The following is a 68,666-nucleotide window of genomic DNA, read 5'->3' on the forward strand; positions in this document are numbered from 1 at the left end:
TAGGTTGCCTGTTCACTCTGATGGTAGTTTCTTTTGCTGTGCAGAAGCTCTTTAGTTTAATTAGATCCCATTTGTCAATTTTGGCTTTTGTAGCCTCGCTGCCGCCTTGCAGTTAAATCTCAGACTGCTGTGCTAGCAATGAGGGAGGCTCCGTGGGTGTGGGACCCTCTGGGCCAGGTGTGGGATATAATCTCCTGGTGTGCTCTTTGCTAAGACCGTCAGTAAAGTGCAATGTTAGGGTGGGAGTTACCCGATTTTCCAGGTGTTGTGTGTCTCAATATCCTTTGGCTAGGAAAAGGAATTCCCTTCCCCGTTGCGCTTCCCAGGTGAGGCGATGCCTTGCTCTGCTTCAGCTCTGGCTGGTCGGGCTGCACCCGCGGACCAGCGCCAACTGTCCGACACCACCCAGTGAGATGAACCCGGTACTTCAGTTGAAAACGCAGAAATCACCCGTCTTCTGTGTCACTCACGCTGGGAGCTGGAGGCTGGAGCTCTTCCTCTTCAGCTATCTTCTAGATAAGCCAAGATAAATATCTTATTCCTACGTTAGATGACGGGGAGTTTTGCACAGAGTTGTGGTTAGTAATGGCTTTTTTCCTTCCTTTTCATTCATACATTGCTACATTCTTAAGTCAGCGTCTTACATTTAGAACTGGGTTTGAATCTTATGAAAATGTATACTTATTTTTGTAATACAGTCCAAGAGGAAAATAGGCTTTTATATATAGATATTCACGAAAGCACGTAATGTGTAAATCATGGGAACTCTTTATGAGGTCAGCACTTAAGCCTCTTTGTGGTTATTGATCTAGAGAAGCTAGATACTGTAGCATTTCTAAAGGTTTAAGAGTGATGGTATCAGGGAAATTTACTATGTTGGTAAATTTTTATAAATTAGGATCTCATATTTAACATTACAATGAAGCAACTGAAGGCAAGTCTTCGGAATCATTAGTGTCCTTCCTTCCTTCCTCCCTTCCTCCTCCTCCTTCTTCTTTCTTTCTTTCCTTCTTTCTTTCTTTTCTCTCTTTCTTTCTCACTGTCACCCAGATATGAGTGCAGTGGCACGATCTTGGCTCACTGCAACCTCTACCTCCCGGGTTCAAGTGATTCTTGTGCCTCAGCCTCCTGAGTAGCTGAGATTACAAGCATGCACCACCACGCCTGGCTGATTTTTGTATTTTAAGATGGGTTTCACCATGTTGGCCAGGCTAATCTTAAACTTCTGACCTCAAGTGATCTGCCCGCCTCGGCCTCCCAGTATTGGGATTACAGGTGTGAGCCATCGTGCCTGGCCTGGAATATTCCTGTTTCTATTTCCAGCTTTCTCTTAACCAAGAGAATAGAAGGATAGCTCTCCTATGACCTGGCCAGGAGTTTGAAATAATTCTGAGAAGGCATGGAGAAAATGTCTCTGCCTTCTTCCAGAAGTCTTTGCCTCTTTGTCTACATATGCAAGAAAAGATCTGTCTGCTCTTCTTCCCTTTTGATACCTATATCAGAAGTCAAGATTAACTCAGAAATCTCAAGGCAGTCCATAGCCCCAAAGTCAGGATGAAAAAGATTTGCCTCGAAACTACTATAGGAAAAAATGAGGAAAGTGATTTGTGGGCCTGGATTGATTGAAAAGAGCAGGGGTCCCACAGTCCTTTGCCTGCTGTGATTCTTTCAATAGTTTCCATAGTTTACAGAACATGTTGATTTTTATGGCTTTAACCCTGAGATTTTTTAGATGGCATAAGCCTCAGATTCAAAAAGAGCTCTGATTCCTGATTGCTTTACTCAGACGGGCCTTTCAGCAGCTGTAGTCTGGGTCACAATCATCCGCAGGTGCAATGCATTGTTAGACTCTCACCTTCGGTGGGCCTTTGAAGCCTGCCTTCAACCCTCAAACAACAGCTTCTGGAGTAACCTGCTGTCTCCATGTGCACACGTCTTCCCCAGCACAGTTGCAGTGAATAAAGTTGAATTGTTGCTGGAATGACTGTGTGCCAGATGACACTGTTGAATGTGTTATAGTAGTCAAATGTCACATCTGGAAAGCCCAGTGCTCACAGCTGGGCTAAACACCAGACACCAGCACCACACGTTCATTCTACATGTATTTATTGAGTACCTGCTATGAGCCAGGGGTTGAAGCTCCAGTTTGTTATCTGACTGCCACTCTGCTTTCCAAGCTACCTATTGGTTTCCTTGATTTTGTCATCTTTTGGTCAATTAGAGAATTGATAGTAAGAATTCCAGGCAGTTTTCAGTCCCAGGATTGTTGAGAGGATTACCACCAATGCAGAATGCCCCAGCTGCCCTAAAAATATAGACAGTAGAGTATGTACCCCAGTTGAAAGCATTATTATTTCAAAGTGCAGGGTGGGAGACTTGAGCTCTAGTCCTGGCTGTCATTGTGTTATCTTGGGCCTGGCCTTATGTTGGTCTCAATCTCCTCATCTGCTAAATAAGTGGAGTGGATTAGACAGTGTTTAAGGGCCCTTGCAGCTCTGACATTCTTGGATTAGACTGTAAGCATTTGGAACGTGTGTAGCAATTATAATTAGGCAATTTTGTAAACTAGTCTGTTTTGGTTCAGTTAAGTAAGGAAGAACACCTTTTCTTTTTTCCTTGGCAGAGAAAATTGGACAGTACTTCGTTCCTGTCACTATAAAACAACTAAATATTCAAAAGAACTAAAAACAATCATACTGAAACAGAAAGTTAAAATGACTGCACTATCTTAGCACACTTTCCTTCACTTGGTAAGAGCTCTATTTTAATCTGTCACTTCCAATATGATGGCAGCATGTTTTAGTCTATGTAGGCAAAGTAGCTACAGTGATTTTGAAAGCACTAATGATTCTTATATGGCAATTGCAAATGCCCTAGGTAGAATCCAGTCAGGGCTGTCTCTGAGGACACTGGCTCTTAGTGAGCTTACAGGCCCCACATGTTTAGTGGTGGCAACATGCCACAGGTGGCTCATGATGAATTCAATCATTTTTGAGCCCATGACAAAAAGAACTGTGGCTTAGCGATTTATGGGTCCAGGAGCTCCTTTCTCTGCCACAGAGAAGACTAATCACAGGAGTCCTGAGGCCAGTTTCCCATTGGTGCCTTTGTAAGGGGTGGTCTCTATGGAAACAAGGCCAGAGCATCTTACTTTTACCAATTTTGAAGTGCTGAGGCTACAGACCTTTGGTTATTCAAATTTGAAGCAACATGTTTAATGCATGAATTAGCATCATCCTTAAATCTGAGGCAGACAATTATAGTGTCTCTTCTCTCTCCCCCTTCCTCAGTCAACAAAAGCAGAACCAATTTCCTTTCATTTCTTCATAAAATCTAAACCCCAGGCATTATTCTTATTTAAGTATGGCCTTCTTTCATGATACTCAAGACAAGACTGATTGCTAATCTGGGATAAACATGAATTCGGATTCAGCTAACAATTATTGAGCAACTACTGTCTAGTAGTGTAACAGGCACTCACAAAGTAATGTATATACATTATACATTATTTAACTATACATATAAAATCTGAATTGCAATTTAATGAACACTGTTGGTATTTGGCACACAACAATTACTCCTTGAATATTTGTTGAATGAAGGCATAAAAATAAAAACATAAAATCACAGACCAACAAAATTGCAAGGGATTTTGGAGAGCATCCTGTCAAACTCTTTCATTATACAAGTGGAGAAATCAAATTCCCAAATGGAGAGTGATTTATTGAAGGCCATACTCACAGCTAGTTAGACCCAATTCTGTCTCAGGTGGATTCAGACCACTTTCCTCTCTGGAACACAGCTCACACTGCCTTATATGAAAGCTGGATAACAGAGCATCAAATCTCTGCTGTGTTATATTGCATTTGAAAACATTTTTCAGAGTGTTTTGTTGAATGTAGTGTTTGGGATACCTCTCCATGAATAATTTAACAAGAAACGCCTCAAGAAATGTATTTATTTATTTAATTAATTAATTTATTTTCTTTCTGAGACAGACAGAATCTCACTCTGTCACCCAGGATGGAGTGCACTGGTGCGATCTCGGCTCACTGCAACCTCCCCCAGCCCCCGCTCCCCAGGCTCAAGTGATTCTCCTGCCTTGGCCTCCTCAGTAGCTGGGATTACAGGCACACATTACCACGCCCAGCTAATTGTTCTATTTTTAGTAGATACAGGCTTTCACCATGTTGGCCAGGCTGGCCTGAAACTCCTGACCTCAGGTGATCCACCCACCTCGGCCTTCCAAAGTGCTGGGATTATAGGCATGAGCCACTGGACCGAGCCAAGAAATTTAAAAATATGTTTATTTATACTTATATGTGAAGACAAAAATATATTGACTAAAAGAACTAAAGGAATTAGCAAGAGTGAGGCCTGGCTGGGGGTGAGGTGGGGGCAAGAGAAGGCAGCAGCTTGGCGGGGTCGAAGTGATTTTGTCAGTAGTCCCATGCATCATCAAATACAGGATGGCTGAATCACATCAATGGGATTCACAAAAAGCCAAGGTATGAACCAGAACAGCAGTTTATTAATTCACGAAGGGAAACATATGTCTGTTGGTCAGCAACTCTCTAGAACATTCAAGATAGAAGGATTAACTATAATCAAAATGTTCCACGGTGAACACGAAACCAGAAAAGGACAACTTAGTTGGCTGATTGGAATGACATGTCTTTGAGCCTGCTGCACCCTTCTCCACGTCAGGGGCATGCTAGTTAAAGGAGACATGATACTTATGTCCTCTGGTCTAGGCAACTTCAACTTCTTTCTTGACTCTGAACACTGCTGAAGACACACTGTTGAATTCTTCCTCAAAGTCTCTACTAGTTGTAGATTGCAAATGAGCTGTTCTCTTCTTTCTGTTAGCATTATTATTATTAATTTTTAGAAAGAGTACAATATATCTGGGTCAATGTCAGCTTTTTTAGTCAGACCTCCATAACCATACAAGCTCTTAGAATGACTTACTGCTTCCATTATGTGTGTGTGTGTGTATACACACACTATATATATGTGTGTGTGTGTATATATATATATGTGTATGTGTGTGTGTGTGTGTGTATATATATATAAAATAACTCTGAAAGAAATTTTCCCCCCAAAATTTTCAGGCACGTTGCTTCATCCCTATGTTCTGAAAAGCAAGTCTCCACTATGAAAGCAAGTCTGGGTTTGATAGACATGTATAACTGTGTACAGATGTATAACAGAATGATGCTCCCCATCTCTCCTTTAATGACTGTGGAGAGTAAAAGGGAGAGAGGGAGTAAGAAAGATAAAAACTGATTTGGGGATTGGGATTTGGAAAAGGTAAAAGATTCAGGAATAGGATAGAGGAAAAGGAGTAGTGTTTTTGATGAGTTTTAGCCTCTCAGCTACTCCTGTGTTCTTTCTTCATGAGTGTGGTACTGGTCTTGTGATAGAGTAGACCAAAGATCCTGTACTGTATACAGAACTAATAAACATTGATGTTTTGGTTGGAGAAGCAAAGAAGATTGGGAAGAAGGAATGCTGCTAAGGAGGGAAAATCAGATGAGTTAGTTGCCATAGAGGAGAACCATAGTATCTGATGGACAGAGTGGAGAATTTCACTTCACAATTTTGTCAAGGGCTGGGCCCTTAGAAATGGCTATAATTTCCTAGCACATTATATTCCTCTAGTGATTCCATTTTCTAATCAATTTGCTCAGGTAAAACATGAAATTCTCCCTGTAAAGAGAAAAAGCAATAATTATAGAATGTATATATTCAAATATAATGAGATGGGAAAGTGATTAGTGAGAGGCCCTGTTAATTTTCAGTGCCAATCAATTAACATCGGAAATCCATCTTTCATTAAGTGAGCTTTGTTTTTTCCTTAATCCAGTTGACATACCGGGATACCTTGGTATATATTCCATATTTGCCTTTCATTGCACACTCTTCACCCCAGCTAATAATTCCAGTTAAGAAACTGGTCCCTTCCACTTCAGTAACATGGGGTCCCCCACTATCTCCTTGACATGAATCTCTACCTCCTTCATGGAAGCCAGCACAGAACATGTTGTTATAGATGGTGAACTTTGTAGATCGAAGACATGTGGCTCGGTCAACAAGTGGAACTCTAAGGTACTGAAGAATTGAAGCTGATCTTCCTTTGTTGAAGACTCTTCCCCAGCCACTCACATAGCCAGATCCAAATTTGAGGAAGATGTTCGTGTATTCCTTGTCAGCAATGCAAATAGGTGTAACATAGCTGTTTAGCACTAAGGGTTCATCCAGTTCCAGAAGAGCAATGTCATGGTTGTACTTATTAATAGTTGCATTGTAGTTGTGATGAGGAATAATTCGAATCACATTTCGCTTTTGCTCTGTATGTTCTGTCTCCTCAATGTTATGTTCACCTGTTAACAATAAATTTCATTTCAAGTCACAAACAGTATTTCACATACACAGATTTTCTAAGTGTCTACTCGGGATCACTGACCTAATTGGCAATGTCAAAGATCTCATTCTTATATTGTGATAATTTTGGTTAAATGTAATGAGAGCCAATGCATATTTTTCAGACCAAAAAGCCATTCAGGACTATCGCAGAGATGGTTCTGTTCACTCATGCTGTTATAAGCTTTTCATGGATGATAATGAAACCACTAGTCATGCATTATCCTAGATTTCCCAAATTTCAAGTATTCTGACCCCTTTTTTGAGCACAAATTCATTTGGCCATTAATTCAAATGTTTGTTTTCTAAGAACCTGCTACAGGTTGTGCCAAGCACCAGAGATAAAAGGATCAGTGACATGACACTGGTTTTTGGGAAGACTTTCTGGTAGGGAAATGACTACATCAAGAACTAATTGTACCTCACTGAAATGAGTGATAATATGGGTACATCAAAAGAACTATGGAGGGTTGGAGAATGGTGCAAGTTGGGTTCTGAAATTATGACCCTTCTGCCTTTAGCCCAATTTGTTCAGCAACAATTTTATTAGACCTCAGTAAAATATGGCGTACAAATCATATTAAAGAGCTAGTGGTGCTGCAGATTATTATTCTTTATTTACCTGCGACAACTGTAATTTTAGCACCCGTTTCAACACAGTGGGCAGCAGTTACAACCCATTTTTCATTAACGATAGAGCCTCCACAGAATGCATCAACTTTACCATTCAAAACGACCTGTGAAAACAAAATGAAGACGCTTACTGCATAATATATTTGATCTAGAAAATAATAAATATGCGTGCTGGTTACAGGAATAGGCAAAATATTGGCTTCTAGGTGCTGGCAGAAATGGAGTTTCTGGAAATGTGAGCTTTGCAGATGAATTAGTGTTTCTGGTACATAAACAAAGAAGCCATTTATGTAACTGCATTGAAAGCAACACACAGTGAGAGACAAGGAAGCTTAAGCTGAGGCAACTCTGAGGAATGGCTTCTTTTGGTGATTTGAGGTTCTTGGATTTTTTTTTTCCCCATGAGTCAGTTTCTCTGATGGCGAAATTTGCTTCATGGGGATACAGCAGGTACAGTAGGAAACACACTGACTTGACTCCTTGAGATTAATAGTTATTAGAGTGTTCCCCGTGCCTACATGATGAAATTTTTTTGCTACATGTTACTTGAAAAAGAAAAACTACTGATTTTTCTAGGAGGTCTTTTCAAACCCTTTCCAAACTGGAATATTATGAAACAAGACCTAAGGCCTCCATAAGGACTGTGCTTATAGCCATGCAGGCAGTGAGGAATAGCAGGGCTCATTCATTCTTTCCACTCTCTCTTAACCATACTCTACTCCCCTCTGGCTGGATGGTAAGCTGCCTTTGTCCTAAAATATCAACTTAGCTGTGGTTGAATTTTGGGCAAAGCGGACAAAGGAGTGACGCATTGAGCCTGGGTATTGTTAGATAAGAGGCCAGTCCATTATTTCAACTGGATATTCGTTGCATAATTACAGTGGACAATGAATATTTTCTCCATCTCAATGTCTAGATCGACTTGGAGGATTTCAGTTCCAGTTGTGAGCAAGTGCCTTGATCCACCTTCACAGGAAGAAAGCTGGGAAGTGTGAACACTAGAGGGCACACTCAACATTTGGTAAATCCTTTTCAGGCGCTGACTAGTTCTGAACGACTGCCCTTGTATTAAAGTGCACGCAGTCTTAGGCATAAACCCATTCATAAACAAGGGAAAGGAGGTGGTCCATCACTTTAAGTGGGTATCAGATGGTCCTTGGGGCATGTTCTTTTTGTCCTGAATTTAATTTACGGAACGCCTACTGTGTCCTGGACACTGAAGCACTAGCCTCCTACCTGGAGACCTAAGGGCTGAGTCATTAAAAGGCTCTGACTTCCTTTTTCATACTCTGGCTCTCTCTCTCTCTTTTTTTATTTATTTATTTTTTTTTAGACGGAGTCTCGCTCTGTCACCAGGCTGGAGTGCAGTGATGAGATCTCAGCTCACTGCAACCTCCGCCTCCCAGGTTCAAGCAATTCTCCTGCCTCAGTCTCCTGAGTAGCTGGGACTACAGGTGCATGCCACCATGCCCAGTTAATTTTTGTATTTTTAGTAGAGACGGGGTTTCACCATGTTGGCCAGGATGGTCTTGATCTCTTCACCTCGTGATTCTCCCGCCTTGGCCTCCCAAAGTGCTAGGAGGCATGAGCCACTGCGCCTGGCCATCTCCCTCTTCTCCTAGCTGTTGCTTTTTATTCTGAAATGTTGAAAAATACAGAAAAAAACTACATAATATAACAAACATCAGTGTGCATACAATCCAGACTTAACAATTTTCCGAATTTTTTTGAACATTTATTTGAGGGTTTACTTTGGGCTAATCATTGTGGGGTTTATAGACATTTAATACAACATAATATCCTTATGATGTGATATTAATATATTTATTTATAGATGCATGAACTAAAGTTTAGAGAGAAATGCTAACTCCCCTGAGGTCAATTGGTAAAGCTAGGAAGCAAACTCAAGTCTGCCTGGCTCCAGAATTTGTGCTCCTAAGCACTCAATTTCAGTCACGGCATGGTCTGTGGACCAGTTGCAGTAGGATCATCTGGGGGCTAATCGTCCTTATAAGATCATCCTTATAAAATGCAGATCTGGGGGCTAATCCAAGCTTAATTTACCAGAATATTTGGTGGGTGGGGCTGGGTAAAATGAAGCTCTCCAGAATATTCTTTACATAATTAAGTTTGAGACCTGTTATATATCTACTGAATCAGAATTTCCAAGACTTGATAATCTTTATGTTTTAAAAGTCCTCACTCCAAACAGGAATGGCTACATACTTTGTGGGGCTCAGTGAGAAATAAAAATGTGGCGCTCCTTGTTCAAAAGCTAGGAAGAAAGGTGCCATTGAAGATACTAAAATACAAAACTTTTTTCTTTCCTCTGTAGTCTCTTTTGCAACCCATCATGTTACATTTTTTAAATTCGCCATTTAATAGTTTGCTCCCTCTAGCATGGGGATATTTGCTGGGGCAGTGCAGACCCTCAAAGGTGTCCAGGAAGTGCACCCTACAATTTAACACCTACATGTCCTTAGGATCCCCTGCCTGCCAGCCACAGGATGCTGGGCCCCAGCAGGGGAGGGTGTGTTAATCTTCCCTTGTCACTGGCCTACTGTGCCAATCAAGGTGGAGACGTGATTCCCAAGGGACTCAACTTTCATGACAGGATGTGTTCCATGCCTGAAATGGAGGTGGACAAGGGGTGTGCCCCCACCTTTCACCCTCCAAATGTGCTGTGGCACATTCTTGGTCCAGAGATGCCACATGGCCAAGCAACCTTCCAAGACAGCATAGGGCATGTGCACCTGACCAACCTTAACTCTCCCTGCACCTATGCCCATGTCCCCACCGGGGGGAGAGGAGTGGCAGTGGTATCTGGGTAGGGATGAGGAGGGAGAGTATATCTGGGCACCATGGGGTGGCAGTGGTCATTGGGCAGGTGTTCGGAGGGAGAGCCAGGGCTGGCTAAGGCACCAGGTGGTAGCGGAGTGGGGGGTCGAGAAACCACCCTGGGAGGTGGGGTTGCAGGGTTTCAGGTCCCTAGGTAGCCCATGCTCTGGCTGGCTCATCAGACTTCAGTTACAAAACAAAAATGCAAAGCAGTAAACCCCAGATGCATGATCTGTCTGAGTGCAAAGCCCTGTGTAAGTACGCCAGTCATAAGACCATGTGTCTGGCTGTAACTCCAATTGATTTTCAGCATCAATAAAACTTGGCCAACACTGTTATATACTGGTCATGATAGTTACAACTGAACATATCTGTTTAAGCAATTGGAATTAAGAATTAACATGCAATGATATCACGGTGCTTCTCCTCTGGCTAGTGTATTAGTGGGGAAATTGAACATCTCTCAGCCCAGTAGGCTAGTTAGGCCAGGATGAATGACATCCACAGCCCCTGGGCAGAGAGATTATGATGTAGCTAGTCTGACTCCTGACAGAGACTTGTTTCCTGGAGCTTCTACCACTTTCTGGTGGATGGATGGCTAAGAAATACGGTTGTGTTCTTTTAAGTCTGAAGAGCATTATTTTTGCCAACCCCTGACCAAACATCCTTGCCAAGGAAAAGGCCTAAAATATATTTGCATTTAAAGATATTACAAACTACTTGGTTTTGGAATGTTTGGTCATTCAGGATCATAGCTATCAAAATATTAGCTATTTGGGGTATGAGATGTCTGCTCGGTCAAGGAAAAGTTCTTTTTAAGAACTTTTTAAGACATCATTTTGGGGAATAATGGGGAAAATGGGAAGGCATATGCTCTGAGTAAGGCATCTGAGTTATAATCTGTCAAACATTTTTGTTAGTCATAGTCTAATGGGAGCCTGTTTTCCCTCTTTCAGACACACATATATACACAGAGCAACCACACACGTGCTTCTACAAAATATACATTCACATCTGAATTTGTGCTCTTCATCGACGATGCCAGCCCAGAACAACAGCTCTTACCCTTTTGTTCTCTTCCTGACCTTTAACTCCATTGTAACCTGTGATTTCAGTAAAACCATTATTCTCCCTACCTACCCACCCAAGCTTTACAATAAAGAGTGTTTGCTCTCACTCATATACAAAGCAAATTCATTTGTGATATACAGCTTGCTATGCCCATGGATGTGGTTTGCCTAGTCCTTTGCTCTAGGTCATTGGCTGGGAACAGATGGGACGCTCACTTTGGTTTTTAATGGTTAACTAGTCATTGAAGTGCATTTCATCAAATAATCTTAGAGGATAATTGTTTAAATGTCTGTCCAGACTAGCTTTGTAGAGTCAGGTGAGGTTACATATGTCATGTTCTTATTTCTCTTAATTGCATTTTTATCATCTGAGATAGGAATAATAGAGGGCTACCTTTTTCAAGTGAACATATTGCTATAGTCTTAAGACCTTAGTGCAACATCCTGGCCCCTAAGGAAAAACAAGTTCTGGTTCATACATATAATAACTTTGCATGCTATCTGCCACTGGGATGTGTCCTAATCGAACAGAAAGGATTGAATCTCTGTAGCTAGCTGTACAGGGTAAGAGCTGTACAGGGTACCTTTAAGGGTAGCTTCAGATCAAAGCTGAGGGAAGTGGAGACGGGGAAACTGTTAAGACATTTCAAAGATTTTTTTTTAGGTCAAAAATAGAATAAGAAATAGACCGTTTCCCTGGACATTTTCTGTAGGTTAATACGGTTAACCATCGGTAAATGCATATGCTACAACTTAATATGAGCATAAGGAAAGCTTAATCACTTGGCTTCCATTGTATTCTTTTTTTTTAAATCTGATAGAATGATCTTCAAATTGTTAAATATTTGAAGAATATATGCCACACACCGAACTGAGGCCTATGGTAAAACAGAAAATGGAAAAACCAGGTACTTCACATAAAGGGCCAAATAGTTCTTTGGAAATGTGGGAGGAATTTTTGGGGCCGGTTTGCGCATGCCTAGAATTGTCGGCTGGCAGGGTCATGGCCATGGGATCCAAACCAAATTAAAGCTTTGTTGCTTCTTCAAATCTCTCGCTTTTGAGTTGTTGATGAAAGCTATCTAGTAATACAGGCGTTACAGTTTCCCTTTTTTCACTAATGTTCAAAGGCTTTCATTTCTTCCCTATGTAGCGGTATGTAATTCAAGACTTGTTTTAGCTTACTACACCTCTAGACATATACTTACTCTAAGAAAAACTCATTTCTGTTCCTGTGTAGTGCATTTAACCCTCTGGCTTCCTCTTTCTACTCCTGAAGTATTTCTTCAGAGACCCTGCTTCCTTTCCCGAGTTCTCAAGGAGCTCTGAGCCCATCGCTGGGCATCTGGAGGGAAACTGAAGTACCTCCTTCCATTGGCCTCACGCCGTTCCTATCTTAGACCTTCTAGCCTCGCGCGACTTTAGAAGCCGGCCCGGCCCGCCAGTGCCTTTGGCTTTAGGAGGTAGCAAAGAGAGTGGGGCCGGCAGCGCCGTTCCGGAACCATAGGGGGCTCCTGGGAAGCTACCGTCGCGAGCAAGGCGCGGCTGCGTTGGCCCTTGGCTCCAGCCTGGCAAGCTGAGGTGAAAGCCCTGGAAGCCTGTAATCCCAGCACTTTGGGAGGCCAAGACCATCCTGGCTAACACGGTGAAACCCCGTCTCTACTAAAAAAAATACAAAAAACTAGCCGGGCGAGGTGGCGGGAGCCTGTAGTCCCAGCTACTCGGGAGGCTGAGGCAGGAGAATGGCGGGAACCCGGGAGGCGGAGCTTGCAGTGAGCTGAGATCCGGCCACTGCACTCCAGCCCCGGCGACAGAGCGAGACTCCGTCTCAAAAAAAAAAAAAAAAAGAGAAAGCCCTGGAATAAGGTAAGAAAGGAGCGCGACCGCAGACGGGATACGTGCTAGGTGAACATGGCTCTGTAGGGTCTCAAAGCCGGACAGGATCCCAGCGGTCCCTTAGCCTGCTCTGATCTCTCGCCAGGTGAACAAATGTCCTCTCCCTGAATGGGGCTATCCAGCCGCTGCTGTCCCCAGTGACAGAACAGCTCTTTAAGTCAACAATTCCGACAAACATTTGTTCAATCAACATTTGCTCCTAACGCTGCCCAACCTACGCAACCAACCCAGTGGTGGTTGGTTGGGAAGGGCTTTCTTAATGGAGGTCAGAATCTTCCTGCCCGCTTGCAGCTTTCACCCTTAAGTCCACAAAGAAGTTGTCTTCCCCTTTCCCTTGTGGCTCTTGCAAACAGCTCACCTACACCTTTTCTTTAACAGACTAAACATTTCTAGTTTGTTCAATCTGTTCTTTACTCAAGATGAAAGTGAACTCTCTCTGTTCTTCTTTGTGAGATTTCTTCACCAAGTGATCACTTTATTTCTCACCCTGGCTAATTTGAAAGATAAAAGAAACCACTCTGAAGAGAAAGGTTCTTATGAAGCCTGAGCATTTTGAAACACTCTTTTCTAGGTGACACTGCTAAATAGTATTTCATATTTCAAAGCTAGGTATATAATGTTTTCACCACTGAAGCCCCAGCTGTTGCTTGCTTTCTCTTGATGCCTTAGTCACAGCAGGTTTGCTGCAGTCTGATCTGCAATCAAATCTAGTATTTCCTCCTGCAGATTAACCATGACATGGTGGAGCTGGCCCATCCACAAATGAGGAGAGATTCTGGTTTGTTTCATTTTGTCTAGCAATGACTTTTATACACTCAATTTATCTCGTATTTTTGAAAACCAGTAACCTTTCATAAGGAACTAGATGGAGGTGGTGTGGAGGAAGCAATGCAGAAGTATGACGGAGTCTTTCACAACTATTCTGGAAAGTAGCTCAGCTTCTTGCCTTTGGAAAAGAATAAAAGTTAGTGCTTTCAATCTGTCCAGGTCAGTAATCTTAGTTCATATGGATGAAATAGGGAGTGAACATATGTGCACGTGCATGTGTGCACATGCATGTATGAGTGATCTTGAACATTCCAAATGATCTTAGCTAGGCTTGAGAGCAAAAAGACAACAGGTACAATAACTATAAGTGTGCAGTGAGAAGGTCATGACATGATTTGAAATGATGTGTATCATTTATATCTTCTCCCTCCCAGAACAACCACAACCACCATCTCATAGTCTTTTCTGCTTGAAAAGAAAATAAAGTGTCTGCTTGAGTTACTAAACTTTCTTTCAGGAAAGATCTGCATTGTTAACACATTGGCAAACATCTGGTTTAAAGAGGGTGGGTGAGAAAGAGAAATTGTGTGACTAAACTGAGCCTTTATACCCTGTTCCCCTTTTTAGTTCTGATTTAAATGTATTTGCCATTTCATTTCTGGAATGACAAGGAGACAATGCTAAACTCACAAAGCATACATTCTTTTTTTTTTTTTTTTAAATCTTGGACTTTTAAAAACGGAAGTTATCTTCTTAGCTAATATATTTTCCGGGGTTCTTGGGTCCTCCACTGTAAGCACTGTTCTATGTCCCACAAAGCCAAGGAAGATAATTGTCATAAAGTAGGATCTTTTTTTGTAACCATGTTATCCATGGAAGTTGGACACATAATGAATGAAAACACATGAGAACGCAAATGACAAAATTATAGAGAATTAGATACATGGATATTAAATACATAGAAGGCATAATAAGAGTGCTTGCACTCGAGGGATTGTTCCAGAAAAGGTTCATAAAGAAGGTCAATATTACAGAATTGTGAAGAAGAGCAAAGATATGGATGAGTGAAGGAAGGGGTTATGGTGGGTACGGGAAGCAGCCCTCATAGGATGCATTTAAGTAGAAACAGGAGGTAAAAAGGAACGTACAGTGTCCCATGTATGGGCTATAAGATCAGTCCAGCAAATATTGTCTTTTTAAAAAGCAAAGGTAAAAGAAAGGGAAAACCTTGCTTGTGATGTTCTGCCACTCTTTGATACCATTCTCCACAATACTTGTGCAATTATACCTACTGCCCCATCCCCAGGTATATGTGTAATACCTTACATCCATTATGTTGGAAAATGGCAGGCATTCTCAAGAATCCTGGATAGATACACAGCTAGTCCCAGAAAAATTCCAGTGCTGTTAAAACTGAGGACATTTACCTGATTCTGGCTTAAATTGTTACCAGTTTGATCATTGCAGTCTTTAAAGTTATCAGTCTCTAATGGCAGAGATTCAAACCTCAGTAGAGAAATCCGTGAAATTACTACCAAATCATGACTGTGGCAACTAGGGAGTTTTAAGTTAGACTAAACTATTATAAGTGCTATCCAATAGAAATTTCCGCAGTAATACCATGTTCTATCTCCACTTGCACTCTGCAATACAGTAGTTAGTAGCCGCATGTGGCTGTTGTGCACTTAAAATTTGGCAGGTGCAATTGAGGAACTGAATTTTTAATTTCACTTAATTGTAGTTAATTTAAATTTAAATAGCCATATGTGGCTAGTGGTTACCTATTGGACAGCACAACTTTATATAAGGACCATCCTGGCTTCCTGCCTAGGGAGGGGGGCCAAAGAGGTGGATTATTCCTTCTCACAGATGGAATCTCTTAGGCTTTAGCTGTAGGCTAAGTTACAGCCCAGATTTTGCTACAAATGTAGCTCGTGGTTGTTAAATGAAAAATGTGCATAGGTAATTCTACATATGTAGGTTGTTTGCAGACCACACTTGGAGAAATGTCTGCAGAGCACACTGGAAGGACTAGGTACAACAAGTCCATTATTTGGTGTTTTGAACCCTGGCTTCTGTAACAAGTTCATTTCCTTTGGGCCAGTGTTTTTTGAGATAGGGTCTTACTCTGTCACCCAGGCTGAAGTGCTGTGGTGTGATCACGATTGACTGCAGCCTCACTTTCCAGGATCAGGTGATTCTCCCACCTCAGCCTCCTGAATAGCTGGGAGCACAGGTGGGAGTCATCACACCTACCTAATTTTTACTTTTTTTTTTTTTTTTTTAATAGAGATGGAGTTTCGCCATGTTGCCCAGGCTGGTCTCAAACTCCTGGGCTTAAGCGATTCTCCCGTCTCAGTCTCCCAAATTGCTGGGATTACTGGCAGGAGCCACTGCACCTGGCCTAGTTTTCAAACTATAAAGTGCATCAAAATCACCTGTAGTGCTTGTTTGCACACAGATTGCTGGGCCCCACCCCCTAGATATTCTGATTTGGTAGGTCTAGGGTGGGGTAGGAGAATTTGCATTTCCATGTTCCCAGGTGATTCTGATGCTACCATGAGAACTATAGCTGTAGACCAAGACACTCTCTCATGCCGTTTCTTGGAACCTAGTTCTTGCCTTAATCCTTCCTCCTTGAGTCCCTTTCTTTATCCCCTTTTAAATAATCCAATTTTTCTTGGCCTAAAGACTTTCCAACTCTGACCAGTTTTTGCAAGGGCTGAGGCCGAACTAGTACCCTGTGACCTTTCTTCCAGACTTTCATGTTGTTGACCATTTGCCTGTCTGGAATCATGCTATGCATTTCCTTAATGCCAAATCCTTCCTGACCTGTATAGTAGCTGATTTGGGCCTCTCTTTCACCAGCTGCTCATCTCTGGAGGCTTTCTCACATTGGTTAGTGCTGAAACTTGCCTAAATACTTCTCACATACCAATAGGGCTGTCTAGTAAAATAATCTCAGTCTCCCACTTGGCCTGTGTCTTGCCAGCTGAGTTCCAGTTTTGACACACCATCAGTATAAAGTACCTGCCAAGGGAATTGACCTGGTTTGGCATCTTCTCCACCAACAACCCGAGTGAAGTCATTAAATGATTGGGTGCTTTGAGTGATGTTATCCAAAATGGTTTCAGCTTCAGTAGAATTTACATATTCCACATCAGGAAAAACAGTCTCAGCACGGGTGAACTTAGAAGTTTGTGAAACAGAAACTCTTCCACATGGAAATGGCACTAGAAAAACAGAAGAAAAATTAGTAATCTGATATTTCTCATTGGCAAATGGAACATGTATTACAAAAATTGAGATTGAGGCCCATCCTTGTCACTTCTGAGAAGCAGGCCTATCAGTATTTAAAAAAATCTAATCAGTGAATAGAATCTCAAGCTAAAAGGTTGATTGCATTATTTTCATGGACAGTTTTCAAATCCTTCATGAAAAGAACACTTGGCTCTGGAATTCATCATCTTTATGGAAATAGAATAGGTGTTCCAGAATCAAATTTGGTAAGACTTTCATAGAGTCTAATGACTTTCTGTTTAGTTTCTTTACTAAAAAGTCTTACTCCCAGTTGCCATCCCTGAATGGAAGTCTGATGATTGATGCTTTGTAACTTTAACTTTCCAATTTGGTAAATGGGACTTCTGCTGCTTATTAAGAAGGTTTCTTTTGCAGACTAAAATGCCTTCTAGATTCCAAGGTGCATTTTACGTATTTTCTGGGGCGAGATCATTGTGATTCAATTACCTGGGTTTCAAATATTAGCCAAAGAGATTGCTAATATAGTTATCACAGTCATATTCACCAGGACTTGCCCACCATTTTTCCTTGGGTTCGCTTATTTTCTGAAGAAAAATAATGTATTGATACACTGGGGACTACCGGAATGGGAATTTGTAGTCAAACAAAGTCACTTGAGATTTCATTTTCATTTCTCACTTTCCTTCAAGCCACATTCCTTGTAACAGACATTTCTATAGCAACCAGCTGCGACAAAGTATCTTGAAGACAGCAAGTGGTTGAGAAACCAGGAAATTAGTTCAAAATACTTATGTATAAATGTACACGATCAACAATGGCTACAGAAAAGGGACCATTATCGTTGAAAAGGCAGAAAAGCTTATTTTAAGTTTGGCCTACTTGTTCTGCTAAAGCTAAGGCTGTATTCAAATATAACACTTAATAGTTGGAGGTGGTTCTCAATTCTGTTTCTCTTTTATAGCTTAGAAGAGCTTGTAAGGGTTTAGCTACTATGCCTGCCATCTGTCTATACTGGAAGTTAGGTTTTTAAGGTTAAAATACACACACAGACACACACCCACACACATATTCATGCTCCTCTCAAGGTAGACTAGCTTTGAGACAGCATATGTGAAGAACCAGGCAGAAGGACAAGTGGGCAGGCCCCGTAAGCCTTAGAGATTCTCCATTTTAGTTGCAGGATATATATTCCTGCCTTCTGGTTTGTTGGGAATAGGCCTCCAAATCTGGCCATAAACTGGCCCCAAAACTGGCCATAAACAAAATCTCTGCAGCACTGTGACATGCTCGTGATGGCCTTGACGCCCACGCTGGAAGGTTGTGGGTTTACCAGAATGACAGCAAGGAACACCTGGCCCAGCCAGGGCGGAAAACTACTTAAAGGTGTTCTTAAACCACAAACAATAGCATGAGTGATCTGTGCCTTAAAGACATGTTTCTGCTGCAGATAACTAGCCAGACCCATCCCTTTATTTTGGCCCATCCCTTTATTTCCCATAAGGAATAGTTTTAGTAAGTCTTATGACCAACTTGCTGTCGATAAATATGCGGGTAAATCTCTGTTCGGGGCTCGCAGCTCTGAAGGCTGTGAGACCCCTGATTTCCCACTCCATACTCTGTTTCTGTGTGTGTGTCTTTAATTCCTCTAGTGCCACTGGGTTAGGGTCTCCCCGACCGAGCTGGTCTCGGCACTGGTTCTTTCTTTAGTTTCCTCTGCCTGGTATAGTGCTGAGATAGGTACTGGAACCAGTTACAGAGAAATGGTGCACGATTTAATGTACCAATTTAATAAGATATTAGGCTTTAGAAATGCAAAAGAAATTATATCTAGTTTGCTTCAAAAAAAGCCCCTCATTTATCAAATATAATTGAGCCTGAAGAGCCTAAATTTTTCAAAAAATAAAAGTGTCTACTGCTTTCATCTTTAGATAAGAGCCATATGAACATGGAGTGGAGATGCTCTGTATACACTAATCAGCTGTTAAAATGGAGGCATGGTTGATATGACTGGGAAACATTGCTTTGTTCACAGCCATATAGATTGTGCTGACCAGCCTAGCAGAACTTAAAACAGTTCATTGCCAGAATCATTCTGACACCAAGTGTGTAAACTCAGCTTCAGACCCAACAATAAAAAATAACTTTCTCAGAGTAAACTAGCCAGCCCAGATGGAATCATGCTTCAAACTTACCGTCCTTGTACTAGAAGCCTATCACTCAATTATTTGTATATATTTTATCATATAGTATTACTACATTGATTTGACTTGAATTACAAATATATATGCAGAAATCACACAAATTAATTGCTTTGTGATATAAATGTTAGAGAAAAAGTTGGACAAATTGGACACAGAAAAGAATTCAGGTTGTAGATGATTACATAGTTTAAAATATGATGCAATCTAGAAAATTAATTGGTCTAATTCAAGCTACTGATCTTTTCTGTGATTTCAAAAGGAAGCAGATTCAAGTAGGAATTAAAATTATGTAGGTTTGTTAAAATGTTGAAGGTTCAGATACAGATTTTCTTTGAAAAATCTTATTTGGATTATGACCTGCTGGTTCACAAGACTTCTGGTTTTCTGCAAGTCGATATCCCTCGGTACAGGAGCAAACCACCTTGTTATCAGCAGTATTTTTACAAAACTGCTTGCATCTGCCATTCTTAATGTTACATGTTACATCTAAAAGAAGCAAAATAGACAGTAACAGCATAATTTAACATGCATTTCTAAAAAGTACATGGAAATATTGACTCATGTATGGGTCAAATATACGTTGGGGGCATTCATGTTGCCCCCAACGTACATTGGGGAGAGAAATTTTGGAGCCTTGAACTAAGAGTGGAAAGAAAGGTAAAATAAACTTCTCAATAAGGTATAAAAATGGTGGTAGCACTATAATGGATTGGTTTAAAACTAACTGTTTGGATATTCTACTTTCACTAAATCATGGACTACAGGTTTAAAAACCCTATTTATTAATGTAACATATATTCAAAAAATACACAAAATTTTAGTATAAGTTTTCACAAAGTAAATGAGCCTGTTTAAACACTAAACTGACCAATACATAGCACATTATCAATACCCGAAGATGCCCCCTCCCAATCATTCTACCCTTTTTCCTTTTTATAGGTTACCATTACCTGGACTTCTAACACAGTAAACAGTTCTTGCCAGCTCTTGAACCATAAACAGAAGTTCACAATATGTACTCATCTGTGTCTTTCATTTAACATTTTGTCTATGAGATTAATCCATGTTTTGCATAGCAGTATACATTGCTGTGTAGTATTCCATTGTATTACTATTACAGCTTTTATTTATTCATTCTACTGTTAATGGATATTTGGTTTGTTTCCAGTTTCTGGCTGTTATGTATAATACTGTAATGAACATTCTTGTATATATCTTTTGGTGACATAAACATGCCTTTTTACTGGCTTATAATTATGAGTGAAATTACTGGATCAGATGTTCAGATCTAGTAGATACTGCCAAGCAGTTTTCTAAAATGATTGTACGAACTTAAATTCCCACCATCACTGTGTGGGGTTCAGTTATTACGTATCTGTATTGCAGATATCTTGTCTCAGTCTGTGACTGGTCTTTTCAGTCGAAGTAGTGACTTTTGCTGAACAGGAGTTCTTAGTTTTAATATAGTCCAGTTTATCAATCTTTTCCTTTATGGTGATCACTTTTTGTATTTTAAGAAACTTTTACTTTCTGCAAGTTATGAATATAGAATGTTATTGTTTTATACTTCATGCCATATGAATATCTAATTGACCTATCACTTTTTATTGAAAACCAGCAATTCCCTTCTCTGCTGCACTGGCACCTCTATCATAAATCAAGCCTCTATATAAGTACAGGTGTGCTTCTGAGCACTCTATTGTATTTCACTCATCTATTTGTCTATCCTTGTGTCAGTAGCACACTGTCTTAATAAATGTAACTTGATAATAAGTCTTGACATCTAGTAGTATAAGTAGTACAAATTTATTCTTCCTCAAAACTGTCTTGGCTATACTTGGGTCTTTGCATTTCTGTATGCATTTTAGAATTAGCTTATGAATCCTGCCCAACCTCCCCCCACCAAAAAAAGCCTGCTGGGCACTTTGGTATTGCATTGAATCCATTAGTAAATATTTGATATGTTTACTATATTGTATCCTTTAATTGATGAACATTGCCTATTCATTCATTTATTTAGGTTTGCCTTAATTTTTCTCAATAGTGTCTCATTTTTTATGTAGAGTTCTTGCACATCTTTCTCACATTTATTACTAAGCATCTAATTTTTAATGCTATTATAAAATCATTTTTGAATCATTGCTGGTATATAGACGTGCAATTGATATTTGTATGTTGACTCTGTATCCAGTAACCTTTCTATACTTATTTGTTTATTTTAATTGTTTAGATGCTTTGGGTTTTCTATAGGTACAAGCATTTTTTCTGAAAGTTACAGTTTTACTATTTTTTTCAGTGAACACAAAGAGCAACAGCAATTCCATAATCTCATGTAGATACTGCCTTTCTGAATTGAAGTGTAATTTCTATTGCTTAGTTATTCTAGAAATTGCTTGGTGTCCCTAGCTAGACTGTTTAACAGGTTACCTATAAAAGTAAAACCTGGAAGTCTTTAGAAATTACAGTGTTAGAATAGCAGACATGGAATCAACCTAAATGCCCATCAATGGCAGACTGGATAAAGAAAATGTGGTTCATATATACCATGGAATATTATGCAGCCATAGAAAAGAACGAGATTATGTCTTTTGTGGGAATATGAATGGAGCTGGAGGCTATCCTCCTTAGCAAACTAGCATAGGAACAAAAATCAAATACTGCATGTTCTCACTTGTAAGTGGGAGCTAAGTGATAAGAACTTATAAACACAAAGAAGGAAACAGCAGATACTGGGGTCTACTTGACAGGGGAGAGTGGGATGAGGGAGAGGAGCAGAAAAGATCACTGTTGGGTACTGAGCTTAATATCTGCGTCATGTAATAATATGTACAACAAACCCCTGTGACACATGTTTATCTATGTAACCTTCACATGTACCCCAAACCTAAAATAAAACATTTTTAAAAAAAGAAATTATAGCGTTAGGAAGTCCATTAGGGCCAAAAAGCAACTTGAAGCTGGCTGAGGTGGTTACATATCAAACATAAGAGAATGAAATAGGGCCCTGTATGGTAACTGAAGACCAAAGACCAATATGTCATTAGTGCTAAGCATTCCAGTGGCCCACATTTTCTTTACTCTCCTATGCAATTCCCCTTATTAATAAAAAATATCTCTTGTCTTTTGAAATGATTTTCCTCTTGGATTCTATTTTGTCTGATATTAAGATTGCTTTCCTAGTTTCTTTTTGTTAGTTTTTAACTGATAGTTCTTTTCACATCCCTTCATTTTAGCCTCCCAGTGTAATTTTATTTTAGGTATCACTTTTCTTAACAGTATACAATTAAATTTTTAACTCCAAACTGAAAGTTGTCATTATTAATAGATTAGTTTAACCCCAATTCACAATAATTGTGTGTCCTGATATATTTGGCTTATTCCTGCCATCTTGTTTTGTATTTTCTAATTACTGTGCTTTCCCTTTGTTTCTCCAATAACAGGAAGTAGCATGTTTCAGGACTTGTTAGCTTAGACCTGCTGAATTAAGAAAAATGGGCTCTGCTCTTGAGCCTCTTTCTGTTTCTAGAGCAGCACAGGAATATAAACAATGTAAGACACCTTTCCCCTTATGTACATGTTTGACAACAGTAAAACTTTCAATAGAAATCCTCAGTGGTCAGTGCAATCATAACATGGAAAGTTTGAAAATGAGTGACTGCATTAGATACCTCCTATGCACCACCTTCATTCTTCTCAGCTTCACCTGTGTCTTTTTCCAGCATGGTGGTGATTAGCTCTGGGTGGATTTCAACCGACCTCCTATGGGTGTATCCTTGAATTGCCTTGGCTCACAGCTGCACTGTCTTTTGCCTTGAAGCTTCCCTGTTAATGCTGAGGCATGGATGCCATATGACCCTTTCGGTACCCAAGCATATCCAACTAAGAAATGTGAGGGAATTAATTCCCCATAAGTCGAACTTCTAACCAATGAGAGACAGATACTGACAAATTCTTTCACCTCTTCTTCCCACTCAGGTGGACTAATCTGAGACCAATTTGACTTATTGGAGACAGTCCCAGGAAGTTAAGCAATCAATTGCAATTAGATACGAGTAGTTTGATAACTCATCCTCTTGTTGGCTTTCTTTTCCTTTCTGCCTCACTCTTCAGTGCCTTTCTCTTGCCCCCTGGGATTGCACATGTTCATAAATAAGCTTGTGACTTTTTTTTTCTGGGGGAACACATGCTAACAGAGTGACTGTATGGTTTTGGAGAATGTGAATTTTTGAGCGACGAATCTAAACTTTTAAACTCTATTTTACATATGCTAGCTTAGCCAAATGTAATAATTAGCTCTTAGTCCTTACTGATACTTCAGGAAATAAAGGGAGGCAAATCAGCTGTTGCCAGTGGGGGACAAAGGAACCAGCTGGAGCTTTAACCTTTACTATCAATAATCCACTAAGGGCATGATCCAAAAAGATGGCACTTGGTCCAATTAATTAATTAATTAATTGATTTAAAGGCCTTTCTCCTCACTAACAGTGGTAATATCCCTGGATCTTTTTTTGTTACCAGCTGTCATTTTGTTGCTACGAAGCAATGCTAAAGTGTTCAGCCAAATCAAACATTACCTGTAGAAAGTGTTCCGTCAATATGAGATTGTGATAAATTACGAAAGGTGCAGCTCGGTTTGTCCAGGGCATGCACAATGGGAATGAATAAACTCTGTGTTTTCTCAATTGTGATTCTGTGTCATTGGCTAAGAAGTAACCAGAACTCTGTATCATTATCCACATTTGTCATTGCCCTTTAGGGCCCAGTACATTGCTGCTGCTGTTGATCTTTGGCTTGTTTTGTGCAGGAGGTGGGAAATATTGCTTCCTAATCAGCAATCTTTTGCCCTCAGCTAAAAGGCTGAAGATTCCAGAAATAAAATAATGGCACAAGGAATTCCAGGGGAGAGTTCCATAGAGCAGGGCCTAAGGAACAGTTAGAATGGGACTCATTTATCAATTACTGAGCATTTATACGTCAGGCACTGTGGTAGGTATGGACTCTCTCTGGTCCTGAAGGGGGTCTCAGTGCCTAGAATCTCTTTTTGAAGAACATCTCAAAGCATCTGTTTTTCTCCCTCCATGTTAACACGAACACTTTCTAATTCCCTTCATGCCTACTACAAATGTTAGTATGTTCTGCTTTATTTTATTCTGCCTTTATATTTCCTGATATATCCACTGGTATGACAACCAAAGCTTGGACAAAAGATGTTTTATTTAACAAGTTTACCACAAAATATGCTGTGCTTCAGCTAAACTCAACATAGTTCCTTTTGTCACTCCTCAGAAATATGTAGTAAATAAGACAGCAGTGTCTGTGACATGCTGGAAAAGTGAAAAAAGTGTTTACATGCTTGTGATTTTTTTCTTTCCATTCTGCTTTATTCTGGGAAAATGCCTCTGTTACTCTTTAGAAGAGACAGGAATGACCAAATTCTTACAGACCTTCATTTATCTGAGAGATATTTGGATTTGATGTACAGCTGGGAACATCATACAGAGGTCTTTATTCTAACCTAAGGGACCCAATAGCCAATTAATATTCTTTAACTAGAAAGCATGCCCTGAATGTTTACACCTCTCTCTCGCAGTGAAGGGACTGATGAACAAGGGAAAAAGATAACAAAAAAAACTTACTGATGAAAATCTCCTTTCTTTTTTTCAAGACCACATACGACAAAAGACTTGGGGCCGAGATGCCCCCACAAACTCTGCTATCTAGTAGCTGTTGAAATTAGTCTTTAATTGGAAGCAACAAACTGAAATGGTAATTTGTTTATGCTTTTGCTGTTGCTTTCCTCTATTGTCTGAGATAAAGAACAATTTGTGGGAATTCTCATTTTGTTTGTGAGCTAACTGCGCTGGAAATATTTTTCTAAAACTTGATCAGATTGGTGGGTCAGATCAATATACCTTAGAGGCCAGGAGTGATGATGGCTGCAGTACAACTGCACAGCCCTGACCAAACCAAAATGTGGGAACATGAGAGTATCCAAGTTGTGTCAGTTGTAGACTTAGCATTTTTGCCGTGTGGAACATAGCCACACATGTAGTAAACTCTGTTGTAAAAGTTTTGTGCTTCTATTTACATTCCTCAGGGTTATTCCCTTCCTCCTTTTAAAGCATCTTTATATTTAAACTAGGTAAAGATATTTATGTTTTCAATTGTAGTTTACCACAATGTGCCCTTCAGTTGTAACTGAGACTAATTGAGTTACTCATTCCCTCAGCTCCAACGGTTATATTATTTAAGCTGATAATGAGTAACTACTCCAAGGATTTCTAGAGGTTTCCACAATAGCAAGATCAAGTTTATCCAGGTAAATCTGAATTTCAAATTATAACCTTTCGGATGAAAGTAGCACTTCAGAGATGTTGAATCAATCAACACACTCTCAAGAAAGGTAACCCAGGCATTAGTTTGTCCCTACAATGGAAACCTAAGGGAATGGGAGTCCAAGCCAGGTGTGCAAGTTCATTCAGTCTTTTCTTTCTTTACAAATGTCTTTGCCCTGTCACCTTTTCCTTTTCTTACCTTCTAAGAAATTTTCGAGCCCAAAGGAAGATGGTCAATGAATTTCTTTTTAGTACTGAAAGGATTTCTGAACAACGTTACAGGTGACTTTTTTCCTATCTCAATAGGACAAGTGTAGCTGCTACATTTCATTTCATTTCATGCCTTTTTCATCTATCAGGTGGATTGCTATAATGCCTTAATAGAGTCCTGCTAATTTTCTACTCTTTATCCTTAGTCATGTAGCCTGTGGTGTTAAATTCTTCCTTAGGATTGCATCTCTATTCTTCTGGAGTATCAGAGTAGAAAGTGAATTCCTCATTAGCACTGTGTGCATTTCACAATCACAGTACCCATAATATTGCATCTGGAGGTAATAAACAAGTGGGTAAAGGACACTGGAGTTTACTGCTCCAATTACTGAAACCTCGGAAAATGAAACAGTCTAGGCTTTGAGAAGAAGAGGTACACAAGGATTCTAAGGTTGCTATGTAACACTTTTGATGTAATCAATATTGTCAAATTCAGGAATGAGCTTTGAATTTTGTCAACAAATTTAGCATTTGAAGTGGTTTGTACATGTGGAGAATTCCTATTATATGGGATAATTGGCCAGTCATACTCCAGTTCTGCACTTAATTGACTTTCACTACCTACGTTGATAGCAATTTAGTCATGATTTCAATTTTCTGGGTTCAGTTTTCTCTGAGTTTTAAATATAGTAGTTAGAAGCATGGGTTTTGGTCACACTGAAGTTTAAGTCCTGTCTAAACCATTTATGCCTCTGTCACTTTTGGCTGTTGGAATTGCAGTTTTCTCATCTGCATAGAATGGGGATAATGATAACACTAACCACATATAATTGTATTAAGGATGAATAAGTGAGTGGAACATCGTTATCACTTAATATTAGTTACCAAACATTGTTATTGATTTTAATATAGCTTCTCCAACTCATATCCTGAAAACCATAACTACAAATGAAATGTTTATGAGTGTTGAAAGTACATTTTTAAGAAACATTATGATACACAAATATTGCATTTTCCAGTTTCAACTTGTTTCAGAGGGAAACTTTGAACCATGAGTAGTCAAAAAATAGTTACTTACCTAATTCACAGTTCTTTCCTTCAAATCCAAATGGACACCAACATTCATAGGAATTAATGCCATCCTTGCAACTGCCACCATTTAAACATGGATTGGACTCACACTGATCTCCATCTTTGAGATAGGTTAAGAAATTGAATTGGCACATAAACTGCTTAGAATGCCCAGTCCTCCCCTGTAGATACCCACTGGGATGGGAGTCTGATTTTAGGGTCAGAGCAAAACTGCTGACCTGGAAGCCAGCTGCCTATAGGCATATGATGCTCCTGTCTTCCTGAGTTTCTAAAAGCCACCCAAACAAAGATCCTTAGGCTGACACTGTCCTAGGAAAGTGCCCTGAGGAAGGCATGTACATAGTTTATGCAATGCAAGGGAAGATGGAGAAGGACATTTTTGTATAGAAATGTACTATATCAGAACAGGGTGAGGATTTTCAATCTTTCCTTATAGAATGATGGCAGAGTTAATTCCAAGTCAAATTTAATTGCTTCAACAAATATTATCTCTATGTCACACAAGGCTCTATTGCAGGTCTTGTAGAGCAAACTGAGCTAGATAATATATGGTGTTTCCACTTTAGGAACTGACAGCCTAGGCATGGAGCAAATGAATCTACTTTCTTGTATTGTCACTTAACTTTGATGTATCATATGCAGTAATGGTTCAAGACAATAGAAAAGATGTCAGAAGCATCTGTTACTGCTTAAAGATAGTCTATGTTCTATAAATTAGGTTTCAAATGGTCTAGGTAATGTGAGAGACAGCATTCGATATATCATACAGAATTTAAAAAGATTCCACAGTGTGCTTTACTTATGTATGCATTGGTTATGTTTTCATTCTGCCTTTCTTGAAGTTTCTACATTTACTGTGTACTTGAAAGTCTTTGAAGATACTGATGGTAAGAAAACAGGAGGAAGGAATAGGCGAAAGGAGAAAAGTCAGAATGAGAAGGGAACCTTTAAGTCTGGTTTCTTAGTGCCCTGCCTTAACCCACACTTCTAAAGGAGCTTCGGGAGAGAATGATGAATAGAACCAGAAAGGAGGTGGTAGGCACTTTGAACGAGAAAAATATCCCTGAAGAAAAAAATGGGAGCTTGATCTGTAAGACTCAATATATGAGAAACAAAGGAGTAAGAGATAAATATAACAATAAGAATCAAAGAATGAGGGAAAAGGGGGAAACTGAGAAATTTCTAATTATCAGTCATATTTTAGAGCAAATCTCCTTGATATGTGGTGTGTAGATTCCTGCCTGTTCTCCCTCTTCTCTGTCAGAAGTGTGTATCCAGGTTCTGTTGACTAAGAGACCAATATCCCTTTATCATAAATAGTCCCTCCCTGGAAAATTTGCTTGCTGTAAAAATTAGACCTTGTCCCCTTTACCCCTAGATCTGATATACTTTTGCACAGATACTCCAATTTGTTCCAATTCTATGAAACAAAATCTGTTATCTGGTTTATTATTATTGATGTTCAGAACTGGCCTAAAAATGAGCTACATTTGCCCTTTATATTATAGACCAACAAATGTGAATTATTCAGGATGTTTTACTGAAAGGGTCTGGGCTTTCAGCCAGCTAGCTACACAGGAACTCATTTGCCGAGACATGTCGTTAAAATGAGTGTCATTTTATCCCACATTTGGTTCTCCTTTGGGTTCTTGTCTGTGTGTACTTTGGGTTCAGGCAAAGCCATAGACAGTTGGGGTCAAATACAACAAGAGACAAGACCTTACCAAGTGAGAGATTCCTGTTTAAGACTACCAGGTTCCTGTTTAATGAGTAACTGCATTTAGATTTGAAGTCCATGAGGTGTAATAGTGAAAACAAGGGGTTGAGCAGTAGAGAATTTGGCTTCTCTTCTGGGCTTCATGACTCTCCAACTAGGTGACCTTTGGCAGTTCTTTTAACTTCCCTAAGCTTCAATTTACTCTCCTGTAAAATGGAGTTAATAATGCTTTGGTCACAAGGATGGTGTGAGGGTTAAATGTGATAGGCCTTTTGTAAACTGGAAAGTCCTTGACAGATGCTAGTAATGTGGTTCTACAATCATTCTTCTTCAACCAGGCTCTTTATGTGGTGAGTTGATGGTACAGAATAGCACAGCAGTGAGGAGCCTGGGTTTCTACTATGTGCGAGAAGAAACATAGGCTAATTTTGTAGTGGTTAGGAATCTCAACTGCAAGCGAAAAGAGGCAGGGAGTTTGTTTCTTTTTTGTTCTTGTTTTTGTTGTTCTATTTTTTGGTTGACGAAGCAGTAGTGAAAGAATAATGCCCTCTATGTTTTCCAGGTAGCTATACTTGTGGTATAGCAAACAGCATACCTATGTGACCCAAAAGGCAAGGGCCCAACTTTAAAATACGATCCTGGGGGTGAGGAGTGAGCAATGAAGGGATTGTAGGAGTTTAATAGTCAGGAATTTTTTGGTGGGGAAAATAGTCATGAATTTACTTTTAGAAATAAATCATGTGATTCAAAGTTCTAAATTCTGCAGGAATGGAGATTACAAAGACCTATTTGGACTAACTTTAGGGGGCACCTCAGTAGAAGTTGGCATGGTAGTATTCATTTCTAAGATCAAGAATAGTTAGATAAAACAATGTAACAGAGTCAACTATTTTTCTCTCATGATTTAAAAACAAAAGTGGAGGAATTATGAGTTACCAGAGTAAAAGAGTGTCCAGTAATGTCTCCGGAACATAAACTGTAGGAAATAGAATTGAATTTCCAATTGATGGAAGTTGGTGAATTTGATATCTGGATTAATTTCTTTTTATGTATGCAGATAGTCCTAGGGAAGTCAATCTTTGAAACTTACCCTTCCTCAAAATCCTACTGCTGAATTTTAAGTTATTGTAGTTTTAAAAATAGTTGTCATTAAAGTTTTGAGTTTTCCTTCTTTTGGTCAATTAATTTGATAAATATTTACTGAATACTTCTTTTCCAGATACTGTTCTAGGTGCTAGGAATATATCAATAAACAAAACAATTGAATATTCCTGCTAACATGAAACTTGCATTTTAGTGGAGTAGGAAAAAATAAATGATAAATAGTATGAATAAGAAATTATATGATACATTAGATGGTGAAAAGCTCTGTTAAAAAATAGAGTGGGGTACCATACAGGTGTCTAGAGTGGTAAGGCTACTGGGGCAGGTTGAAGTATTAATAGATGGTGAAGGTAGGCCTCATTAAGATGGTAACATTTGGGCAAAGATCTGAAGGAGGTGAGGGAGCCAGCCCACGGGAAGTTGGGAACAGCCAGATAAGAGAAACAGCCAGATAAAGCCTCTAAAGTGGGAGCATTCCTAGAGTGTGCAAGAAGTGGCAGGAAGGTCAGGGTGGCTGGAGCCCAGTGTGCAAGGAGAGAAGTAGCAGAGGAGGCAAAAAGGGTAATGGGGAGGGTGGGGAAGGCCAATCATGGAGGGGTTTGGAGGCCATGATAATGAGGAGGACTTTGAAGCTATAAACATTTAAGTCAATCAGCATTCTCTGATTTTACTGAGGAATGCAAACTTTCATCAGGTCCTAAGACACAATCATTTCAGTCTCTTCCTTCCACCTTCCTGGGGTGGAACAATGTTCTTTGTGAAGACGTAGGGAGGATTAAACTTATTTACCAGCAATAGTTCCCACACTGGCATAACCCTGTAGTATATCACCATTCAATTTGGGTTAGAGGGTTGGACTGATCTTTCTGGGTCCTTTTGACAAAGTTTAATATATTGTCTATTTATGCAGAGAAAAAAACCCACATAATTCTCAAATGTTTCATATACTAGCTAGAGGATAAAATGAATTGCTTACCAACATACTGCTTCCAAAATTCAGTCTATAAAGAATAAAAGAAGACAAATTAATGGTAATATTTAAAGTGTTTTGATATTGATTCCCTATCTTTTATAACATTTATAATATGTAAATATATATGGATGCTTTAAAATGTTAAAGAGGAGTGTCTTTTTAAAGATTTTCTATTCTATGCTCTGCATCTGAAGGGTATTATGTGGAAATACTCACTGTTTTTTCAGTGTTTTCAAAAACTTCTCGTGCTTCTTCAAAATTACACTTTTCTTCCATACATTCTCTCTCAAGGTTCCCTCGAACAAACTCTTCCAATTTACCTGAATTATACCTCTTAGGCCGATTCAGAATTTTGTTGGCATTTTCATGATCAAGAAAAACTGAAATGTAAAAGAGTAATTCTTTAGTGTTAGCAAAAAAGAAAACATCATGAAAATTTTACATCTCTTAAGAAAGACTTTGTTTTTAATACAAATAATCCCAAAACCAATTTCTCTTTAGGGCATGGAGCCAAAATCTGTGATGTTCCCACAGTACTGTATACACATGGAGATTTAGGAATTAAAATTCAATTTTACTTTTAGTCAGGAGAGTTCCAGTAATAAAAGGTCAGATTTCTAATCGTATTTGAATTTACTTTGGATGAAAAAGAAAGTTCTCAAATGAGCAGTTAACTTCACACTTTGTCATCACTTGAAAATAGCTCATTGCGGATCCTTGCAAGGTGATCCATCACCCTGGCTGGGCTGTTTTCAGAATATGGTTGCCCAAATGACTTTGAACAAATGTCTCCTGAAGAACAGAAGCCTAATTATGGTCCAGCTGCAAATGTGACCCCAATGTCTGTCACTAGATGTTAAAGAAAAACCACTGCATTAATTTGAAAAAGCAATTTCAGATCAACAGCACTGTTGGTTGGCAAGTGTTATAGGAATTGCAGTGATCTGAACATCTCTCCAGAATTCAGGATGTGGTTTTTTAAGCTACATCTACCTACTCTGCAGAGACACTCCTGAACTCTGGAGGACTGATGTCTCTATCTGAATTATCTGTCTTCTTCCCTCCCTCCTTCCTCTCTCCTCTGTCTCTCTTTCTCTCTCTCTCTCTGTATATGTGTGTGTGTATATATATATATACACACACATATATATCATATATATATATGATAATCATTTGTTGCATAATGACATTTGGTCAATGATGACATTATATGACAGTGGTCCCATAAGGTTATAATGGGGATTGCAGTGATCTGAACATCTCTCTAGAATTCAGGGTGTGGTTTTTTTAAGCTACATCTACGTAGTCTGTAGAGACACTCCTGAACCCTTTAGGATTGATGTCTCTATCTGAATTATCTTTCTCCTTCCCTCCCTCCTTCCTCTCTCCTCTGTCTCTCTTTCTCTCTCTCTCTGTCTGTATATGTATGTGTGTGTGTGTGTGTATATATATATACACACACACGTGTGTACATGTGTATACATGTATATGTGTATATCCATGTATACATATATACACACATATATCATATATATGATAATCATTTGTTGCATAATGACATAAATATATATACATGTATACATGTATATATACACACATATATATCATATATATCATATATATATGATAATCATTTGTTGCATAATGACATTTGGTCAATGATGACATTATATGACAGTGGTCCCATAAGGTTATTATACTGTATTTTCACTGTGCCTTTTCTATGTTTAGATCTACAGATACCACTGTTGCTGTTGCCTGCAGTGTTCAGTACAGTCACATGCTGTACAGGTTTGCATCCTAGGAGCCTAGGAGCAATAGGCCACATAAATATAAACTGGGTATGTAGTAAGCTATACCATTTAGGTTTAGACAAGTACACTCTATTATGTTCGCACAATGATGAAATTGCTTAATGACACATTTCTCAGAATATATCCCCATTGTTAAGAAATGCATGGCTGTATACACACACACGTGTTTGTGTGTTTTCATGTATATGCATATATGTGTGTGTATGTATAAAATTAATAACAGGGACTCAAGAAGTTGCTGGAGTTCTTTTCTTCAAGGGTCTAGCAATATATCTGATACCATCTCAAGAGGACCAAGGGCTTATAAGATGAACTTTCCAGGGTATTTGGGACTACTTCCTGATTAACTCCAAAAAGGAAGAGAAAGGAAAGTAAAAAGGAAAGGAAAGCAACGGAGATGAACTAAACTTTCTTCCCTTATTTTCATTGCAGCTGTTCACTCTATGGACTGTTCTAGTCCCTTGACATCCCTGCTTTTCCCTGCTCTTCAAGTTCCTTTTGGGCTCACTTTTTGTCTTTGAATTTAGCCTAGACTTTTTCTCTTCAAATTTTTTTTTTTTTTTGAGACAGAGTCTTGCTCTGTCACCCAGGCTGGAGTGCAGTGGTGCGATCTCAGCTCACTGCAACCTCCATCTCCCAGATTCAAGCTATTCTCCTGCCTCAGCCTCCTGAGTAGCTGGGATTACAGGTGCCCACCACCATGCCCAGCTAATTTTTGTATTTTCAGTAGAGACAGGGTTTCACCATTTCACTATGTTGGCCAGGCTGGTGTCAAACTCCTGACCTCAAGTGATCTGCCTGCCTGGGCCTCTCAAAGTGCAGAGATTACAGGTGTGAGCCACCATGCCAGGCCTCTCTTCAACTCTTCATTTGCCAAATTTCTCAGTTTCCTTCACTTCTTTGCAATGCTGTGCCTATCCTGCAATCCTAGACCCTAAATCTGAGCAGCCATCTGCCTTCATCCTTCTCTTCCCAGACAGCCGAGGACTATGAAGGAAAAAATCACCAAACTGCAGATGGATGCCACCAGATATTGATGCCTCACAGCCTCCACCCACCTCCCTGCTCAGCAACTCATTTATTTGGCCCTGGACACTCCTAAATAGCATCCATACCTGCATCCATTTACAGTTGTTCCTCAGTATCCATGGAAAATTGGTGGCAAGACCCCCTGCAAATATCAAGATCTGTGGGTGCTCACGTCTCTGATATAAAAATGGCTTACTATTTGCATATAATCCAAACACATCCTCCTTTATACTTTAAATCATCTCTAGGTTTCTTGTAATACCTAATACAATGTAAATGCTATGTAAATAGTTGTTATGCTGTATTGTTTAGGGAATAATGAAAGATAAAAAAGTCTGTACACGTTCAGTAGAGATGCAACCATCCCTTTTTTTCTTGAATATTTTTGATCTGCAGTTAGTTGAATCTGTGGCTATGGAACTCACAGGGAGAACTGACTGTACAGTGAGGTTGAGTGAAAAAACAGACTTTAAAATCAGATCAGGCAGAAATAGGTTTTAATCAAGTATCTGCCTCCTCTAGACCTGTGACCTTGGACAAGTCACGTAAGCTCTGAACCTTAACTTTGTCAAATGTAAAATAGGTTTAACAGTAGTATAATAAGAAAATCTACCTCACAGGTGTTGACAGGATCAGTGAGACAATATGCTGGTTATCTCTTTTTCTCCCTACTCCTTTCATGTTGGCCCTACTTTCTTCCGTTTTAAATTTCTTAATTCTCTTTAGCTCTTTAATAACTTTTGTGTAGCTCTTTTCCTTCCTTAATCACATTTATATAATGAAATGACTATTGTCACGATCCGAAATGACCTAAAGAATAATTTTGAGTTTGTGTATTTACTGGCTGCTCTAAATAATTTCTAATTGTTGATCTCTCCCTTTTTAGGAAACTCTTTTTATAATAATCACTCTATTCTGGTTCCCCTCTTTGCTGTAACTCCTGTTATCCATCCAGCACTTGAATTGATTAACTCCTGTTCCTCTCCATGTCCCTTAGAAGTCCAAGGTTCTCCCAGGCTCCAGCCTCAGCTTTTTCCTTTTTCACTTTATACATACTTGCCAGCGCTGGGACAAGAGTGAACTAAACAAGGCATGTAGGGCACAATATTTAAGAGGTCCCCACTTCTCGGGGTGTACAAGTATATTTATGCCCTACAGGCCTTGCTTACCACACCCTAGTCCGGCCCTGACCCTGTTAACAAAATTTACTGAGCATATAACCACTACTGCCAGGCACTGTACTAGGCATCACAGTATCCATGCTCACTCTCTAGATGCCCACACACATGGCTGTAACTACTGTTTACAGAACACTGAGTTCCAAATACTCATCTATAGTCAGATATGTCTCCTGAATTTCAGATTATCTTTCCAACTCCCTAACTGATTATCATAATGTAGCCAGTAATAGCTGATGTATATGTAATGCTTCTGCTGTGTTGGACACTGTGCTCAGTAACTTTGCATCCATTATCTCACTTCAACCTCACAAAAGTCCCATGAGATAGGCACTATCATCTTATTTTTATAAATGAAGAAAACTGAGATTCATAGAGGCTAAGGGCTTTGCCCAAGGTAACATACTAAAACATCAGACCCAGGATTCAGACTCTGGCAGTCAGACTAAAGAGCCAGTTCTCCTAGACATTATGCTGTGGCCCATAATCACATCAAACACAAAATGCCCAAGACTCTAGCCATTTCCCCTCCCATACCCAGATGGTTAAGTCATACCACTTCTACTTCCTTAATATCATTTAAGCTCCCCTCTTTTTTTGTACAGGTACTGTTCAGGTTCCAGCCTTTATGTCTCCTGTAGATAATTGCAACAGTCTCAAGACTGCTCTCTCCTAGTCTGGGTACGGCCTCCCTCCCCAGATATCATTTCATTAGAGTGTTGCCAGACTGGGCATCCTAAATCAGCCATCAGTCGTACTCCTTATGTTTATACTTTGGTACCTCCATATTGCATTTTATTGCCCAGTCTCCTTAGGTTAACGCCTTCATTATCTGATGACCAGCTCTGCCTAGTTTACCTGCCTCACTTGTCATACTCCATATGGAACCATACAAAACTCCTGAAATACCTCACGTTCTTGCAGATCTGAGTCTTTGCACATGAATGATCCTCTTTGCATAAAATGCCCTTATATCAGACATTTAAAGAGACAGAACACCTCATCTCTTTAGACCCAGATGAAAATATTTTCTCTCTATCAAGTGTGTCCCCATTTAATATGTTCTTTTCTCTATGATCCCTTGGTAACTGGTGCACATTTTATCACATTATGTTGAAACTTCTCACCTGGCCTCATGGTGCTTTAGATCAAAGAGGGAGTCTTGTTTGTCCCCATACCCCTAATACCCTGACACAGTACCTGGCACCGTAGTTGTAACTCAGTAATATCTGAATGAACGAAGGACATCTTTGATGCATACACTTTACAAAACTAAACTGGTTTTACAGAACTGTTTTAATTTCAAAATTCCAAACTGTTGCAATAATACCTAAAGGCAGCAGCCATGAAAATGCAGCATCTCAGCAAATCACTCACAGAAACTCCTTTTAGAAGCCAATGAGAGTTTTAATAGCGGAAGAGAGTGCTGCATTAATACTGTCCATCCTTAGAAAAATTTGCCTGGCCCCCTCCTCAAGGGCTTCTTATCTCTGGCTACAATGGCTGCAGAATCACATTCCCTTTCTCCTTAATATTGTCTGGGGATCATATATTTAACTTCCCTTCAGGTTTATCTCTAGTCATTATTTCCCTTGCTCCAAAAGCCTGGTTCATCTTTATTCTTATGTATCCTTTCCCCAGCATCTGAAGTCTTCAAGGGGGCGGAAGCCCTCTACCTTGATCATCTCACCACTTCTATAGAAGAAAGGGTTTGGATCCTTTGTCCTCCCAGATGTCACACTAATGAGATATGTCTAATGACCTTGCTTTATGTCCTGCTTTGTGAGTTTTCCAACAAATTTTCTTTATCCCTTGACTTTACTCACTTTGCTAGTTTAACCTCTGTATTTTTTAAATCAGCATTTCAGCATTTCAGTCTGATTTCACAGCTGACATCATGTCTGGAGTGGGAACCACAGGACCAGTCAGCTTTCTGGGGGTGCTTAGGGTTGGCACCCCTGATCTTGGTACTGTCAGCTACTAGATTTGATTCTAGAAGGTTGACAAGTAAGTGTGATAAATGCTTCCTGTGAGAACATGCTGTTTGTCCAAATGGGATAATTTCTTCCCCATATGCCTTCCTCTGGGGAATATATAAGTCACTGTAGTCGTGAAAAAACAAAGTGATGTATGTTGCATTAGCTAACTTCCTACTCTTCATGTCAATTCTTAGACTTGCTTTTCTCCTCTAGGGAACTCAACTGAGTATTGTCTTTCCCCAAATATCAACTCCAAGATGTTTTACATAGAGACAAAATGATTTTTTCCTAATCCATGAAAAGTTTTGGTGATAACTAACAGCTTGCTAATGAAAGGTTAATCTTTATGCTTTAGCTAAAACTTTAAATTGAAGATATATAATTTAAAAAATTAGAGACACACCTCATTACATACTTCTAAAACCTTGAAATGTCATGTATCTTAAAATCAGACTTTTTGTGTAAATAAGACCATTGTGCTTTTGTTTCCTATTTTGATTTCAAAGTGGTAAGTCCAAACAAAAAATAGTGTGGTTAATTTTTTCACTGTATTCTGCTATTTCTTTGTTTTCCCACTTTAGATTTTTTTAAACCAAGGAGATGAATGTTTTCTAACAGGAATTACATGACCAAATCATAAACTGAACAGTGTTTGTTAAACATAAATGCATCATAAGCATTGTCGATCTGTTTAGTTTTAAAAATGAAGAAGAAAACCTAGCTAACAAAGAACCAGTACTTACCAACCTGCATGCTGGCTGCTAGACTCTTCAATATTGCTGTCAAATCATGTAATCAAAATTTAGTGAAGAAGACAGCATCAGATATTTCTATATCTAAAAGGCAAGCATACTCAATGTATTTTAAAAAAGGAAACAAACCTGTACATTCAGCACTGAGTAGATATCCTAAAAGGCAGATGGTGATGAGGCCTGGTGATTCTGCCATGATCATGTTCACACGCTGCATAACCTTTGCTAGCTGATTGTGCAAGTGGTAAGGTCGATTAGTTGTACCAAAGTACAAGCTGAGCTGTATTTACTTCTGGGAAATAATGTCCATCTCCCTCAATGGGTCTTTGGACTATTTCCAGTGGCCTCTTGGGACAAGTGAAGAGACTGGGCAGTGGTCATTATCAAATTTCGCCTCTGACTTTGTGGGCTTCTGCCACTGTGGCTGATTTGAGGCTGAAACAGGAAGTGACACATCTTCAGAATGGAGATAGGCATAGTGGCTACATTTACTGGGGCAGCACAATTCATCAGTGGGACACGTCTTATCTTTGTAAGAGAGCACTGATGTTTGCCAGAATGGCTGTACCACTTTACAGTTCCATCAGCAACCTATGAGTGGTCCAGTTAGTTTATTTGATTTTTTTTTTTTTACTGTCAGATTCTTAAGGTTGTTTATATATTCTAGATATGAGTCCTTTCATAGATATGTGGATTACATATATCGTCTCCAGCCTGTAGCTTGTCTTTTGTTCCCTTAATTAAGTCTTTCACAGAGCAGAATTTTTTAGTTTTGATGTAGTCCAGTTTATTTATTTTTTTATTTTATGGATCACTTTTAGAACTCTTCCACTAACACTAGATCCTGATGATTTTTTTCTAAACGTTTTACATTTTGAAGTTTTAGATTTATGCCCGTGCTCCATTTTGAGTTAATATTTGTGTAAAGTATGACATTTAGGTCCACCTTCATTCATTTTTTTTTTCCATAGAGATGTCCAATTTACCCAGCACAATTTGTTAAAACAAAAAACGAAAAAACCACCCCATCCTTCCTTGATTGAATGGCTCGCGAAATTTTTTCATAAGTCAGTTAACCATATTGTTTTGGGTCTACTTCCAGTTTCTCTATCTATTCTTTGTGCCATTGATGTATTTATCCCTCTGCCAATACCACATTGTCATAATTATTCTAGCTAGATAGTAAGACTTTATAATAGGTGGAGTGATTCCTCCAACTTTATTCTTCTTTTGGTAAGATGTTTTTAACTGTTCTAAGAGCTTGTATAAATTTTAGAATGATCTTACATGTATCTAAAGAGATACTTACTGGGATTTTTATAGGAATTATGTAAAACCTGTATGTCAATTTGGGAAAATTGATAACTTCAATGTGTTTCTTTTTTTTTAGATGGAGTCTTGCACTGTTACCCAGGCTCGAGTGCAGTGGCACGATCTCGGTTCACTGCAAACTCTGGCTCCCGGGTTCAGAGTCATTCTCCTGCCTCAGCCTCCCAAGTAGCTGGGACTATAGGCACCCACCACCACGCCCAGCTAATTTTTTTTGTATTTTTAGTAGAGACGGGGTTTCACCATGTTAACCAGGATGGTCTCAATCTCCTGACCTCGTGATCTGCCCACCTCAGCTTCCCAAAGTGTTGGGATTACAGGCGTGAGCCACCGCGCCCGGCCTAGAATTGTGATATTTTCATGTTGGACAAAGCCTTTTATCATTATATAATGCCTCTCTTTTTCTTTTTTTATTGCTGTTCCTTTAAAGTTTGTTTTGTCTAATATAAGAATAGCTACTCCTGCTTGTTTTTGGTGTCCGTTTGCCTGGAATGTCTTTTGTCACCCCTTTACCTTAAGTTTATGTGAGTCCTTATGTGTTAGGTGAGTCTCTTGAAGGCAGGAGATACGTGGTGTGTGAATTCTCATCCATTCTGTAATTCTGTATCTTTTAAGTGGAGCTTTTAGACCATTTGCATTCAATGTTTGTATTGAGATATGAGGTACTATTCTATTCATTATGCTATTTGTTGCCTGTATACTTTGTTTTTTTCCTGTATTTTTGCTTTTTAGGTCCTATGAGATTTATGCTTTAAAGAGGTTCTCTTTATTGTTGTTGTTGTTGTTTGTTTGTTTGTTTCCAGAATTTGTTTCAAGATTGAGAGCTCCTTTTAGCAGGTCTTGTAGTGCTGACTTTGTAGTGGCAAATTCTGTCAGCATTTGTTTGTCTGAAATAGACTAAATCTTTCCTTCATCAATGAAGCTTAGCTTCGCTGGATACAAAACTCCTCACTGATAATTGTTTTGTTTAAGGAGGCTGAAGATAGGGCCACAATCCCTTCTAGCTTGTAGGGTTTCTGCTGAGAAATCTGCTGTCAACCTGATAGGTTTTCCTTTATAGGTTACCTGGTGCTTTTGCCTCACAGGAGTTAAGATTCTTTCCTTCACCTTGATGTTAGATAACCTGATGACAGTGTGCCTAGGCAATGACCTTTTGGCAATGAATTTCCCATATGTTCTTTGAGTTTCTTGTATTTGGATGTCTAGGTCTCTAGCAAGGCCAGGGAAGTTTTTCTTTGATTATTCTCCCAAATATGTTTTCCAAACTTCAGACTTCTCTTATTTTCTTCAGGAATACCAATTATTCTTAGGTTTGGTTGTTTAACATAATCCCAAACTTCTTGGAGGCTTTGTTCTTTTTTTTTTTTTTGGTCTTTTTTCTTTGTCTTTGTTGGATTAAGTTAACTTGAAAACCTTGTCTTTGAGCTCTGAAGTTCTTTCTTCTGCTTGTTCAATTCTATTGCTGAGACTTTATACTACATTTTGCATTTCTCTAAATGTGATCTTTATTTCCTGGAGTTGTGATTGTTTTTTATTTATGCTATCTATTTCACTGAAGATTTCTCCCCTTATACCTTGTATCATTTTTTAATTTCCTTAAATTGGTGGTGCCTTTTTCTCATTTCTCTGGTGCCTTCTTTATTAGCTTAATAATCAACATTCTGAATCCTTTTTCAGGTAAATCAGGGGTTTGGATCCATTGTTGGTGAGCTAGTATGATTATTTGGGAGTGTTAAAGAACCTCATTTTGTCATATTGCCAGAATTGTTTTTCTGGTTTCTTCTCATTTGGATAGGCTATGTCAGAGGGAAGATCTGGGGCTCAAGGCTGCTGTTCAGATTCTTTTGTCCCATGGGGTGTTCCCTTGGTGTAGTACTCTCCCACTTTTGCTTGGGATGTGGCTTCCTGATAGCTGAATTGTAGTGATTGTTATTTCTCTTCTGTATCTAGCTACCCAGCAGGGCTACCAGGCTTCGGGTTGGGTCTGGGGGTTGTCTGCACAGAGTCCTGTGATGTGAATTGTCTTCAGGTCTCTCAGCCGTGGATACCAGCACCTGCTCTGGTGGAGGAGGCAAGACAGTGAAATGGTCTCTATGAGGGTCCTTAGTTTTGGCTATTTAATGCTGTCTCCCAAGGTCCTGCAGGAGCAATCCACTTCTTCACAGCAAAAGGAAACTATCAACAGAGTAAACAGACAATCTACAGAATGGGAGAAAATATTCGCAGGCTATGCATCCAAGTAAAGTTTATCCAGAATCTATAAGAAACTTAAACAACTCGACAAGCAAAAACCAAATAACCCCATTAAAAAGTGAGCAAAAGGCATGGACAGACACTTCTCAAAAGAAGACATATTAGCAGCTGACAAACATATGAAAAAATGCTCAACATTATTAATCATCAAAGAAATGCAAATCAAAGCCACAATGAGATACCATCTCACACCAGTCAGAGTGACCATTATTAAAAAGTCAAAACCCAACACATACTGGCGAGGCTACAGAGAAAAGGAGACACTTATATACTGTTGATGGGAATGTAAGTTGGTTCAGCCACTGTGGAAAGCAGTGTGGAGATTTCTCAAGGAACTCAGAACTACCATTTGACCCAGCAATCCTGATGCTGGATATATATCCAAAAGAAATAAATCTTTCTACCAAAAGGACATATGCATGTTCATTGCAGCATTATTTACAGTAGCAAAGATATGAAATCAACCTAAGTGTCTATCAACAGTGGATCGAATAAAGAAAATGTAGTACATATACACCATGGAATACTACACAGCCATAAAAAGAATGAAATCAATGTTCTTTCAACAACGTGGATATAGCTGAAGGCCATTATTCTAAGTGAACTAATGCAGAAAAAGATAACCAAGTACCACATGTTCTCACTTATAAGTGGGAGCTAAACATTGGGTACTCATGGACAAAGATGGCAATAATAGGTAATGAGAACTACTAGAGGGTAAGGGGGTAAAGGTTGAAAAGCCACCTATTGGGTACTATGCTCACTACCTGGGTGGTGGGATCATTTGCATTCCAAACCTCAGTATCACATAATATACCCATGTAACAAACCTGCATATGTACCCTCTGAATCTGAAATAAAAGTTGAAATTGTAAAAAAATTGACAGTGATTCCAAAATACCATCAAATATCCAATCAGTGTTCATTTGGTTCTGATTTCCTGATTATCCTGTAACTATACATTTTCATAGTATGTTTTGCCAGTGTCCTTCACAAGCAATTAATGAGGTATTTAAAAATATAACGAACATTAAAAACATTTTAGGTTCGGGAGTACGTGTGCAGGTTTGTTACATTGGTATATTATGTAATGCTGGTTTGGGCTTCTACTGAGCTCATCACCCAATTAGTGAACATAGTACTCAATAGTTTTTCAACCCTTTTCTCATTCTAATGTGAGCATTAACTGCTCTAAATTTCTTTCTCAGTATTGCTTTAGCTTCATTTCACAAAATTGACATGTCCTATTCTCATTTTTATTCAGCTCAATGTTTTCTTTAATTTCCTTTGAGGCTTCCTTTTAAACCCATGGCTTATTTAAAAGTTAGTTCTAAGTTTCATGTGTTGAGATATTTTCATTTTATCTTTCTGATATTGATTTCTAGTTTGATTCAATTACTGTCAGAGAACACACTATATAATTTCAGTTCTTTTCCATATGTTGAGTTTCTTTTATGGCCCAGGATATGGTCTGTATCTGTGAATCTTATGTGGCTCTTGAAAAAAAAAGTGTATTCTGCTATTGGGGGTGGTGGGGGAGCATTGTATATATACCGATTCTATCCTGTTGGTTGATTGTGTTATTCATATCTTCTGTATTGCTAATATTATGACTAGTATTTCTATCAGTTACTGAGAGGACAGTGTTGAAGTTCCCACCTATAATTTTGGATTTGCCTATTTATTCTTTCAGTTCTATCACATTTAGCTTCATGTATTTTGAAATGCTGTTATTTAGTGTGTACCCATTTAGGGTCATTATAATTCCCTGGTAGATGGATCCTTTTATGTTTGTTATGTCCTTCTTTGTTTTTAGTAATTTTCTTTGCTCTTCTGTTGACTTATTTTATATTAATATAGCTACTTCTGTGTTTTGTTTTATTATTAATGATTACATCATATATATTTTTCTATTTCTATCCTTTTGCTTTCATCCTTTTAAATTTCATTTAAAATTATTTATTTATTTATTTGTTTGTTTGTTTGTTTGTTTTGGAGGTAGAGACTTGCTTTGTTGCCCAGGCTGGTCTCAAACTCCTGGGCTCAAGTGATCACTCTGCCTCGGCCTCCTGAGTAGCTGGAACTATAGACATGTGCCACCCATCTGGCTGAGTCATATGTTTTTAATATCTCTGTCAATTTCTGTCTTTTGATTGGTGCATTTAGACCATTTATATTTATACATCTGCTCATTCCATCTTCCTATCCAATGCTCCAAGATTTTTTCTTTTATTATTTGCTTCTTTTTAAATAATTTTTAAGGGCATTCATTAAAGATAAGTCTGTTGGCGGCAAATTATTTTCATTATTCTTTGTCTGAAAATGTTTTATTTCCCTTTCACTCCTAAAGATTGGTTTCACCAAACATATCATTTGTGGTTGATAGTTCCTTGTTTCTTCTTCAGTACTTGAAAAATGTGCCACTTCCCTCAGACCTCCATGATTTCAGGTCAGATATTGATACTTATTCAAATTCAAATAGGTAATGTGTCATTTTCCACTGAGTGCTTTCAAGATTTTTCTTTCTTTCTTTCTTTCTTTTCAGAAGCATACTTATTATGTGTTTTGGTGTGCATTTATTTGTGTTTATATTACTTGAGGTTTATTAAACTTTTTGAATCTTTAAGTTTGTGTCTTTTGCCAAAACTGAAAAATTTCAGCATAATATCTTTGGCCCTCGTTTCTTTTTCTTCTACCTTTGGGACACTGATGATATAAATGTTATATCTATTTTATTGTCTTACAGGTTCTTTAGTCTCTTTCAGTTTTATTAGTCTTTATTATCTTTTTCTCTGTTCTTAAGTGTTGGGGACCAGCCTCAACACCACCCGTAGGGTACCCAAAGTCCGGTGGTGACAAAGGAATGAGAAGAGACAGGTTAAGAGTATGTAAAGAGTGGGGGCCAGGGGGCCAGTTGTAAAATAGAGGCTGCAAAATGCTCAGAGCTCTGGTCTCCACATTATTTATTGAGTACAATTACTTAGAGTTAAGAAGCAGACATTCAGGGCGAAACAGTGAAAGGGAGACAGTGTGTCATATGCATAATTTATAGCAGTGGCGGTTTAAGTGAATCTTCTTTGTGTTCAAACAGTATATCCTTAATTTATCAGAGAGTCGCTGGTGGGAGCGGGCTTAACTAGGAGCCTGCATATTTGTCCACATTCCAATGCTTTAAGGGAGTGTCTTTCTCCTTGAACACAGCGTTTATAGATAAGAGAACAGATCTCACTCTGAGCATGGGAACATGATGGCAGTGAGGAGGCTTTCCTCCTCAGAGGACTCTTGTGGCTTTCCACAGCTTATTGTCCCATTATTTTTATGGCCAGTTTAGACAGGCACCCATAAGCCTTTCCCCCAACACTTAAGTAAATCTGTACTGAACTCTCTAAGTTCGTTGATTGTATCCTTGCTTGGCTACACTATAATATTGAGCCCATCCAGAGATTTTCCAAATTTGGCTATTGTTTTTTCAGTTTTATAATTTCCATTTTCTTCTATTAAAAAACAACTTCTACATTTTGCTGAGGTTTCCAGCTTTTTAATTTTTGAGATAATTTGTAATTGATTATTGAAACATTTTTATGATGACTGCTTTAATATCCTTGCAGATCATTTTGACATCTGATATATTTCAAAGATGGCTCTCCTTGACGATCTCTGTTTATTAAAATTGTGATTTTCCTGCGTCTTGATATGAAAGGTGGTTTTTACATGTATTCTGGACATTTTGTAAAGTATGTTAGCAGACTCTGGATCCTATTTAGCAGGCAGTAACCCTTTTTAGGGTTAACACACAGGTCCTGGCCTAATTTTCTGGGCCATAATTCCAATTTAATTATCAGATCCTTTTGGTGTTATTTTGATAATTAAAGTTCCAAGTTAGTTGATGTTATGATATAGAGAATATCTATGTGAGCCTGACACAATCAGGTGTATACTTTAGATGCAGAGAGCTTTCTACAGCTGATAGCAGAAAGAGAAGTCAGAGACACGCAAAGTACCTGAAGGATTTGGTAAAGCATTTATGGCTTTGAACATGGAGGAGGCCATGTGAAAGGACTGAAGATTGGTCTCTGGGAGCTCAGAGTCACCCCTGGCTAACAGCTAGCAGGAAATTTAATTCTGCCAACAATCTTAATGAGCCTAAAAGTGGATTATTTTCTAGGGCCTCCAGGCAGGAGCCCAGTAGGCTTACATCTTGACTTCAGCCTTGTGAGATCTTAAGCTGAGCTCTCACCTGAGACAGCTTATACTTCTAACTTACAGAACACAGCAAAAGAAAACGTTACTCCATCATTAGTGTTTAATTCGTGCTAAGCATAGCTTTCTCTCTGAAATGCTTTTGAATTGTCCATGCCTCTGAGAAGGCCAACACATACCACTTTTAGGACATTAATCAAGGTTATAAAAGCTTTATAGTTTTAGCATTTATGTTTTAGATTATCATATATCTTGAATAATTTTTGTATATGAAATGAGGTAATAGTTGAGGTTTTTAATTTTATATGGATTTAGAATTTTCCCAGAACTATTGATTGATAAGTCTGTCTTTTGATCCTAGTATTACCTTGCCACTTTTGTCAAAAATCAATTGACTCTGTAGATGTGGATTTATTTCTGAACTCTCCACTCTGTTTAGCTTACATATATTTTAATTTATAAGAATGGGATGGTATTATATATCTCATTGTTTTTCTTAACTTTTAAAATCAACGCCATAATTTTAAGATACATTTTTATTGCCATACGCATATCCAGTCTAGTGCTCCTAACTGCTGCCTGGTGTGCAGATACCACATTTTTTCCCTAACTACTTTTCCAGTGAATGACATCCAGGTTGCCTAAAACACCTTGTTTCCACAACTAATGCCTTCTTATCAGTACCCTTATGGAGTGGTGTGATAACTTACTTGGGATTTATGTACAGGAACATAATACCATGATGTTGGAGTATTCATATCTCTGATTGGTCTAGACACTGCCAATTTGTCTCCAGATTGGCTGCACCAGTCTACATTCCCACCAGTAGTGCATATATATTTCTGTACTGTAATTCTTGTCAATTATTTGCATTATCCTCCTTTATAAGTTTTTCTAGTTTAACAGAAGTGAAGTGCAATCTGTTTTAAATGATATCCCCTTATTGCATTTTAGAATACATCTTGATAGGCTTTTCAGAATTTTGGGTTTCTCTTTTTGTAAATTGTCAGCTCACAGGCTTTGCCTAGTTTTCTACCAGGGCTGTTAATTTGAAGGCTTTTCTTGAATATTCCAGATGTTAATTCATTGTCAGTTTTAGACATTACAAATAATGTTTCCTAATCTGTCACATGTCAATTAACTTTATGTTTTTCTTATACTTTGTTGAATAGAAGCTCTCAACTGGAATTTGTTAAATTCATTAGTTTTTGCTTTTATAGTCTGTGTCTTTAAAGTCTTATTTAAGAAGTACTTCACTGCTTCTGGGTCATAAAGATATTCTCTTAAATTTTTATACTAACTTTGTAGCTTTATCTTTCACATCTAAATGTATAATTTAATGTAAAATTTAAGTCTATAATTTGATAACAGGGTTGATGAGAGTGTAGGAAAAGGAGCACTCTTATATGCTGTTGGTGGGAGTATAAAGTTCTGGAGATCATTGAGGCCATGCCAAAAGCTTCAAAAATGCAATCCTTTTGACATAAAAATCAAGGCGATAATTATAAAAGTACAAAAAAATCTTGGAGGATATTTATTGCAGTCATTATAATAGCAAAATATTCCAAAGCAACCCAAATACCCAACAATAAGAATCATTCAAATAAATTATGGTAACAAAAAATGGAATAGAAATCTGTTAACATACTATGGTTTGCCAGAATAGCCAAAACAATCCTTAAGAAGAATGCAGTTGGAGGACTTAATGTTTTCCGATATCAAAACTTACAGCAATGCTAGTGTAATCAAGAGAGTATAGTATTGGCGTAAGGCTAGACATGTAGATTATATTAGTTTCCTGTTGCTGTGGTAACAAAGCACCACAAATTTGGTGGCTTAAAATAACAAATGTATTATCTTCTTCTCTGGAGGTCAGAAGTTCAAAATCAATTTCTGTGGACTAAAGTCAAGGTGTTGCCAGGGCTAGTTTCTCCTGAAAGATCAGAGTAGACATTCGATTTCCTCACATTTTTTGTTTCTAGAGGCTGCCAGTATTTCCGACTCATGGCCCCTTCCTTTCGTTACTCCAAACTCTTACTTCCATCATTAAATCTCCTACTGAGTATGATCTTATTGCCTCTCTGTTATAGGAATTCTTATCATTTCATTGGGCCTATTGGTTAGTTATGGAATACCTCCCCATCTTAAGATTCTTACCCACATTTGCAAAGCCTCTTTTGCCATATAAGGTAACATATTCATAATTTCTGGGAACTTGGAAGTAGGCATAATTGAGGGGCCAATATTCAGCCTATCATATGGATCAATGGAACAAAATGAAGAGTCTGTAAATAAACTCTCACATTTATGATCATTGATTTTGACAAGGGTATCAAGATAATTCAAAGGCGGAAAATAATAGCCTTCAGTACTGGGACAATCAGATATCTACATGCAAAAGAATGAAGTTGAATCCCTAACACATGCTATATGCAAAATGGATTACTAGGATGACTATAATCCACAAGATGAAAAATATTAGGCCAGGATGTGGAGAAAGTGGAACCCTTCTACACTGCTCTTGGCAAAGTGAAATGGTATACTTACTGTGGAAAACAATGTGATGATTCATTAAAATGTTAAACACAGAGTTACCTTGTGACCCAGGAATTACACTCTTAAGTATATACTCAGAAGAAATGAAAACATGTCTACACAAAAACTTGTACATGAATGTTCATAACAGCATTATGGCTAATAGTCAAAAAGTGTAAACAATTCAAGTGCCTATCAACAAATGCACAGATAAGCAGAATTTGGTATATCCATACTATGGAATATTATTCAGCCATAAACAAGAATGAAGGATTTATACATGCTACGACATGAATCAACCTTGACAACGTTATGCTAACTCACAGAAGCCAACCACAGAAGGCTCATATTATATGATTCCATTCATGTGAAATGTCAGAAGAGGCAAATCTATAGAGACAAAATAGTAGACTAGTGGTTACTAAGGGCTTTATGGGAAGGTTGGGGGAAATAAGGAGTTACTGCTAATGGGTATAGAGTTTCTTTTGGTGGTGATCAAAATATTTAAAATATTGTAGTAATGGTTCCACAGTTTTGTTAATGTGCTAAAAATCATTAAATTGTACACTTTAAATTGGTGAATAGCACGGCATGTGAATTATGGTTTCAATCAATGTATACAAATAAATGAACTAGATCTGAAAAATAATATGGTTTACAATGATTCTAAACTGGAACATCTGCTTTATTTTCAATGAAGCTTAAAATATACAATTTAAACTGGATTTAAATTGCAATAATAGGAAAGGATATTTGATATGAAAAGATGCTCACAATTGCTAAGGGAGGGAAAACTGAGCATGTTAATGTAAGTATATTCACCGTGTGTGTGTGTGTGTGTTTGTATGTGTTAATTTTAATACATACATGTACACTTACAATAAGTTACCCCAAAATTTTCAGTGTTTTTTTTCCTCTGAGGCTGGGTTACAGGTTTTTAGCATTTCTTCTTTTCTTGTTTATAATTTTTTTTTGTAGTGAGTATTAAGAATAAAACAGCTAGAGCTAATGTACTCAGATATAGTAGTGGCACTGAGGAAGTAGAAAAGTTCACTGAACCTGTTTCCCCCTCAATGTTATCTTCTTTGGTTCAGGGCAGGGGAGAGGGAAGACAAATCTTGCATCAATTGTTATAAAAGAACCAGCCTGCTCCTTTTCAGTGGAAGAATGCGGGATAATGGGCACAATGCTTCTGTTTATTTGGGGGTAAAATCTCAGAACAGCAGACGTATCCACAATCAAATGTAAGTACTCAAAACACCTATACACCTAAAGCTGAATGTAAATGCATTTAAAAATGCCTATCATACCTCTGATTGGATTCCCTGCATTTTTGTTAGTTTGTGTGAACAAAATTGATAGGCTTTTTGGTATTTGTTGTAAGTTGTTTCACTTCTATATATTTGGTGTCCCTGAGCAGCTTGTAAGTTTTTTGAGGTCATGTGATCTTGGCTTTAATTCCTGTTCTTGCTCTCTTGAAGCCCAGTAATGGTGCTTTGCACACAGCAAGGACACAGCCAAAGTAGATGAAATGGTTGTATTGGCAGAAACCAGAAGAGATTTAATAATCAACTAGCCCTGCTATCTATTTGTATCTAGAGAGATTTTCTGTACTGTTCTCAAACCAAAGATTTCTTTTTTGATAGGTGGTCCGTACCATTTAATTGGCTTATAGTTAACAAATGGACTATTATTTTGGCACACATTTTAGAACAAATCTATCTTCTATTGGGTACTTCTTTTCTTTTCTTTTTTTTAAGATGGAGTCTCGCTCTGTCTCCTAGGCTGGAGTGCAGTAGTATGATCTCAGCTCACTGTAACCTCTGCCTCCCAGGTTAAAGTGATTCTCCCACCTCAGCCTCCTGAGTAGCTGGGATTATAGGTGCATGCCACCATGCCCAGCTAATTTTTGTAGTTTTAGTAGAGACGGGGTTTTGCTATGTTGGCCAGGCTGGTCTCAAACTCCTGACCTCAAGTGATCCACCTGCTTTGGCCTCCCAAAATGCTGGGATTACAGGCATGAGCCACAGTTCCTGGCCCTGTCGGATACTTATTTCTGTACAACAAATTATTACAAACATAGTGGCTTAAAACAACACGCATTTATTATTTCACAGTTTTTTGTGATCAGTAATCTAAGCATGGCTTAACTGGGTCCTCTGCTTAGGGTCTTATAAGGCTACACTCATGGTACCAGTCAGGGTGTATAATAATTTGAATACCCAAATGAAGAAGAATCTCCTTCCAAGCTCAATTAGGTGGTTGTCAGAATTCATTCTCTTGGGATTAAGAGTACAGCGGGCCCTAGGTTTATGTTGACTGCTGGCTGGAGGCTGTCTTCAGTTCCAAGAGGCTGCCCATAGTTTTTAGAAATCATCCATAGTTGCTTACCATGGGGGCTTCCCCAATATGGTCACTTAACTTTACTGAACCAGCAAGGAGTCTGTAAAAACAGACTGCTAGCAAAATGAAGTGGTATACAATGTAACCTGATCATCAGAGTAAGATCACTTTTGCCATATGTGTCAGTCAGAAGCAAGCCACAGGTCCCACCCACATTCAGAGGGAAGGCATTATATAAGAGTGTGGATACCAGAAAGAGGGCATCATGGAGGCGACTTTTTGATTTATTTTATAAATTACACTTGTGATTTATTTTAAAGTGTGTACCAGGAAATTATGTTGTTTTATGTTAGACATTTTATGATTATTTTATATTTTTTAAATGACTGACATGAGTATTTGATTCACTACAGCTAGACTCACTGCTAAAGTACATGATTCTGTTCTTCGCTGGTAGTCTAAAGGAACTCCATTTTAGTGACTTGTCAAGGAACATTTTCAAGGACCTCCTGATGCTAAAATCCAAAACTCAGTTGTGGGTGCCATAGTTGGGGGGGATCACCCAAATATTGTCATCCGTTCATTCCTGCAAAAGTTCTATAACCTCTCTCTAAATTAAGTCAGACCTTTGGAGAGCTGCTTACCTAAATCCTGTAACTCTGGCTCCTGTAGAAGCTGGATTGTGCTTTGGCTCAAAGTCAATGGCCTATAGGAGGGATCATAGAGGAAATAGCCCTATGAACTATGTTGTTGTAGATAATGTAATGTGATGTCTTGTCTTGGTACCCACGAATACCCATGCTTCTCTTGTTTGGCTTATTTCCTATAGGCATCGTAAATCATGTAACTGCTTTTCCTTCTTCACACTGGCCAAATTTGTAGCTCACCAATTAGCAAATGTTTTGGGCTTCCAGTAGACATTTTGAGTACTAACCTTTCTCCTGTCCCTGTTTTAATCTTTCTACCATTATTTTCACCTTCCTCTGATTACCTGACTTATTGTTTTTTCTTTTACAATTTAAAAAAATTCGTATAACTTTATGGGGTACAAGAGTAATTTTGTTACATAAGATATATTACACAGTGGTGTAGTCAGGGCTTTTAGTGTATCCATCACCCAAATAATGCACATTGTACCCATTAGGTAATTTCTCATCATCACTTCCCTTCTCACTCCCAACCCATTAGATAGAGTCTCCATTGTCTCTCATTCCACACTCTATGTTCATGTGTACACATTATTTACAGTAAGCTACCTTACATTTTTTTTTGTAACAAGGAAGAGTATAAATAACTTGTTTGATTGCTACAAAAGTCTCAAAGTGTACACTGTAATTGTGCCCATAGCCTCCAACACATGTTTCCTAAAGGGAAAGGTGGATGTTGTGCCATTCAGCTGAACCTGGTGAAGACGCTGGTGTGCTCAGTAGCAACTCAGAAAGAGGTTTCCTTTGTTGCAGTCACTTGTCTTGGCTAATGGGAATGCCAATCCAAATAGCTACGTACTGAGAAAGAAGACTTATGGAGGGAACATTAATTTAGAGCGATAGTGGAGATTGATCTTAAAAGAAACTACCACTGGGATAATGCAAGAAGTGAGGTGATAAAAAGAGAGAAGTGAAAGGGAAAAGGTTCCCTTGTCCCTCTCGCCGGGTGGATGACAGGGGGAGTGGTTTGCTTCTTTAGTGCCCTGCTACTCAAGCCTTTAGGGAAAGCGTGCAGACAGGTTGTGGGGCTCTGACCCCACGGCAGTGTTTAGGGGTGAATGTTCAGAGCTCCTAAAGCCCCAGTGGGCGTGTGTTACAGTATGCTCTTTCAGTTTTGCCGTCTGTAGGTAGCTTGTGTTTATCAGCTCAATTAGACCCTCTGCCTTATCACAACGACAGAGGGCTTTCTGTATACTGGGTTCTTGCCTTGGTGTACTGGAAAAATCGGATCACGTGTGGGCTTGGAGAATGAGTGAAAGATTTTATTGAATGGTGGAAGCTCTCCTCCTACCGCCCCGGCTGGTTGATGGCCTGCTGTTGTCTTCTGCTGGTGTGTTCCTCTCGATGTCCATCTGCTTGTGTCTCTGCCTGCTAGGGTCTCGGGGTTTTTATAGGCACAGGACCGGGGCATGGTGGGCCAAGGTGGTCTTGGGAAATGCAACATTTGGGCACAAAAACAGAAATGCCTGTCCTCACCTAGGTCCGTGGGCACAGGCCTGGGGGTGGAGCCCTAGCAGGGACCCCGCCCTTCTTTTCCCAGCACTTCCCTGCCGCCCCCCTCCCCATACCAGAGGGACCCTAGAAGAAAGGTTTATTCCATGAAAATCCCATTTGCCTTCAAGTTCAGCCTTTGGCTGGGATGATTGTTGGGGTGCTGATCCCTCTTACTCACACCTGTCAATCCAGGGCTGTATACAAGGCTGTGGTAGAACAGGTTTAGGAAGCTGCTGGCAGTGGCAGTGTGTGGGCTGAAGTTTTCTATGGTCAATTTAAGAGGAGTTTACTCTGAGTTACCAGCAGGTGCTAGGTGAGGAGATCACAGAATCATTTGAGCAGGAGGAAGCCAAAGTAATATGTCTGGATGGACTAGATTATCTGTCCAGCTAAGGGAGTGATTTAGAGTTGAAATGGTTGAGGGTCAGTGGATGAAAGAAATCAGAATGAGGAAAAAGGTACAGAGCGAGTGAGAGTGGGAAGTTGTGAACACTGAGCACGTGGCATGTTGTAGTAGGGGCAGCTTGTGAAAGTTCTGTCCAGAGTGGAGCCCTGTCTCTTGCTGGTAAGAGAGCAGTTAGAGTGTTTCTGGGAATTGACAATTGATGTGTGTTACCATTAAGATGGAGTTTGCTGATAGATTGATTTCTGACTCTGCTTGCCTGACATCTATATTGTCTATATTTGGTTAAAATGGAGCCTCTAAAATGGCTTATTCAAATGTCACAATATGCTTTCTTTCAGTAAACATGACCCCAGTGAAGAACTATTGAAGTAGTTGTCAAGTGAATAAAACTGAGAAATAACACCACACTCAAATAAAAATAGCACTATTTTTAGAAGTAATATGGGAAAAAGCTAAGATAAGAATATCCTTTCAGCTTTCTTCCAAGATGGCTTGATTTTTCAGTTTATTTCTCTACTGTATTTCTTCCTGTGAATTTTGGTGTAATGTTTAGATTTAAAGCTTGATAAGGTAACATACAAACTCATTCATTTCCTCTTTTTGTCCTAACTTATAGGGAGAGAAGGAAGTAGTCTAACATTGAACACCTGTTATGTGCCAGGAACTTTATTTACACTATCCCCTTAAATTCTCACAACAGCCTATGAAATAGGAAGTATATTTTTGCTACAGATGGGGAAATTGATACTCTGTTTACTGAAATAAGTTCTATGGCTTCTCCAAAGTCACCCAGCTACTAAGTAGGGGAGCTGCATTTCAAACCCAGATCTTTCTGATTGCAAAACCCTTGTGTTAGCTACTGTGTTGGCACTTACCTCATAGAGTGGTTGTCAGGATTAAGTGAAATTAAGTAAAACAGTGCATGTAAGGTACTTAACAGAGCAGTATATAGAAAGAGCTCAATAAAGGGTAACTGCTATTACTGTCACCACCACCACCACCAATATCCTGCCTTTCAAGTAGTAGAGGTTGACTGGAATAGAGGATGTGTGATTAACTGACAGCAGAGTCTGGTAATAATCAAAATATTTCTGATCAGCAGAGCTTCTTTGGTCATCTGCCAGAGCCTATTCTCAAGTTTTTTGTGTCCTTACTGTCTTCATCCTTATAACATTGTGAAGTTGGTGTTTTTGCTCTTCCCACATTGTAGATGAACTGATTGAGCCTCAAAGACATGAGGTAACTTGCTCAAAGTAACAACTAGGAAATGGCAGAACTGGGATCCAGGTTTGTCTGAGTCCAAAACCCATGCTTTTAAAACTCCACCCTCCTTCCTTTCTGTAATTGTATGACCAGATTACTGAGGTTCTTTTGTGCCTCACCCATATGTTGTGCCATAGATGTAATATCCTGCATACACTAAACCATCATTTATGTGGATCCATCCATAGTTCCCACTACAGAGAGTTTTGATTGTGACTGAAAATTTCCAAGGACTATAATAACTTTTTTTCTAACTGATTTGTTCATTTTTAAATAAAGTGACACAATCAACTGGCAGGAATTTGAGAGTATTAAATGCTCTGATTAAATCTTTGTCAACCAGCAGTCTGATCTCTGTGGCTGCAATATGGGATAACAGGACGGTTCAGAATTTAATGTGGACACAGCTCTCAAAAGCACTGTCAGGGTTAAAAAGGCTACTTCAAAATATGGTCTCGGGAAATTTCCACATTGAAGTTTCACGATCAAGGTAACTCAGAGTCTTGAATAGTGAGGCCTGTGGAGAGGAAGCAATTGTAATTGGAGAAGCAGTTACAATCAACTCATAAAGAGTTTTTGAATAAAAAGAGCTGGTAACTGTAGTTACTTTAATTCACCAAAGCCTATGGAATGAGAATGGTGGTTAAATGGACAAAGAATACTGAAATAAATAAAGTACCCTGTATTTTGGAGGTTGAGAAGAAAATGGTATTGGAACAACTGAGCTATTAGGCAGAAATGGTGTTAGACTTATCCTCCCAGATTTGACTCAGTCATCCACAAAATAAATAAACCCTCATGCTGCAGTATACCTGGGAAATAATTATGGCTGTTAAATGGCCTCCTAGTTAGCAAGACAAGCCAGTATACTCGGAAGATGAAAGCCCAAAGAACCAGCCTGTGCAGGGCTGGGCAAGAGAAGCTCATGCCAAGAATGTCTAGGGGATTTGCTGGCAGAATTTAATCTCATCCCTTTTACTTTTCTCTGGAACTTGGCTAGCTTGGGGACAGAAAGACTCCAGCATTCTCTCTGTTGATATTCTCTAAAACATTCTGCATTTCTCCAAGAGAAGCAGGCACAAGAAGTGATGGAAGGTTGCCTTAGAAATGAATGCGCTGATTTTTAGAGATGAGTTTATGTTATAGGTGCAAAATAGAAGGTCATAGAATTGTTCCATTCCCATACATCCAACTCTGCAGGGAGACCATATTATTTTCCTCTGTGCAATAAACCACTGAACATTCTCTCTGTTCAGGGAAAGCTCTGTCAGTCTCTGCCTTCTCCAGGATCCAACCTGTGTACTTACCCCAACCAGCTCTGAGGCAGAGAGAATATTAGGACATCTCATCCCTACCATCAGGGAAGGCTTGGATCTCCTTTTATTCCCAGGGCCTATATTCATTATGGCTGAGGTGAACTGCCCCAGTGAGGCCATATGATTAGAATTTTGCCTTATTTTCTTCCACCTGCCCATCAATTTTCCTCTAAACCCTCTTCTGCCGGTCTACAACCTCCTTTACCCACACTTTCCTTGAAGCCTGGAGCCAGCTCTCATAATCTCAGCTGCTCATAATTTTCAATTCTGAAATGCTAATGAGAATATATATACACACATATACATATATATACATATGCATATATATACATATATATATATGATATTTTATGACTAGAATGTTAGGAGCTGTTTCTCACATGTGAAGTCATGCGTCAGGGCATCAGGAGGACATCTGGTGACCAATAGTCTGCCCAGCAGCTGGTTGATACTTATGAGACAAATAGTAGTTTCCAGTTCTTAGATTAAGGTATGGCTCTGCGACTTAGTGCATAGAAACTCAAAGATTATGGATTTGATTACACTCAAAGTTTGAAGAGGCAGCATGTAGTTGTGAACAGAGCATGGGCTTTAGAATTACACAATCTGGGTTCAAATCTTAGCCACTTAGCGGCGATGTGACCTTGGGCAAATTGATCAGTCTCTTTGAATCTTTGTTCTATCCTATTAACACCACTCTCATACTATTTTTAGTGGTTGTACTAGCAAATACATATATATATATATATATATGTATATATATATATACACACACACACACACACACACACCACACACACACACACACATAGTTGCATTTACTAGTTGCTAGTTGGAGAGATATATATATCCCTAAACTTTACCAGTTTGTTTAGAATGAATATTGTATCATTTCATGGAAAATGTAAAAACTTTTAAATCCTATAGGTCCCTTTAACCCCCACTGTCATCTTTTATGTTATAATTATCGTATGTATTACATCTACCTACATTGAAAACCACACAAGAAAATGCTATGCTTTTTCTTCAAGCAATAATGTTTGTTTTAAAGAATTTAAGAACTAAATCATTTTAAATTATTTTCATTAAAAATTCAAAGCCTCTCTCTAGTACTATTTCCCTTTAGTCTAAAGAACACCATAATGTGTTTTCTTAGTTTTTCTTTTTCTGAAAATGTATTTCACCGTCATTCCTGAAGGATATTTTTATTAGATATAGAATTCTGGGTGAACTTTTTTTCTTTCATCACTTTAGGTATGCTATTCCATTGTCTTATATTTTTATATTTTCTAATGAGAAAGCCATAGTCATCCTGCTTCATTGTCATCAGATAAATGTAAATTAAAATCACAATGCAGGCCCTCTAGCTCCTGTTATAGTGGTGTAACTCCTCAGTAGATCAACTCTCTCACTGGTGTAACTCTTCACTCTGGGCAAAATACAAAGATGACTACCTGAGGATACTGAGGAGAAAGCACAGATGGGCAAACTGTGAAGGAGAACTGAAACTTGAAATAATGGACATGGGCATTTTGTGCTATTATTATTTTTTGTAGCTTTGACCCAAGAGCAGGCATCAGTTGTTCAGTGAGGCAGGACAGTAAAGGTAGCTAAAACTCAAGTAGAAATGGTGCTGCCTTCCTGGCTAAGAAAATTAGGGAAAGAAACCCAGGTAACCATGTCTGGAGAGTGAAGGATAATTCCCAGAGGGTAGAGAGCTGTAGAAGGAGATCTCCTAATCCTGTGTGTAAACATCATGAAAGTCTCAGGCTGACCCTTGAACCGCATTGTTACAAAACAGACTCAAAGGAGAATAGCAAAGACTTAAAGACTTGAACTTATACTTAAACTAACATGACCCATTGGTGATAGTTGTTTTATGTGTACTGTATAATTTTCATTCAGTTGATTTTTTTTTCCTAGTTATCTTTCTGTTGTTAATTTCTATTTTAATTTTATTATGGTTAAAAAATTCTGAATGATTTCAATATTTTAAAATTTGTTGAGGTTTTCTTCATATAATTGATTTGGATAAATACTCTATGTGACATGAAAAATGTGGATTCTGGCTTGTTTGTATGCAGTGCTTTATAAATGAATATTACATCAAGGTTGTTAATTGTGCTCTTCAGAAATTTTATATGTATACTGATTTTTTTGTCTGCCTGTTCTATCAGCTATTAAGATAAGTGTGTTAATATTCCTTTATAATTGGAGAGTTGTCAATTTCTCTTTTTAGTTTTGTTGGTTTTTTTGCTTTATATACTTTGAGACCATATTATTTTGTATATATAGTTTTAGGATAATAATATCTTCTTGTTGAAGATAATGACTTCTTTATCATTTTGAGGATACTGAAGGGTTTTTACTGCTTATTATAAAATGCTGTTCTATTATCTATAATAATGCTTATTGCCTTAAAATTTACTTTACCTGATATCAGTATAGTTACAACAGGCTTCTTTTGGTTAATGTTTGAATTACTTATTTTCTTTTTACCCTTTTACTTTAGACTTTTCGGTGCCCTTATATATTTTTTAAAAATATTAACTCTTGTAAGAATAATAAAGTTAACTGTATTTTATTTTATTTTATTTTTTGTTTTTTGAGACAGTCTTGCTCTATCACCGAGGCTGGAGTTCAGTGGCACGATCTCAGGCAACTGCAACCTCCGCCTCCTGGGTTCAAGTGATTCTCATGCCTCAGCCTCCCAAGTAGCTGGGATTACAGGCGTGCACCACCACATCAGGCTAATTTTTGTATTTTTAGTAGAGACAGGTTTCACCATGTTGGCCAGGTGGTCTCGAACTCCCAACCTCAGGTGATTTGCCCACCTCAGTCTCCCAAAGTGCTAGGATTGGAGGCGTGAGCCACCACACTCAGCCAAGATATAATTTCCATACTTTTAAGTGTACAATTCAATGGTTTTTAGCCTATTCTCAAAGTTGTAACCACTATCTAATTTTGGGACATTTTCATTATCCCCCAAAGAAACCCATTATTCTCATCCAATTTCTCCCTCATCCCAAGACCCCAGAAAATATTAATTTACTTTCCGTCCCCATAGATTTGCCTGTTCTGGATATTTCACATAAATAGAATTATACAAAATGTGGTCTTTTGTGTTTAGTTTCTTTAATTAGCATAATGCTTGTAAGGTTAATCCATCTTGTAGTATAGATCAGCCCTTAATTTTTTTATGTTGAAAACCATCCCATGTATGGCTCTAATATATGTGGCTTATCCATTCATTAACTGATGGACGTTTGGGTTGTTTCCACTTTTTGGTCATTATGAATAATACTGCCATGATCACTTATGTAAAGGTTTCATGTCAACATATGTTTTCGGTGTCTTTGAGTATATATCTAGGAGTAGGATTGCTGGGGTTATATGTTAAATTTATATTTAATACCTTGAGGAACTGCCAAGCTATTTGGCTCTTGTTTCTATTCCATTGAGGTATACATCTATCCTTATGTCGCTCACAATGTCTTAATTACTGTAGCTTTGTAATACATTTTGAAATTTGAAAGAATGAGTCTTCTAACTTTTCTTGAGATTGTTTTGGTTGTTCTGAGTCTCTTGCATTTCTGTATAAATTTTATGATTAGTTTGTCAATTTCTGCAGAAAATCCAACTGGGAATTTGAAAGGTATTGCATTGAATTTATAGATCAATTTGGGGAGCATCACCATCTCAACAATAGGAATTTTTCAAACCCATAAATATAAGATGTCTTTCCATTTATTTAGGTCTTCTTTAATAATTTTTTTCAACAATATTTTGTAGTCTTCAATATATAAATCTTGCATTCCTTTAAAAAATTTCTAAGTGCTTTATTCTTTTTCATGCTATTGCAAATGGAATTTTTTAAATTTCATTTTCATAATGTGCATTGGTAATATATAGAAATACTATGGATTGTTGTATATTGATCTTGTACTCTAGAACTTTGCTGAACTCTCTTATTAGTTCTAATAGATTTTTGAGGAGATTTCTTGTGATTTCCTCTATATGTATAAGATTGTGTCATCTCTGAATAGAGACAGTTTTATTTCTTCCTCTATAACTTGATGAATTTTATTTCATTTTCTTGTGTAATTGCCCTGCTAGAATCTCCAGGACAATGTTGAGTAAAATTGATGAGAGTGGACATCCTTATCTACCTTCTGATGTTAGGGAGGAAACATTTTTTTTTTCACTAATGAGTAAGATGTTGACTGTAGGTTTTTCATAGATTGCTATTTTTCGGGTTGAGAAAATTTCCTAGTATTCCTACTGTGTTGAGTGTTTTCATCATGAATGAGTGTTGGATTGTGTCAAATGCTTTTTCTGCATCTATTGAGATGATCATGTGATTTTTGTCCTTTATTATATTTATATGGTATATTACATTGATTGATTTTCATATGCCAAATCAGCTAGAATTCCTAAGATAGACTCCCTATGGCTATGGTACATAGTTCTTTTTATGTATTGCTGAATTTGTTTTAGTAGTATTTCATTGAGGATTTTGGCATCTATATTCATAAAATATGTTGGCCTGTCATCTTATTTTTTGTGATGTCTGTGTCTTGTTTTGGTATCATTGTACGTAGTTTTGTTTTGGTTTTGGTTGTTTTTTTTTTTGTCTGGTTTTGTAATCTTGGTCTTTTATTTGGAGTAATGAGTTATTTTACATACATTGTAATTACTGATATAGCTGAGTTTATATGTACCATGTTGCTTTTCATTTCCTTCTTGGCTCATTTGTTTTGTATTTCTTCTGTCATCTTTTCTTACTGTTTTTTGGATAAACTACAAAATATATTGTTCTGTTCTGTGTTTTCTTCTAATGATTTGTTAGTTATACATATTTGTGCTATACTTTTAGAGGCTACTCTAGAGATTATAGCATGCATTTGTGAATTATTTCACTGTACTGAAAATTATTATTTAGCCATATCTCCATAACCAATATAAAACCTTAGAACCTCAAAACTCTGTTTACCTTTATCTTGCTTTTTTGTTATTGTTGTCATTGAATATGAATTCTACATGATAGTATTGTTATTACTTTGTGAAGTTAATATTTATTTATATTAACCCACATATTACTTCATTCCTCTATTCTTCATTCCTTCCTGTATTTCCACATTCCTGTCTGGTATCCTTTTTTTCTGTCTCAAGGATTCCTTTTATTCTTTTTTGTAGTACAGGGCTTGGAATGGTTGTCTACTCTATGGAAGTTTAGTTAATCTAGTCCTAATTGTTATCAAAGCTCTCTCAGCCATCTAAATACCACTTTTATAATTTATTCATATTTAAGTAATTATTACAGCAGAAGTGTCTATTTACTGTGACTTATTACATTCTACTTGGAAGCAGAAGTAGTATGATAATTTTTAAATAGCTGTCTCTCACACTCAATTTTAAGCTACGTGAATGTAGGAACATTGTCTGCTTTGCTTATTTTGGGTTGTCTAACATTTAATAAGTTATTTATGAATAAATGAATGAATGAATAAGTGACACAGTATCTGTAAGTCCTTGTCATTTGGTAAGTACTCAATAAAATAAATATTCCCTAACCTTTTAAATATTTGATCTCTATTAATCACATGTCACATTAGGGTGGGGACTAAAATTTGCACCAATTACCAATCATCTTTGCCTGCCTCTGAATACAGGGATCAAGAGAAAGTATCAGGGAAGCCTGCAGAGTTGGGAGGTTGAGGCACAACTGACTGAACTATTTACATAGGTTTACTGAAGCTCTGTCTTGTAACTAACAACTGGAGAATACGATAGTAATCACTCAGTAGCCTCCACATGTAAGAATCTTCAAATTAGCAAAGGAGACCAGGAAAAATGATGTACAATTGTACAGCATAATGTGACTATGTGGATAAAAGGGAAGAGAGAGGACACTGTTCTACCCAAGTTAGATGATAAAGTTTTTGACATATTAGAAAGTAGTGTTATATAGGTAGCTGGTTTTCAATATGTATCTCAGGGTCTTGTAAAAGTAATTGCTATATCCCTGCATTCTAGAATCAAGAGACATATTGGGTAGAATATAACCAATTACAAGTCAGCCAGACTCTCTGGTTATCAATTGCTATGACATAAATTGAGGGTAAAAGATTTATATTTGGCCATTTTCAAAAAGGATCTACTAAGAAATTATTATCCTCAAAGCTGTGACATTTTTAAAAGAGAAACATCATATATTGTCTCCAGAGATAACACATCATAGCAGATGAAACATAAAAGGAATTTTTTATTGATTCAACACAATAATGTCCTTTTGCTTTTTAAAGCATTTTATTTTCTATGGGGGCCAAAAGTTTTGACATTTTAACGATTCTGTTTGTTCACCCACCTTGGGAAATAAGTAGAAAGCAAGTTCCCCGTACCTCCCCTGTAGTTTGGACAGCATTGGACATACATGGACAGCATTTTATCATTGACAGAACCCATTCCCATTGTTTTCGTATTTGAGTTTCACAGTAATCCATTGAGAGAGGCAGGGAAGAGAGCTACTATCAGTCTTACAGGTATAGAAACCAAGACTCCGAATTCTAGCCAGTGCTTTTGTTGTTATCTAGCTTTGCCATCTTAGAAGCTGAGTTGATGTTTGGGCTAGCATTTATTCAGTCATCTCAAACCCCCACATTTCAATTTTAGTATATTAGAAAGAAAATGAATAAATAAAATTTTCAACTCTTGCTGGTTCAAAAGACCTATTTTCTCAAATATTTAATTAGACTTGTGTGTAGTAACCTACCTTGAACTCTGCTTTCATCTGAGAAATCCTATCATGGTAAAATATGTCTTGGAAAAAAATATCAAAAGGTAAGAATTGAAAATGCAAGTTAAGCTGAAGTTCCCGACTTAAAAAAGATTATTGCAAGGATAGCTTTCTCACTCAAGTGAAGGAAATGAGTGGTGAGAAAGTCCAGGCTTTATAGTAGAAAGGAAAAATATGATCATTAATTCATTAGTCAACCACATTTCCCTCTTCCAGGACCTATCTTTGTCCTGAAGAAACTGGTCTGTTTTTCTATTGGTGATGAAATATCAGATAAAAAATAATTATGCTTGGTAATTTTGTTTATATCTATAATTGATTATAGCCATTTTATGCAACAAAATAAAAAGTTTTTACTTAGAGGCTAGATGAATCTGCCTTTTTTGGATGGCCAATTGAATTATCAATAACACTTTGTCATAAACTTTGCAAGTTACTTTTTAAAGCATTCAGGCCTACAAAATTGACCTTGGCTGCCTTGGTGGTGCCCCAGAGACTGGGGTTACCTCTGCTCGGCCACTCCACCCTCATTTCTGCTTCTATTGCTTAATTGCTAACTGGTTTAAGTTCTTTCTCTCACTCTGTGTCATATATATGTGTGTATATATATATGAATATATATCCCAAATAATTGAATAATTGGCTGGAATGAATATTTAGTTGAATACATAACTGCTTTAATAGATTTTCCTTAGTTTTATTCTGAATTGACTAGTTGCCTTGGGATTTTAATTCATTTATTGTAATGATGTTTACTGAGCACTCACCATGTGCTAGGTATATTGTAGGGGCTAGGGATAGAGCAGAGAACAATAGAGGCATAAATCCCTGACCTCATAGACTGTACATTCAAGTATCAGGGGAGACAGAATTAAACAATAAATGCAACACATAGTGTGTTGGTGATAAGTGCCATTGAGTAAAATAAAGGATGGTAATAGGACAAGTAATACACATGTGGTATATAGGAGAGTGTAGCATATTGAATTGGGTGGCAATGGAAGGCCTCACTGGGAAGGTGCCATTTGAGCGAAGACTTGAAGGAGTTGAAGGAATGATACATGCAGCTACCTGGGGAGAGATCATTCGGGAGAGGCAGAATAGCAATTGTAAAGATCCTGATATGGACCTACATGTAGCCAGGTTGGTGAAATGCTGGGTGGCTGGAGCTGAGTGAGAGAGGCAGAGTGTGGTAGGAGACAATGTCAGAGAGCACATGGAAATCCAGATCATGGGGGTCTTTGTAGGCCAGTACAAGGAGTAGAGTTAATATTCTGGGGGAGATGGGAAACCAGTGGAAGGATTTGTGCAGAGACATCATTTGATCTGAGATGTGTTAAGGGGATCACTCTGGCTGCTGTTTTGAAAAGAGACTGAAGAGGCAAGGGCCAAGGCTGACCAGTGAGGAGTCTGTTGCAACAATCTAGGGGAGAGATGATGGTGGCTAAACCAGGTGGCAATAATGGAGGGAGTGAAAAATGATTGGATTCTAGATATATTCTGAAAGTATTGCCAAGAGAATTTTCTTACAGATGGGGTGTGGAGTGTGAGAGAAAGAGAGGAGTTAGGATCATCTTAAGGATTTGACCTGAACAACTAAAAGGATGAGATTATCATTAACTTAGATGGGGAAGATTGAGGAAGAGCAGGTTTTTGGGGGTAAAGTCAGGGTTTTGGTTTTGGATATGTTAAATTTGAGGCACCTATTGATGTCCAAGTGGAGCTATTGAGGAGGCAGTTTGAAACATGTGTCTGGGCCTCAAAAGATCACATCCCCCTTCCCACACACACACACATTTAGATGTTGTGTCTATATAGATGGAAATTAAAGCCATGACACAGATGAGATCACCAAGAGCATAGAGAAGGGAAAATGTCCAAAGACAAGGCACTGGTGCCCTCCAACACTTAACGTTCAAGGAGATACAGAAGAGGTAGCAGAGGTCACTTAAAAGAGAGACCAGTGAGGTAATTGGAGAACCCTTAAGTGTGTGCCTGGCGGTGAGAGTAAATGAGAACAAATTTTGTTTCTTAAGAGTCTGTTGACTCTATTAGGCTTTGCCCCATCCCTGGGTTGGCGGGATCTCAGAGTAGACTGTATGTCAGGAGATTCTTCACTTATTTTTAATATTTGGTGGGAGATAGTTCCCTCACAATTTTGTTGACTACAACATGGAAAAGAGATATTGGGCAGTGACAGTGTGTCAAAGCAAATATTGTAATGGAAACACTTTTTGTTCTAACCAAGACAATGTGTTATAATTAAGACATTGGTACATTCCATCATCATGACAGGCCAATTGAGTTCTTTGCTGATTTTGAGTGGGGAGGAGCAGGGTGTGGTAGGATAAAGATGGAAAGGTTAGCATGAAGCAAGAAAGAATAAACATTGGAACATATAACATCATGTATTCTGACATCCAACAAGTCACACAAAAGAGGACACTTGGAGTTTTCCCCACCATTAAATGTCATGTCAGCAGTGACAACTTGGAGGCTTATTCCATATCTCTGCTAGTTTGAAGAGCCAATCTTGATATATAAATCTCTTCTGAAGCAGAAGTTTAAGGCCATGTGTATTGTGAATTGAAGATTTAGCCCAATTTTTGGTTCTTTGCTCTTTCACTTTTACCCTCTATGAAGTGATTGCCAGTATCTGTCATTTGTAAGAATCAATTTAGAAAATAGGTGAGATAGTGCAAATTCTCAGTGTAGCTTCAAGTCCCAGGTGAGTTTCCTAAAGCACAATGGCACTGCAGCATCCTTGCTGATACCTAGGAACAGCATTAATTAATTTTCAGTGCCTTTCCCCATCTGATAATTTTGGTCACAAAGGTTCATTTCTAAAAGATGGCCCGGAGCAGATTTAAGCATAGAGTCCTTTAATTGGCATGAGTAAGCAACAGTTGGACTTTCTGAATTGAGTTCTTCCGTGGTTAACCAGAGCACATAGAGACAACATTAATTGCCTCATAGCTCCCAAATGGAGATGAAGGGAGGGAAGAAAGAAAGCAAAGTCATGAGTAGTCTGACTGAATTAGTCCATGGGAATTGTTTCTGGGCTTTATTTCTTCATGTAAACTCTGCTTTGAAAGCAAAATATTTGAGTTATAAACAGGTAGTATAACAGTTGGACTACATAATAACATTTATAATTTGATACAAAATTTCAAAAACCATTTTCTATGAATAATGCCTTAAAAAGAAAGGGCTTAATGGTTGAACCTGTCAGGGTTTTTGAAGTTTTCATTTTATTTTTGGGATGGAGTTTATGAAATTTAGGCCTTTATTGCTTTATGTACTAAAATATTCTCTTGTTTATGTTATACACATTCACGCACTCACACACACACACACACACAGAAGATACACACACAAAGGGTGCTGGTTTATGAGAGCTTTTCATTTCAAAAGAGAACTGTCAAATTTGTGAAAGAATAAAGTGTGTAGAGTAAGTGCTCGCTTATAAGATACCACATTTTATATAGAATGAATCATGCTTTTAGGTAAGCTATATAAGCTCTTTCCATAAATGTATACTATGTGTATGAGTCCAGGGCAAATTGTGATGGGAGAGAGAAATACTGATGATGCTATCATGCTTGTATTTTGTGTTGTGCTATATTCTTGAGCCTACTGTTGTTCATGGTTAGAAGACAAGCTGGGCACTCAGTGGGTTTTAGGGTCATAGTCTGTATCCTTGCACTAACTTGATAAAAGCTCCTGAGGAAAGCATTTCAACTTTCTCTAATGGGCTCTCTGAATTTGCCAAAATGAGCATGATGTGATAGCCGGAGGTATGCGCTATGAACTCCCCAAATCAGCAGCACCAGGGCCAACTCCAAAAAGCACTGCCAGAATCACTGGAGCTGTGGTGGCTAATAGGGCCATCATATCCAAAATGTCCTTTTCCAAAAGTGTCTATTTCACATCTGTCTGTAGGACTTGCCTCTTGCCTAGAAGCTCCAGATTTTGACAACTGGGTTGAAATATTCAAACTCTAGGCAATAAGACATGCTTTTTATTCAAACTGTTCGTTCTACGATAAGGTTTTTAGGTCCACACGTAAATGTTGCTTACCCTAGCAGGAAACGAGGGTGAGGGATTTTGTAATTGTTTTCTGAGTGTCCCATTATTGGAGTGTGAACAGCTGCAAATGGATGGCTCCTCTCTGTCACATGTCTTGGCCCAGGCATATGCTTTGTTGACACCCTTGTTCAGTGCTTTCTCTCTGTGCCTGCAGGCCTTTGCCTCAGGCATGCTCAACCTCAGATGCACAGAGCAATGAGCTATGGTCTGCTTTAAGAAGCAACAAGACCTGATTGTTCTGTGTGACATTGTCTCCTTTTCTTTATATGTGTGTGTTCATTTGTTCAATTGCTTGTCTTCTGTGTTGTGCTATATTCTTGAGCCCACTGACATTTTTCTTGAAATAACTATGAGAAAGATCCTGTGATACTTTGTATCAAGTGGTAAACAGTACCTGAGAATTTTAAAGCTCCAGATGAAGCTGTTATAAAGTTATAAAGCTAACACTGCAAGTTACTGAAGGAATATGAGGCAGGCCTTATGAGAATCTGGAATGAGATTTGGGCTGAGGTGATGAAGATATCTCCAGAAATTCCCACAAATAGAAGTTGGTTAAAGCTTCTTTTCCCTTCTCTTGTTTCCAAAGAAGTGGCATCCTACCTTCTTTCTGATAATTCACTGCTCTCATTCCCTTCAGGACTGTGCTCTGTCAATTATCCTCTCTCTGTAGATCTTGAAGTTCTCCTTTCCTGGCACCTTTCACCTGTAAAACAGTCGCCAGCCTCCTCTAGCACCCTACTCCCAGCCAATTTCCATGACCTTATCATATCTCAACCTTTATCCCTTTTTGGTCTGCCTTCTGTGTATACTACTGACCTGAAAGTGCTCATTCAGTGGGTATTTTGAGATGAATTGTGCCCTCTCAAAGTAGATGTGTTGAAGTCCTAGCCTCCGGTACTACAGAATGTGACCTTATTTAGAAATAGGGTCTTTACAGAGGTAATCAAGTTAAAATGATATCATTAAGGTGGGCCCTAATACAATATGACTGGTGTCTTTATAAAAAGGGGAAATTTGGACATAGAGACAGATGTGTACAGAGTAGATGATATGAAGACACAGGGAGAATATAATCTACAAGCCAAGAAATGGCTGAGGCTATTGGAAGCTAGGAGAAAGGTCTGGAACAGTGCCTTCCTCACAGCGCTTAGGAGAAACCAACCCTGCTGACACTTTTATCACTGACTACTAGCCTTCAAAACTGTGACACAATAAATTTCTGCTGTTTAAGCCACCCAGTTTTTGGTACTTTGTTATGCAGGCCTAGCAAACTAATACAGTGGACACAAATATGATTTCCTAATGATTGAATCCAAGGGCTCCTTCTTACCTACTGTGTTAGCCCGTTTTCCCATTACTATGAAGACATACCTGTTACTGGGTAATTTATAAAGAAAAGAGGTTTAATTGACTCATGGGACTTGCCTTGTCTCAGATGGAACTTTGGACTTTGGACATTTGAGTTAATGCTGGAATGAGTTAAGACTTTGGGGGATTATTGGGAAGGCCTGATTGTATTTTAAAATGTGAGAAGGACATGCGATTTGGGAGGGGCCGAGGCAGAATGATATAGTTTGCATGTGTGTCCCCACCCAAATCTCATGTTGAAATTTAATCCTTAATGTTGAAGCTGGAGTTGGTGGGAGGGGACTGGATCATGGGGGTGGATGGTTTAACACCATCCCCTTAGTGCTGTCCTTGTGATAGTAAGTTCTCACAAGATCTGGTTGTTTAAAAGTGTATAGCACCTCCCTCCCTCCCTCTTGCTTCTGCTCTGGCCATGTGACATTCTTTTTCCCTGTTCACCTTCCACCATGATTGCAGTCTCTCTGAGGACTCCGCAGAAGCTAAGTAGATGCCAGTACCATGCTTCCTGTACAGCCTGAAGAACCATGAGCCAATTAAACCACCTTTCTTTATAAATTACCCAGTGCCAAATATTTCTTTGTAGCAATGTGAGAATGGACTGGCACACTCATTCTGGTCAATCCGTGTGTACACTTTAATTCTATAAATCTCTTTTAAAATTTGAGAGTCAGCATAGTGAGGCAGAATAAACCAGAGCTTTGGAATTACGACAAACTATGTTCAAATTCTTGGGTAATTTTACTTATCTTTTCTAAGCCCATGAAATAGAATTTGTATCTACTTTATATGGTGATTGTGAGCATTACATGAGACAATGTATGTAAAATATGTGGCATATAGTAAGCACAAAATAAAAAAAATGTTAAGCACTGTAGTCAGCTTGGGAAGAACCTAGACATTGAGTGGTCAGCTGAGATGCTAAGTCAAATATTAGTATCTGGGAAGTAAAAACATGATGATGGTTTAGGGTAAGTGTTCGCTCCTCCTCCATGCTCTTACCTTTCTCACTATACTTAGCAGTGTCATTTATTTACTGAGTTTTATTTGTGTGTTTCATCTCCTGTTTGATTTCAAGATCATTGATAGTGGACATAGAGAATAACTGATGAATGAAAAAATGAGTAAATGGGACAAATCTAGAAACTCATTCTTGGCCAATCTGAGGGGTAAGGGATCATGCTGTGTATCAAGGCTACTCAGGAGGCTGAGGCAGAAGAACCAGTTGAACCCAGGAGGCGGATGTTGCAGTGAGTCAAGATCGTGCCACCATGCTCCAGTCTGGGTGACAGAG

The 68,666-nt window shown here is 38.4% G+C and overlaps 1 protein-coding gene across 2 annotated transcripts; it reads right to left on the reverse strand.

Annotated features, from left to right (window-relative positions):
* Window positions 1-5,177: 5,177 nt before the first annotated feature.
* Window positions 5,178-37,513, reverse strand: F9 (coagulation factor IX). 2 transcript variants are annotated; one of them, XM_011961040.1, is made up of 8 exons: window positions 37,406-37,513; window positions 30,741-30,904; window positions 30,528-30,552; window positions 26,717-26,830; window positions 19,451-19,579; window positions 16,662-16,864; window positions 7,049-7,163; window positions 5,178-6,386 (listed from the first exon to the last, which is right to left on the reverse strand). In XM_011961040.1, exons 1-8 carry the CDS (start codon window positions 37,491-37,493, stop codon window positions 5,839-5,841), a joined length of 1,386 nt encoding a protein of 461 aa, XP_011816430.1. In that variant the 5' UTR covers window positions 37,494-37,513; the 3' UTR covers window positions 5,178-5,838. The 2 variants fall into 2 exon arrangements, with proteins under 2 accessions (XP_011816430.1, XP_011816431.1); XM_011961041.1 differs by lacking the exon at window positions 26,717-26,830 and having other exon boundaries at window positions 5,788-6,386; window positions 37,406-37,493.
* Window positions 37,514-68,666: the final 31,153 nt, after the last annotated feature.

The sequence above is a fragment of the Colobus angolensis genome, unplaced genomic scaffold (genome assembly GCF_000951035.1).
Source record: "Colobus angolensis palliatus isolate OR3802 unplaced genomic scaffold, Cang.pa_1.0 Scaffold532, whole genome shotgun sequence".
Taxonomy (NCBI): domain Eukaryota; kingdom Metazoa; phylum Chordata; class Mammalia; order Primates; family Cercopithecidae; genus Colobus; species Colobus angolensis.

Coding starts and splice junctions, on each gene's coding strand:
- F9 (XM_011961040.1), bottom strand. CDS start 37,493: ATGCAGCGTGTGAACATGATCATGGCAGAATCACCAGGCCTCATCACC. Junction 30,553..30,740: donor TTGAAAACACTGAAAAAACA/GTGAGTATTTCC, acceptor TATTCTTTATAG/ACTGAATTTTGGAAGCAGTA. Junction 16,865..19,450: donor GAAGTCTTGTGAACCAGCAG/GTCATAATCCAA, acceptor CTGTTTTTCTAG/TGCCATTTCCATGTGGAAGA.